The following is a 70,886-nucleotide window of genomic DNA, read 5'->3' as shown; positions in this document are numbered from 1 at the left end:
GTCATAAGAAGGACCACGTGACACATCCAGGGTCCTGAAGAGCTGCTCTCAGGCTCCCCTGCGGGGGTCCCAGGATGTGCCGTCTTACATTCAGCTCCTCAAAGCACCATGAGGTGGTCTTTGTATATGCGGTAAGGTTGGGACAGATTCAGTGTTTGCAAGTGGAAATCCAGTTTTCTGGGCAGCATGTGGGGAGATACTCCACCTCGTGCTCCCCGCAACCTAGACAGGATCAATTCACCCTGGAAGTGTGGACCTCTCTGTGCTCGCTGAGTTCTATGCCACTGGCTTTCGTGTCAGTCCTCATACCAGGAGGAAACTGTTTTGAGCGCCTCCCAAATGCCACAAGGATCCCTCAGTCATGACTGAGGACGCAAAATGGTGAAAGCACTTGAGAGGCACTTTAAGTGTCCCTATGGAGGCAACCTGGACAGTCCAAGTAATGGGGCGGGTAGGTCCTGAGGGATTTACCCAGATCATGTAAAAACTTAGGTTCTCACAAACTTCCACAAACAGATAATGCTTATATCTGCGTTGTTCACTTGAACTTCTCATAATGTACATTCTGCTCACAGGGAGACAAGTCACAGGGAACAAAGGACCCCACAGCTTTGGGACTGGAACGGGAATGGAAGGGTTGCGGATGTGTTACACAAGGCTCATGCTGCCATTGACAGGATTTCGGAGTTGATTCTGCTGAGACTCGGAGACATAGGTGACAGCTTTAGAGACGGCCTCTGCTTCCTAGAGAACACGTTACTCTGGCGGGATTTTAAGTACAGGGGTTAGTAAAGGCAGTTCTGACCATGTTCTCAGATGAAGACCAGAACAGTACTTGACACTGGAGGTGGCCGTCCTCTTTATTACCTGGGAGAGAGCCTGGGGCAGCTGTGTCTGTGTCCATCTTCTGTGGAAGGGAGAGGGTGGGAGAATGACCCTGACGCGTCTCCGAGGGCCGGTGCTAAGCGGGGTTGAAAGACATGTCGGCTCCTCCTTGGAACTTGAAACAAGTGCAGTGGGATCTGTCTAGACTGTTCACAGGCTGTGTGCCTCCTTCTCCGCGTCACCATCAATGATCCAGGATAAACACATTTTCCTATGAGAAAAAGAACAGCGGCTGGGTCCTGAGTGAGTCCTCAAAACTCCAAGATCACCAGGCCACCCCTACTTCTCTTTTGGAATCTGTCCCAGGGGTTCTGCTGAAGCCACAGATCCTGTGATTTGTTCCAGCCTGTGGCGGGTTCATTGTGGTGTGACTCGGGGGCCCTCTGAAGGGTGTCTGGTTGGAGTACCCCTGGGTGGTCCTGCAGGCAGACCAGGAATGTCCCCAGCACCCCCACCCTCGCTGTGGTTGAAGGCCGTGTGGTCTCACAGATGCTGCAGCCTCACCCGGCACCCTTGCTGTTTCTCTCACAAGGGTGTCTTCCTAAAGAAATAAAGCAAAACATGCAAACCATCTTAATTTACTCTTTATTCAGCCGCTCAGAGGCCCGGCATCAGAAAACCACTTTTATGAGTCCTTGATGTCATGAGCCTCTTTCTGTTGGGAGAACACAGAATGGTCCTGGCCATGGTCAACTGCACATGACAGGCTCACTAGGCCAGGCCCCAGTTTTCTATCAGACATAAGGTGACTGCTGATATGATGAAATTTTATAGTTTTATTCAAATCCATCATCCACTGTCCTACCCTAGGAGGCTCTCCAGGATGATCTGGTGGGGCCTGAGTCACAGAACCGGCCTGGGGATGACCTTGCTGGTGGACAGCAGCTCAGCTTCACGAGGGTCCAGCTTGGCCTTCCTGACGACCATCCCCATGGACCCTGGGTGAGCCCGGCCTGCCCCCTGATGGCCACCCCACAACCCACAGCCATGAGGGAGGCTCATCTGCAGGCCACCCGGAGCCCAGGAGAGCAGGCCACACAGTGACAGTGTGAGCAGCACAGGGTCATTTCTTCCTCATGCCCCATGGTCACCAAACACACATACACCTGGGCTCCTGCTTCACTGGCATTTGCCAATGTGTCCACAGGGGAGACAGCAGGGGAGCCCTGGACAGGGTGTGGGACAACATCCCTCCAGGCCTTTCAGGAGCCTGCAGGTGTCACAGCTGAGCTCCAGGTAAATAACCTGAGCACTGAAATCAGGGCACAGATAACACATCCTCTAAGCTCAGGAGCAGAGGCAGCAATGGGCAAAGCAGGAAAACAACTAGTGGTGGTGAAACAGATGAGAAGGAAAGTGAGCTCGGGTCAGAGCCTAGGTTTATCTGTGCACTTTGGTCAGGAGGGGATGAAACGTGAGCCCGGGAGGGACTGCAGCACCCGACGCTGGCCCAGCCTCTGTGTGGCTCTTGCCATACCCACACCCACTGTGCTGGTCAGAGGCTCCCCCAGCGGGCTCTGCGCTGACACTGATTGGGAGCCCCCACCAGGGACGCTGAGCTTCCTCGGGACTCTGATCCTGGTGACCAAGAGGGTCATTTCTGCCTCCTTAAGGACATGATTAATTTGGTGCATGTGAGAACTTGAACCCCAGTCACTAGGGATGCAAATTAAACCTGCCCTGTGTGATGTCAGAAGTGAACAGAGGATTATAAATATAGACAAGTTCCCTGGGGGAGCTGCCACGTGGAGAGGGAGCCCGGACCCTGACAGGAAGCCACCCTGAGCCTCCATGTGCACCTGCTCCTGGGGCTGCGTCCCTCTGACTGTGGGTCCTCAGCACCCCCTGGTGTCCGGAGCCCCTGCAGCCCAGCCCCTCCTGTGCCCTCCAGGGAGGTTGGTGTCTGGGCTCTCAAGGACTTTGCCTCACTGTGTCTTTGGCACAGAAATACAGGGCTGAGTCCTCGTCTGTCAGGCGGTCCATTTGCAGATCCACCGTGTTCTTGGCGTTGTCTCTGGAGATGGCGAACCGGCCCTTCACGGAGTCAGTGTAGTATTTGCTGTTTCCATTACCACTAATACCTGTAACCCACTGAAGCCCCTTCCCTGGAGCCTGGCGGACCCAGCTCATGCCATAGTTCCTGAAGGTGAATCCAGAGGCCACACAGGTGACTCTCAGCGAACCCCCAGGCTGCACCAAGCCTCCACCAGACTCCACCAGCTGCACCTCACACTGCACACCTGCAAACACAGAGACATCCTGGTCAGGCACCTGTCACACGTCCACTGCTTCCCCGACTCACACACAGGAACAAACACAATGTCTCCTGTTCCCCATCCATCACCTCCTAGAAGAGCAGCAAGGAGAACCCAGCTCAGCCCAGACTCCATGGTGAGCCGTGTGTGTTGGGTCCTGATGACCGACTGGGGACACCTGGGACTCCCGGGGCTGCGGCTCCTCTCCCAGAGCTGCAGGGTCAGGGCTGGGCTGCTTTTCATCAGCACTGGGAGGGCCCCATTTGCATGAGCTCTGACTCTGTAGCTGCCCTGGGGCTGGACATCTGCAGAGTGGGTGGAGCCCCAGAGCAGGGGTGTGTGTTAGGGATGCTTAACACATTAAAATGCTTCCAAAGTATATGAATTTTCATTGTCTGTTAGTGTATTCTTAGAAATGAGTGACCCATGTTGTTATTTGTTTTGTACACTTGTCCAAAAACTGGTGTCATAGGAAGCCATGGATATTCATTTATTTACATATAAAAATTGCAAAAAGACTACAAATGGGTCTGGAAGGTTTCCCTGAGACCATGTCTGGTGGGATGACCCCCGGTGTGGGCCTGTGCTCCTCCCTGTGTCCCCGCCTGCTCCCAAGTTCATGACCAGGGAAGAGCTGCCACATTCCCTATGATTTTCAGGCCCTTCCTGCCTGGGAATGTGGGATCTGTGGCATTGCAGTCCTGCCTAGACCACCGAGGAAGCCAGGCTCACACACCTGTGCTCAGGGCTCTAACATTTCTGGGTCCGTATCTAACCCTCCAGCCCTCCTGCCCCTCTGATACCCCTTTTTCCCCACCTCCCCTTGCAGAGGTGCAGCGCCCAGGAAATGCCCATCATTACACTTACATCAATGACTGTGACATATGTGTTCCTGTGCACCAGCATCACTACAACCCAAGGGGAGAAAGGCTTCCCCCAGGATGTGTCCTCGTGTCCCTGGGATTCCGTCCCCCGACCCCTTCCTTCCTCACACCCAGGTGACCAGGATCCTTATGGGGCTTCACAGGTGACCTCATCTTGGAGAATCCACATGAATGGATGCCCAGAGGGAGCTTTAATGCTGAGGGGGCAGTGAGCCTGGGCCACTAGCTTTCAGGGTACTTTTCACAATTCCTTCAGGGGAAACCAAGACTGGGCCGTGAGCTTGAGGAACGTGAAGGAATAAGGCATTTGCAATGAATGCTTGTAGACCCCAAGGCTGCCTGTGTTTTTCATCAAAGTGATCAGTAAACCCATTTTTTCTGAAATAAACCCATGGATGCTGCGCTGGTCTGAGGCTTCCCTGCACGTGGCTCCTGGTGGGACACACTGGGCACGCTCCCCACAGCGATGCCCGGACACCCACCCTCTGCTCCTGCTGAAGCCATCAGTGCTGCCATCTGTCCCTGGGAGTGACTGCAGGATCTGGGAGATGTAGGGGGTCTCTGAAGGGACACTTTGGCCAAAGACACCCCAGTGGACTTCTGGGACCTTCCCTGGACTGCAGGACAGTGTCAGAAACCCCCTCCCTCCACAGCCTCTGCCCATCCCTCTGGGTCAGAGGAGCTGCGGGAGCTGCCACCTCTCAGCACTGCCCCGCACCCTCCCTTCTTCCTGCACAAAGCTGCTGCCCAAGTTAATAATCCAGGCCAGTTAAATAGAGTCCTTATGGCTGCTTTAGGGGAAAGGGAATAAAAGGCAAAGACAACCTAGTGATTGCTAGAGACCTGCTTCTGTGGGCAGGTGTCATATAAACTGACCACGGCCGTGCTCAGAGCTGGGCCACCTGGCTGGCGTGTCCCCTGCAGTTCTTCTCTCCAACAATCACCTGCAGTCCCTGTAAGGGCGTCTGCAGATGTCATGACATCCACCTCCTCAGTGCCCCGAGACTCGGGTTTTGTCCTAGCAAACCGGGGTATCCCAGCTTTGGTCAGAGCAGGACTGAAGGACACGATGTGCTCAGGGGACAGACGCCTCTGCTGTGGCTCAAGAGGGACAGTGCTGCCCTGAGGGGCGGGGGTGCCCAGCCTGCCCCACGTCCCAGCCCTGAGCCCTCAGTCACCACCCTTCCCCACCCTCCAACCCCACAGGGAGGGTGGCCTCTGCAGGAGAGCTGAGCCTCACGGGACCTACACCCACATCCCAGGTACTGACCCAGCCTCCTCCTGGGCCTCTAACACCCACTGCCTTTCCCCGGGGTCCACGTGTGGAGGGAGCAGGCACGTCCTGGGCAAGGGTGGTGTGGACATCCCATCGGCCTTTTATGGTGCTGGTGGCTCCCCAGCCTAGGTCACAGCTGAGCCCCAGGTTCACCCCTGAAGCCACATCAGGGAGCAGGAGACAGAGATGTGGCCACACAGTTTAGCAAAGAAAGGCACTAATTCACAGAAAGTGGGGCAATGCGAGCAGGGCTCAGAGAGCCTGACCCAGACACTGTCTGAGGAGGAGGGTCAGATGTCACTCCCACCAGGTCCTCAGGCCACAGGCCCCAGACTTGATGCTTTGGGTGTCACCCCAATCCTCAGACTGCCCTCGGTGGTTAAGTAAGATTTCTGTCCTGTGTCTGATTGGTAAACTCCCCCCCAGTATTCTTAGCATCTTCGAGCCTCTGCTTTGGGACCCCTGCACCCATTGCTGCCTCCATAGGTGACCCCCTATATTTGGTGCACGTGATAAAGTGACCACACATCACAACAAAGATTCCTCAGCCAGAAATGCCCAGTTCCCGAGGCATGAGGAGCAGAGAGCGTTTCCATGGAAAACGGTTAGATGCAGGGGAAACCACAGACTCTGGCAGGAAGCAGCCTCCCTGGGCACCTGCTCCTGGGGCTGCTGTGTGTGCTGTGGGTGCTCAGCGCCCCCTGGAGTCCCGACGTCCCCTAGTGCATCCTGCGTGTCCCAGGGTGTCGTGAGCACCTGGTGTATCCTGAGCACCCCTGGGTGTGCTCAGTGCCCCAGAGCCCTGAGATACCTCCAGTGGGCCTGAGGGACACTGGGAACCACTTTCAGACCTGGGAATGTGGGCAGAGCTGCTCTGGGCTGCGGGGAAGAGGCCCCCACCTCCATTTCCATGTGAGTCTGTAAGTGTCCAGGTGCTCTCAGGGCCTGAATGGGACAGACATACATGAAGGGCCCATCCTGCTTCCAGGAGGTGGGGGCACCTGGACGGACAGGGTTCAGGTACTCACAGAGGGGACAGTAGGGTAGGTGTGCCTTTGCTCTTGGGGTGCTGGTGGGTTTCAAGTGTAGCTCAGCTGCAGGAAGGGAGAAACAGGGATGTGGGGCTCTGAGGTGCTGGTGGCATTTGTGGGCATTATTCATGGTGATTGTGGCTGAACACCAGGTCATGTTACAATACTAGGAAGACAAAAATGGAAGAAAAATAAAGACCAAAGGGTCTTTAGCATTAAAAGGACATAAGGTAACCTGTAAAACAGATGCCATTGAAGGTCCCCAGTGATGAGCACACTGAGGGGAATCAGCCACCATGACCTGGGGTGACTTAGAGGGGCAGGTGGCTCTCATGTAGGGGAGATGGGACCCTCCCTCTGAGGCCTTACATCCCCTGGAGAGGGCTCAGAGGATGGACTGGGAGCAGAGTCTCGTCTCAGCATAGGGGGGCCTCACGTCTGCAGACCAGAGCCTGTGGGACTCGGTGAGCGACCGTGTGACAATGTGCGCAGAGAGATGGCGCTACTGCTGGGGTGTGTTTGCTTCAGGTGAGTTTCTGCTGCTGAATCAATGAAAATTCACTGTCACCAGATTTGTTTATTTTGGTTATATTATCCACGTGTTCTTGGAAGCTCTGTTGCCACCACTGGAAATAAAGAAGAAACTCAAATTTGACAAGAAAAATTTTCACTAAGTGTCCATATACCTTTGGGAGTAATTAAGGTCAGGTTAAGGGAATCTGGTTCCTGATAACCTGGAGGCTGATCTCTAATGAGATGGACACAAGTTAACAGAAACCCTCAGTGATGACAAGAACCTCAGTTCTCTGAGCCACTTATTGGAAAACCACCGGATCAGGCAAATACCCCAGTATAGGATCTGATGGCTCCCGCTGTACATGAACATAGGTCCGCCTCCCTAGTGCAGGCTCACTTCCTCCCAGGCACCTGTCCCTGTGCACATGTGACAGCTCTGGGTCTAGGGTCACACCACTGGTTCTTCAGAAGCTCACTTTGGGGAAATCCCCTCCTTTCCCCTGTCCCTTCTCCAAACCATGTTGTCAGGTCCATGCCGGGTGGGGGTCAGAGCCCCTGAAGGTGACACAGACATTGAGTTGAATAAAGAGAATGGTGTCTTCCCAAGTGGAGAATCTGCAATCTCACAGCTCCGTGGTGGTGCCAGAGGACTTCCAGTGAATGTTAGATAAATGCCTCTGTTTCTGTGCACTACATGGTGTGGACAAACTGGTTCCTAAATCCAATACTTTTGAGGACACTTTACAAAGACATCAGAGGTCATTCCTGGTCGTGTGACACCAGGAACATCAAAGACCTGGGCAATCTGTCTGGAGTGACATGGCCAGCACCCGGTCCTCAAGGGACATCCGACACAGGCATGGAGTTTGTCCAGCATCCACCTGCCATGGATTTGACTGTGTTTTATTTGTTGTGTGTTGTCTCCTTGTCCTGAAGCGACTCCTTGTCAGAAGCCTACATCCCTTCAAGTCCCTAATTCACTGCTTGAGTTCACGTTTCCAGCGTGTGGTGGACCTGCTGCTATTTCCAGTAACAGAGGTGCACACCTTCCAGCCTCATCATACACCAGCCCTGCAAGGTGTCATTACCTCTCAAATGCCACTCTCCCCACATCCACAGCTTTCAAGGAATGTTGGAAAAATAATATTGTTTAGTAAAATTATCCAAACTTTCATGTGCTAAGGTGTTCCCACTGGGCACGAGGGAATCAGGATCCTCTCCCTGCAGACACACCCCTGACCCCTGTGATAAGGTCCCTGGGACGACTGTGCACTTAGACTTGTTTCCTCCCATAGCAGACTTGACCCTCAGGCATTCGGACACTGCAAAATATCTAACAGATTTCATGTACTGTACCTGCTCACGTCACCAACAGGTGACGGCTGCCTCCCACTCCATCTTTCCCCAGACTCCTATGGGAGGCAACCTGTTTATCTATTGGGAGAAACATCAGATAAGATCATCCTTGAATCACACTGAAGGGATTTTTAACAAGATCTCTGACAACAAACTTCGCTGCACAACACCAGATAGTCAGGGTTTGGGTTCACAGCTCACAGTGTCTTCCTCGCCTCTGGGTGCTGTAATGAAGGTCCACGGCCTGGGTGGCTTCTGAACAACAGGAATTTATTCCTCATGGCTGTGGGGTCTGGGAATCTGGGATCAGGTGCCAGCAGGTTGGGGGACAGGGGAGAACCTCCTCCCTGGGGGGCTTTCCCTCCTGTGGCCCCAATGGAGGAAGGGGCAGGGGAGCCTCCCCAGTGCTGCTTCATGAGGGTGCTGGCCCCGTCCCTGAGGCTCCCCCTGCTGACCTCAGTGCTCCCCAGAGGCCCCGCCTCCTACCCCATCACAGTGGGCATGAGGTTTCAACATGTGAAATTCTTGGGGACCCAAACCTTCAGCCCATATCAGTAACTAAAGCATCACATTTACATTCCAAACACCTGGATGTCTGCTGCAGCAGAGCCCCTCAGGCTGAGGGATCCGAGGCCTCTGACCTTTGAATGTACACGGCTGACACAGGACCTTGAGAACAAGCTCATGACCCTGAGTAAAAGACGGCTTCCTCCTGAGACTGGGTCACACCCCTTGCTAATTCCTTTATGTGCATTATTTTGTTATTATAATTCCTTGCTTTCTTATGAACTTTCCTCTATATTCAGCAGACCCAGGTTATTGCCTACCCATAATGACCTCTTATCTCCCCCTATATTTTATACTTTTCAGTTTAATACATCCTCAGGCTCTGTTTTGACGTCTGGCTGCTGACACCCCAAGGCTCATCCCCCTCCCCCTGCCCACACATGGAAATGTGGTAGAAAGCACAGCTCCCCTCCGTGGATGCTGGTGGGATGTGGAATCCACAGAAGCCCTCCTGGGAGCAGGACCCTCACCCTTCCCCCTGATCCACAGTAACCCTCAGGGGGAGTCTCCTTTCCCATCAATCTCCATGTTTCCCGATCAGACTGGGTGTCACGTGAAGCTCCTGTGGGTGCCTTGCCCTGCACGGTGTCCGCTCCAATCCATGGTAGTGGTGCCCTGAGGCCCCAAGAGTGCAGATACCATGAGAGGTGATGTGGACAGACAGGTCCCTTGGCAGATGGTGGAGAAAGCCACACAAGTGCCAACTAAGAAATCCAGGCCACAGTCCTCTGTTTTCAGTTTGATGATAGGTTCCAGGATTTGATGGACTGTGGGCTGTCCCCAACATCTATGGGAAAATTGAGTTTCAGGTGAAACCTGAGTTTTCTGTGAGTTATAGGATTTAGGGTATATATTTCTTGAACCTGATTTCTTCCTGTGTGTAGAAAAATTTCTCTGCCAATGTCCTGGTTTCCTACAAAATCACTGGAGGTGAAGAGTGAGAGCTCCGGGAGAGATTTGAGTTACTCTGAGTCATTCGTTGGGCTTCCTACAGATTCAAGTGGCAAGAAAGAACTGCTACATTTGTTTTCTTTTGTTATTTGTTTTCAATTCTTGTAAGTGCTGTGCTGTGAGATCTTTATGCCTTGTCTCCTTCCTGATCTGGTTCGAGGGAGTCAGGAAGTCATCGTCCCCTGTCCCTTCTCAGCCCAGCACACCCCCTGTCCCTGAGGGTTTCTGACACCCTCAGGATGTGGGTTCTCACGCTGTGTCTCTCGCACAGTAATACACGGCCGTGTCCTCAGCCCTCAGACTGCTCAGCTCCATGAAGGCTGTGCTCGTGGACGTGTCCCTGGTCAGGGTGACTCGGCCCTGGAACTTCTGGGCATAGCCTGTGCCACCACTGCTAGGGTTGATCCATCCCATCCACTCGAGCCCTTGTCCAGGGACCTGCCGCACCCAGCTCATATAGTAGCTGGTGAAGGTGTATCCGGACGCCTTGCAGGAGACCTTCACGGACGTCCCTGGCTTCTTCAGCTCAGCCCCAGACTGCACCAGCTGGGCCTGGGAGTGGACCCCTGTGGGAGGACATGGGAGGGAATGATATGCCTGTGACTGGCCCTGTCCCCTCCTCAGCCCAGGGACAGGGGAGCCCCTCACCTGCAGCCAGTGCCAGGAGAAAGAGGACTCTCCAGCTCCAGTCCATGGTGAGGGGCGGTGCTCTCAGGGGCTCTGTAGGGAGGGTGCGGTGCTGGGGTGATGCTCTCCGGGCACAGACATGCGCATATTTAACCTGGTGCACCTCAGCTCATTTGCATATTCATGATGCAGAATACTTTATAGGGAAGGCTGTACCCAACCTGAGAATGAGAAGGTAGGGGACACAGGGACCATGCTCATGGGGGTGAGGAGCCCAAGACCCAGTTCTTCTTTGCAGATATGTGTCCCGGTCACATCCCTGAGCTCAGTGCAGACAGAGCTTCTCCCACTCGGGCCAAGCACCATGGTAGTTCCTGGTCCCTGTGAGCCCTCCCTGAATGACACGGACACCCCATGACCTTGTGCGGGCATATTAAATCTGAGTGTCTTACTCCTAGGATCTCAGTGTCCCTGAAATGCTGCACCAGTGAGTGAATTGCTCCCTGGCCTTCAGCTCCTCCTACACAGAAGCCTGGAAATGCCCGCTGGGCCCCTGGCTCTCTATGACTGTATCACGTTGGGTGAACACTTCTCATAGGAGAGGATATTGTAGCTCACAGCAGCTGTCTGTGTGCTTCTTTAAATTGGATGACATTCTGTAGGAAGTCAGGGCCAGGCCCCAGGAGGGAAGCAGTTCTCACTTCCTGCACCTGCTCCAGGGCTGCAGTTCTGTCCTGCAGGGCGCGTCCTGTTTGGGCCTCCAGCTCATCTCCCTCAGCACCTCTAGTCCAGTGTAAGGGGCTGTGTCCTCCCTCAGGTGCTCGTTCAGGCACCACATGCCCCGACATGGTCTCCTGAGACAGTGAGGGGGCCTTACTAAACCCACATGCTCTGCACAGAGACCAGGGGTCACTTCATGCCACCCAGGGGGCCCTTCCCAGGAGCTGCCAGAGGCCCTGACAGTCCACACCAAGGGTGAGTCCAGACCCTCAGGGCTCTGGGACCTAGATTCTCCTTGAGGCTCCCCTGCACAAGGTACCACCTGAATGCATCTGCACATACCGACCTCATACATGAGCCCACTGCATGCCTACAGACACACACACACACACACACACACACACACACTCACAGATAGAAGGTGGTGTTCTTGCTGACTCCAGACTTGCCCCTCCCTGTGTCTAGCACATGGGCAGTGTTCCCACAGTAACTCTAGGCCTGGGGACAGTGATTTACTCTCTCTGTCAGAACCACAGTGAACCTTCCAGAGCACAGATTAGGATGTTCATGCCCGTGTGTTTCTTCCTGCAGCACCTGGGACCCTGCAGATGCCTAGGGAGAGTGGGACACGGTGTCCTTCAAATACATATGGGACCCTGTCCCTTCTTGGCCCATTCAGTACAGAGCAGCCTTGTGCCCCCTGCACCCCAGGCTTGGACGGGAGACCCCTGAGGGTGAGGGTGAGGCAGCTCCCCTCCAGCTGATTCATGGGAGGCTGGTTTGTCGGGGCACCTGAGGGGAGGGGCAGCCAGGGCAGGTGAGTGAGTCCAGCTCGTGAGGGGTGCCTGGCTTCTGCAGGACTCCTGGCCACCGTGAGGGACTCACTTCTGTCCATCTTTGGGGCTCCCCCTGCTGGTCACCTCCCCTCTGACCCCCTGTCCATGGGCCTCAGGCCTGGCATCTGGTGCAGCATCAGACTCGCTGCTTTGTACCCAAGGACGGCAGCAGCCAGGTTCCTGCAGGACCCCCACCTACTCATTCCTGGTCTGTGTTACTGGTGTAAACCTGGGACCCACCTGATGCCCCACAAATCCCATGAACACAGGGAACCTCTGGCAGAGTCACCAAGGGGACAGAGAGAGGAAGGGTCTGAGGCCGAGGAGAGGGTCCTGAGCTGTGTCTGGAGATGACGGGGTCGCAGAGGCACAGCTGTCCTGCCCCTGAGTTGCTGTGATTGTTCTCTCTGGGTGTCCCCGAGTCCCCTTGTGCAGACACCGTGTGTGTTCTGTGGCACCTGCAGCATAGTCTGATCATATCACGCTTGGTGGTGCATGTGTGTGGAGGGCATTATGTCCTCATGATTAAACAGTGGAATTCAGTGGAACTGCTCTGGGCTGTGACCCTCACAAATCTGCTCCATGGAGCACATCCCTTGCCGCCAAATATCACCCCAGATGCAGGGTCCCCAGCATGTTTCTCTGAGCCTCAACCATGTTCGCTATTACTCATCCCTTAAATGACATCATATGATGGTTGGCCAGAGCAGGGAGGAATCCCCTCCCGCCCCAGAACACAGGTCAGGAGAGTCCTTCCCTGAGGGTCTGCCTGGAGGAGGTCTCAGGGATTTCTCAGGGGCCAGTCCTGTCCCCCCGTCAGAGCCATGAGGGGGTGTGTGGATCCCATCTGAGAACCTGGAGGCACTGGAGGGAAGGCCCACACCAGGGTGGGTGGGGCCCAGGCGCTGTCCTCCCTGTACCAGAGCCCCCTGTACCCCCACCGTGCATGACCGTCCCCTGAAAGGGCTCCTGCTCGTTGTGCTCCTGCAGTTTCTGTTCCAGGGGAGCAGATCACTCTGTGCCCTGGGAGGAGCATCGGAGATCATCCTCTAACCTCACTGAAGGGGTTTCATCGGGAGTGTTAAGTAGCAGCGCTGATGGGGAAACCTGGAGAGTGTGTCCGGCTCCCGGCTCACCAGGGTCACCCTCTGCTCTGGCTGCTGTAATGAAGACCCACAGGCGGGGTGACTGATAAACAGGAGAAAATTCTTTCTCACGGCTGTGGGGTCTGGGATCCTGAGACCAGGTGCCAGCAGGTTGGGTGACTGGGGAGAACCTCCTCCTTGGGGGGCTGTCCCTCCTGTGACCTCACGTGGAGGAAGGGGACAGCGGAGCCTTCTCAGTGCTGCTTCACGAGGGCCCTGACCCCACTCATGGGTCTCCTCCTCCTGACCTCAGTGCTTCCCAGAATCCCCACCTCCTAACACAGCATGTTGGCCATTAGCGTTCAAAGTGCACATTTTGAAGTAGTTTCAGTTTTAACCTGATAGCAACCCCTGAAGAATCAATACATAATTCCAGCAACCGGAAGGCTGCTCGGAGAGAGCCCATCACCTGAGGAATCTCATGGATCCTTGGAAGCCTCTCATCTTTGGACCCACAAGGCTGATGCACCTGTTTCATAATCGCGTCATTGCCTTGGGGAGTAGACAGCTTCCACCCAGACTCTGGACCAACCCCTGGACAACTGCATTATTAGTATTTGTTCTTATTATTGCTTGCTGACATATAAACATCCCTCCTATAGACTCAGGTTATTGTACCTGAGTCTACCTGCAAGGTTGGCTGCTGAGGAGGCAGGAACCAGGAAGGCTCAGTGAGGGTTAGGAAGGCCTCGTATGATGGGCAGGGGTATGGGGTGGGGGGACGCCAGGGACCCGAGAGCCTGAATAGAATCCGAGGTCTGAGGCACAGACACATCCTCTGAGCAGACAATAGGGTCAGACCATGTCCGCTTAGAAGTCCAGTCCCAGTGTATTTTAGGTTTCTGGTGATTCTGGGATACACCCGAGTTTTGCTTACCCACCAGTAGATGGGTGTTGTCCATGGATGGGGTCAGACACTCCTTGGGCTCTGGATCGGTGTCCAAGTTTTCATTTTTCTTTCAGAAAAGGACAACTTGTTTTTCAATGTCCTGGCTTTTGTCATATCTGCAGATATCTGGGGACAAATCAGGAGACACAGTGGTTGGCAAGGTATCAGGAGGACTTCGAGCTGCTCAGAAGTGGGCTTGAGAGTGAAATGTTTGCTTTTGCAGATTAACGGCAAGTTAAGGGCAGATTAAGTTTGCAAGTTAAGGGCAGTTGGCTTCCATTCTTCTACCCTCCTGTGATCCTGCAAGCTGACCTCAAATGACTGAGTGGCAGCCCTTATAAAAATGCTTAGAGATTGTCCTGTCCACCCATCCACACTCTTGCAGTGTCCCCTTAAATTAGGGAGAAGATTTCTATCTGATGCGTAAATGGACTAATTTTATGCTCAGGGCCTCAGCTACGGTGCTGGGTGCCTGTACAAAGTCTGTAGACTGCATCCCACAGGGCCTTGGGATGCCTCGATGTTCCTGAGAACACAACCTTAGGTCAGCCCACAAGGAGGGAAAGGCGTCCACGGTCACTCCCGGGAGGCCCAGGCTGCCAGGCTGCAGCCCAGCCCCTTCCCGGTCCTTTGCATGTGCATCTGATGCTCTAGCCACCTGTTCTCCTGATTTTGGTGGCTCCCTGGAGGCTGCCTGTCTGTCTGATGACCGCCAGGTAGGCACAGGTAAGAACCCTTCATACTGTGTGTGCACAGGTGTTTGGAGACTGGTGGACATTCACAGCCACACACACAGGTGTCCACAATGAAAGGAGCCTGCAGGGCAGCCGGATGGAGACTCGAATGTCACCTTAGCACAGCTCAGGAATAGCAGGCGTCCCAGGGCAGGGAGGGTTACAGGCTGAGGCAGGAGACGTGGTAAACAAGCATCACCCGGTGGTGAGCATGGTGGTCCCTCAGGTGGAAGAGGCTTCCACAGATCCCTCTTCCAGAACCACCTGAAGTTTCTCTACAATGTCAATTTATTTTGCAAAAGAGGACTTCAAACTTGTACTTCCTGTTTAGGCCTTGGGGGGAGGGTAAAGAGCAGAGGTGTCACACTGGAGCTCAGCACGGGCCCTGGGCACTGGGCAGAGGGTGCGCCCTCTCCAAGCAGGCCTGCCCTCCAGGCACAGCCCTCCTCTCTGCAGTGTCAGATTTAGCAAGAATCCAGTAGAGAGAATGGGGTCGGAATATCCAGAACCCTAGTTCAGTTCTGATAGACCATTGTCTGATGCGGTCAGCCAGCCCCACTGTGAATACTTCAGCCTCAGCTAGGATGGGACACTAGGGGCAACGACAGTCACCATGAGTCCCATTACACCAGCGCTGTACCTCAGTTTCCACAGGCTCTCACACAGGCCTTCCGGAGAGGCAGGAGACAGAGGGGACACTGTAATCCTCCCCACACATGGGATCAGGATTGAAATTGCTGGTGAGCATTAATAGGCGTGCTGAGGAGAGGGGCCTCCTGGACTCACCATGTTGTGTGCAGGAAGGAGAAGAGTTTGTACATGGGAATTTGGAGCCCATCCTTGTACCAAGCCCTGGGCCTCTGTGTGCACCCACTACCCTCCAGGGAGGGTCATAATGCAGCGGACTTTCAGGAGAGTGAGGGTGTGTGTGTGCAGCTCTTCTGAGGGGCAGGCACAGGCATGGTGTCCACACCTCTGTGAACATCATGCCCAGAGCAAACCCAGTCCCCTCCTCCCTCACCCCCAACGCCTGCTATACAGGCCTAACACAATGGCTAAAATGGAAGGCCTTACAACACCAAGTGTTACCATGCATACAGAACAGCTGACAGGCTCACCTGGTGGTGGTGCGTTTGAAAATCTACACAGCCGCTCTGGAGCACAGGAAGGCAGTTTTTTACAAAGCTAAGCGTAGTTTTATCCTATGAACCAGAAGTCACGGTCCTGAGTGTTTACCGACCTGTCATGAGAACTTCCGTCCACACAAACTGCACAGGAATGATTGTCGTTGCCCCCTTCATAAGGGCTGAAACAGGAGGCAGGCAAGCTGTCCTTTCACGGGTGGGGGGTGAGTGCTCTGTGCTCCACAGTGCCCAGCATGTTTTCACATCCGCACCCCAGTACCGTGAGGGCTCCCGCTTCCCCACACCCCTACTTCCCCTCTGCTTATCATAGCCATCCTAGGTTCCTGGAAGTGGCACATCCTGGTGTTTTCAGTTTCTATTTCCCTAAGATCTGATGCTGTGGAGCATATTTTCATGTGTGTGTTGCTCATTGTATGTCTTCTTTGGACCAAAATTCATTCAAGTCCTTTGCTGCCTCCCTGTTTAAATGTGGGTGTCTTACCATTCTTTGATTTGGTAGTAAGTGCTCTTTGCATATTCTGGGCACTGGTCTCTTGCCAGGTTTGCAGATCTTTTACTTCATTCTGTTGCGTGTCTTTTCACATTCCTCCTAATGTCCTTTAACGACAAATGTCCTTGGGTTTGACGAATGCCAAGTAGCTCTTCTTTCTTTGCAACTCTCGGTGTCATAAGAAGGACCACGTGACACATCCAGGGTCCTGAAGAGCTGCTCTCACGCTCCCCTGCGGGGGTCCCAGGATGTGCCGTCTTACATTCAGCTCCTCAAAGCACCATGAGGTGGTCTTTGTATATGCGGTAAGGTTGGGACAGATTCCGTGTTTGCAAGTGGAAATCCAGTTTTCTGGGCAGCATGTGGGGAGATACTCCACCTTGTGCTCCCCGCAACCTAGACAGGATCAATTCACCCTGGAAGTGTGGACCTCTCTGTGCTCGCTGAGTTCCATGCCACTGGCTTTCATGTCAGTCCTCATACCAGGAGGAAACTGTTTTGAGCGCCTCCCAAATGCCATGAGGATCCCTCAGTCATGACTGGGGACGCAAAATGGTGAAAGCACTTGAGAGGCACTTTAAGTGTCCCTATGGAGGCAACCTGGACATTCCACGTAATGGGGCAGGCAGGTCCTGAGGGATTTACCCAGATCATGTAAAAACTTAGGTTCTCACAAACTTCCACAAACAGATAATGCTTATATCTGCGTTGTTCACTTGAACTTCTCATAATGTACATTCTGCTCACAGGGGACAAGTCACAGGGAACAAAGGACCCCACAGCTTTGGGACTGGAACGGGAATGGAAGGGTTGGGGATGTGTTACACAAGGCCCATGCTGCCATGGACAGGATTTCGGAGTTGATTCTGCTGAGACTCGGAGACATAGGTGACAGCTTTAGAGACGGCCTCTGCTTCCTAGAGAACACGTTACTCTGACGGGATTTTAAGTACAGGGGTTAGTAAAGGCAGTTCTGACCATGTTCTCAGATGAAGACCAGAACAGTACTTGACACTGGAGGTGGCCGTCCTCTTTATTACCTGGGAGAGAGCCTGGGGCAGCTGTGCCTGTGTCTGTCTTCTGTGGAAGGGAGAGGGTGGGAGAATGACCCTGACGCGTCTCCGAGGGCCGGTGCTAAGCGGGGTTGAAAGACATGTCGGCTCCTCCTTGGAACTTGAAACAAGTGCAGTGGGATGTGCCTACACCGTTTGTAGACTGTACGCCTGCTTCTCCACGTCACCATCAATGATCCAGGGTACCACATCTTCCTATGAGAAAAGGAACAGCGGCTGGGCCCTGAGTGAGTCCTCAAAACTCCAAGATCACCAGGCCACCCCTACTTCTCTTTTGGAATCTGTCCCAGGGGTTCTGTTGAAGCCACAGACCCTGTGATCTGTTCCAGCCTGTGGCGGGTTTGTTGTGGTGTGACTCGGGGGCCCTCTGAAGGGTGTCTGGTTGGAGTACCCCTGGGTGGTCCTGCAGGCAGACCAGGAATGTCCCCAGCACCCCCACCCTCGCTGTGGTTGAAGACCATGTGGTCTCACAGATGCTGCAGCCTCACCCGGCACCCTTGCTGTGTCTCTCACAAGAGTGTCTTTCTAAAACAATAAAGCAAAATATACAAACCATCTTAATTTACTCTTTATTCAGCTGCTCAAATGCCAAGCATCAGAAAACCACTTTTATGAGTCCTTGATGTCATGAGCCTCTTTCTGTTGGGAGAACACAGAATGGTCCTGGCCATGGTCAACTGCACATGGCAGGCTCACTAGGCCAGGCCCCACTTTTCTATCAGACATAAGGTGACTGCTATGATGAAATTTTATAGTTTTATTCAAACCCGTCATCCACTGTCCTACCCCAGGAGGCTCTCCTGGATGACCTGGTGGGGCCTGAGTCACAGAGCCGGCCTGGGGATGACCTTGCTGGTGTACAGCAGCTGAGCTTCACGAGGGCCCAGCCTGGCCTTCCTGACGACCATCCCCATGGACCCTGGGTGAGCCCGGCCTGCCCCCTGATGGCCACCCCACAGCCCACAGCCATGAGGGAGGCTCATCTGCAGGCCGCCCGGAGCCCAGGAGAGCAGGCCACACAGTGACAGTGTGAGCAGCACAGGGTCATTTCTTCCTCACTCCCCATGGCCACCAAACACACATACATCTGGGCTCCTGCTTCACTGGCTTTTGTCAATGTGTCTGCACAAGAGACAGCAGGGCATCCTTGGACAGGGTGAGGGACAACATTCCTCCAGCCCTATCAGGAGCCTGCGGGTGTCAGAGCTGAGCTCCAGGTAAATAACCTGAGCACTGAATTCAGGGCACAGATAACACATCCTCTAAGGTCAGGAGCAGAGGCAGCAAAGGGCAAAGCAGGAAAACAACTAGTGGTGGTGAAACAGATGAGAAGGAAAGTGAGCTCAGGTCAGAGCCTAGGTTTATCTGTGCACTGTGGTCAGGAGGGGATCAAACATGAGCCCAGGAGGGACTGCAGCACCTGACGCTGGCCCAGCCTCTGTGTGGCTCTTGCCACACACACACCCCCTGTGCTGGTCAGCGGCTCCCCCAGCGGGCTCTGCGCTGACACTGATTGGGAGCCCCCACCAGGGACGCTGAGCTTCCTTGGGATTCCCATCCTGGTGACCACCAGGGTCATTTATGCCTCCTTGAGGGACACGCTACATTTTGGTGCAAAGGAGAGCAGAGCTCCAATCAGCAGGAAAACAAGAAAAGCTTCTGTCCTGAGAGATGTCAGGAGTGAGCAAAAGAACATAAATATGCAGAAGTTCCCTGGGGGAGCTGCCACGTGGAGAGGATGCCCGGAACCCTGACAGAAAGCCACCCTGAGCCTCCATGTGCACCTGCTCCTGGGGCTGCGTCCCTCTGACCGTGGATCCTCAGTGCCCCCTGGTGTCCGGAGCCCCTGCAGCCCAGCCACTCCTGTGTCCTCCAGGGAGGTTGGTGTCTGGGCTCTCAAGGACTTTGTCTCACTGTGTCTTTGGCACAGAAATACCGGGCTGAGTCCTCGTCTGTCAGGCGGTCCATTTGCAGATCCACCATGTTCTTGGCGTTGTCTCTGGAGATGGCGAACCGGCCCTTTACTGAGTCAGTGTAGTATTTGCTGTTTCCATTGCTACTAATACCTGCAACCCACTGAAGCCCCTTCCCTGGAGCCTGGCGGACCCAGCTCATGCCATAGTTCCTGAAAGTGAATCCAGAGGCCACACAGGTGAGTCTCAGCGACCCCCCAGGCTGCACCAAGCCTCCACCAGACTCCACCAGCTGCACCTCACACTGCACACCTGCAAACACAGAGACATCCTGGTCAGGCACCTGTTACACATCCATGGCTTCCCCCAGTCACACCCACCCACATCCCCAGGGTCTCCTGTTCCCCACCCATCACCTCCTAGGAGAGCAGCAAGGAGAACCCAGCTCAGCCCAGATTCCATACTGAGCCATGTGTGTTGTGTCCTGATGACCTGCTGGGGACACCTGGGACTCCCGGGGCTGGGGCTCCTCTCCCAGAGCTGCAGGGTCAGGGCTGGGCTGCTTTTCATCAGCACAGGGAGGGTCCCATTTGCATGAGCTCTGACTCTATAGCAGCCCTGGGGCTGGAAGTCTAAGGAGTGGGTAGAGCCCCAGAGTAGGCGTGTGTGTTAGGGATACTTAATACATTAAAATGCTTTGGAAGTACATGAATTTTCATTGTGTCTTAGTGTAATGGTAGAAATGAGTGACTTTTATACACTAGTGCAAAAATTAGTGTCATTCATATGGATATTTGTATGGACATTAGAATGGATATTCTTTTTTTTTTGTTATAAAACTTGTGCAAAGACTGCAAATGGATGCTGGAAGGTTTCCCTGAGACCGTGTCTGGTGGAATGACCCCCGGGGTGGGTGAGGACCTGTTTTCCTCCCAGTGTCCCGACAGCTCCCAAATCCACCTCCAGGGAAGAGCTGAAACATTCCCCGTGCTTTTCAGGCCCTTCCTGCCTGGAAATGTTGGATTTGTGGCATTGAAGTCATACCTAGAACACCGAGGAAGCCGGGCTCACACACCTCACACACCTGTGCTCAGGACTCTAACGTTTCCCGAGTCCGTATCTAACCCTCCAGCCCTCCTGCCCCACTGATACCCATGGTTTCCCACCCCACCTTGCAGAGGTGCAGCGCCCAGGAAATGACCATCATTACACTTACATTGCTGCTGTGATGTAGGTGTTCCTGTGCACCAGCATCACTACAACCCGAGGGGAGAAAGGCTTCCCCCAGGACGTGTCCTGGTGTCTCTGGGATTCCTCCCCCTGACCCCTTCCCTCCTCCTCACCAAGGTGAACAGGATTCTTATGGGGCTTCACAGGTGACCTCATCTTCGAGAATCCACACGAATGGGTACCCAGAGGAGCTTTAATGCTGAGGGGCCAGTGAGCCAGGGCCAGGAGCTATCAGCGTACTTTTTACAATTCCTACAGGGGAAAGCAAGTCTGGACCGTGAGCTTGAGGAAAGTGAAGGAATAAGGCATTTGGAATGAATGCTTGTAGACCCCAAGGCTGCCTATGTTTCTCATCTAAGTGATCAGTAAACCCATTTTGTTTGAAATAAACCCATGGACACTGAGCTGGCCTGAGACGGCCCTGCACGTGGCTGCTGGTGGGACGCACTGGCCACGCTCCCCACAGTGGTGCCCGGACATCCACCCTCTTCTCCTGTTGAAGCCATCGTTGCTTCCATGTGTCCCTGGGAGTGACTGCAGGATCTGGGAGATGAATGGGGGTCTCTGAAGGGACACTTTGGTAAAGATACCCCATGAATTTCTGGGACATTCCGTGGACTGCAGGACAGTTTCAGAAACCCCCTCCCTCCACAGCCTCTGCCCGTCCCTCTGGGTCAGAGGAGCTGCGGGAGCTGCCACCTCTCAGCACTGCCCAGCTCCCTGCCTTCTTCCTCCTTGAAGCTGCTGCCCAAATAAAAAAATCCAGGCCAGTTAAATCCAGTCCTTGTGACTTCTTTAGGGGACAGGGAATAAAAGGCAAAAAAAACCTAGTGAGATTGATAGAGACCTGCTTCTTTAGGCAGGTGTCATATAAACTGACCACAGCCATGTCAGAGCTGGGCCCACCTGGCTGGCTGGTCCTCTCCAGTTCTTGTCTCCAACAGTCACCTACAGTCCCTGTAAGGGCATCTGCAGATGTCATGAAAGTCCACCTCCTCAGTGCCCTGAGACTCAGGGAGTGTCCTAGAAAACCGGAGTGTCCCAGGTTCGGTCAGACAGGACTGAAGGACACGATGTGCTCAGGGGACAGAAGCCTCTGCTGTGGCTCAAGATGGGCAGTGCGGCCCTGTGGCGGGGGGGTGGTGCTGCCCAGCCTACCTGACCTTCTAGACACTGAGCCCTCAGTCACCACCCTTCCGCACCCTCCAACCCCACAGGGAGGGTGGCCTCTGCAGGACAGCTGAGACTCACGGAACCCACACCCACATCCCAGGTACTGATCCAGCCTTCCCCTGGGCCTCTAACACCCACTGCTTTTCCCTGGGGTCCATGTGTGGAGGGAGCAGGCACGTCCCTCCACAAGGGCTCTAAGGGGAAAGAGGTGTGAGGACGTCCCATCAGCCTTTTATGGTGCTGGGGGCTCCCCAGCCTAGGTCACACCTGAGGCTCAAGCTTAGGTCACAGCTGAACCCCAGGTAAGGCTTGAGCCCCAGGTTCACCCCTGAAGCCACATCAGGGAGCAGGAGACAGAGATGTGGCCACACAGTTTAGCAAAGAAAGCCACTAATTCACAGAAAGTGGGGCAATGCGAGCAGGGCTCAGACAGCCTGACCCAGACACTGTCTGAGGAGGAGGGTCAGATGTCAACCCCACCAGGTCCTCAGGCCACAGGCCCCAGACTGGATGCCTTGGGTGTCACCCCAATCCTCAGAATGCCCTTGCTGGTTTTCTAAGATTCCACTCTGAGTCTCATTGGAAAACTCCCACCAGGTCCCTTAGCATCCTCAAGCCTCTGCTTTGGGACCCCTGCACCCATTGCTGCCTCCATAGGTGACCCCCTGTATTTGGTGCATGTGGTAAAGTGACCACACATCACAACAAAGTTTCCTCTGCCAGAAATGCCCACTTCCAAAGGCATGAGGTGCACAGAGTTATTCCATGGGAAGCGGTTAGATGCAGAGGAAACCACAGACTCTGGCAGGAAGCAGCCTCCCTGGGCACCTGCTCCTGGGGCTCCTCTCTGTGATGTGCGTGCTCAGCGCCCCCTGGAGTCCCGATGTCCCCTAGTGCATCATGTGTGTCCCAGGGTGTCGTGAGCACATGGTGTATCCTGAGCACCCTTGAGTGCACTCAGTATCCCAGAGCCCTGAGATGCCTCCAGTGGTCCTGAGAGCCTGCAAGAGCCACTGTGGGACCTGGCAACGTGGGCAGAGTTGTTCTGGGCTGAAGGGAAGGGGCCCCCACCTCCACTTCCATGTGGGTATGGAAGTGTCCAGGTGCTCTCAGGGCCTTAGCTGGACAGACATACATGAAGGGCCCATGCTGCCTCCAGGAGGTGGGGTCACCTGGACAGACAGGGTTCATTGTACACACAGAGGAGACAATAGAGTAGGTGTGCATTTGTTCATGGGGGTGCTGGTGGGTTGAAAGTAGAGCTCATCCCCAGGAAAGGACAAACAGGTATGTGGGGCTCTGAGGTGCTGGTGACATTTGTGGACATTATTCATGGTGATTGTGGCTGGACACTAGGTCATGTTACAATACAAGCAAGATGTAAAAAGAAGAAAAATAAAGACAGAAGAGTCTTTAGAAATAAAAAGACAAAGGGTAAAGCTGGAAAGATGCCATTGAAGGCCCCCAGTGATGAGCACACTGAGGGGAATCAGCCACCATGACCTGGGGTGACTTAGAGGGGCAGGTAGCTCTCATGCTGCGGAGATGGGACCTTCCCTCTGATGCCTTATGTCCCCTGGAGAGGGCTCAGAGGATGGACTGGGAGCAGAGTCTGGTCTCAGCACAGGGGGGCCTCATGTCTGCAGGGTGGAGTCTGTGGGACTCGGTGAGCGACCATGTGACAATGTGCGCAGACAGATGGCGCTGCTATTGGGGTGTGTATCCCTCAGGTGAGTTTCTGCTGCTGAATCAATGAAAATTCACTGTCACCAACTTTTTGTTTTGGTTTCATTATCTACATATTCTTTAAAGTTCAGTTGCCAACATCACAAATAAAGAAGGAACTCAAATATGACAAGAAATTTTTTGCTAAGTGTCCATATCCCCTTGGGAGTGATTAAGGTCAGGTTAAGGGAATCTGGTTCATGATAACCTGGAGGCTGATCTCTAAGGAGATGGAAACAGGTTAACAGAAACCATCAGTTATGACAAGAGCCTCAGTTCTCTGAGCCACTTATTGGAAAACCACCGGATCAGGCAAATACCCCCATTATAGGATATGATGGCTCCAACTGTGCATGAACATAGGACCGCCTCTGGGGTGTAGCCTCACGTCCTCCGAGGCACCTGTTCCTGTGCACATGTGACAGCTCTGTGTCTGGGGTTATACACCTGGTTCTTCAGAAGCTCAGTTTGGGGAGAAACATCCGATAAAAATTACCCTTGACTCACACTAAGGGATTTTTCTCCGGAACATTGACAGCAAATGTTGCTGCACCACCCCAGAGAGTCAGTGTTTGGGTTCATGGGTTACCAACAACTTCCTCTCCTCTGGGTGCTGTAATGAAGGTCCACGGCCTGGGTGGCTTCTGAACAACAGGAATTTATTCCTCATGGCTGTGGGGTCTGGGAATCTGGGATCAGGTGCCAGCAGGTTGGGGGTCTGAGGACATCCTCCGCCCTGGGGGGCTGTCCCTCCAGTGACCTCCATGGAGAGAGGGGCAGGGGGAGCCTCCTCAGTGCTGCTTCATGAGGGCCCTGACCCCGTCCCTGAGGCTCCCCCTCCTGACCTCAGTGCTCCCCAGAGGCCCCGCCTCCTACCCCATCACAATGGACATAAGGTTTCAACATGTGAAATTTTGGGGGACACAAACCTTCAGCCCATATCAGTAACTAAAGCATCACGTTAACATTCCAAACACCTGGACGTGTGCTGCAGCAGAGCCCCTCAGGCTGAGGGATCCGAGGCCTCTGACCTTTGAGTGAACACGGCTGATGTAAGACCTTGAGAACATGCTCATGACCTTGAGTAATAGCTTCCTCCTGAGACTGGGTCACACCCCTTGCTAATTCCATTATTTCCATTATTTTCTTATTAGAATTCCTCAATTACTCATGAACTTTCTTCTACACTTAGTAGACCCAGGTTGTTGCCTACCCATAATGACCTCTTATCTCCCACGCAGTTTTTATAGTTTTCAGTTTAATACAGTCTGAGGCTCTGTTTTGACGTCTGGCTGCTTACACCCCAAGGCTCATTCCCCTCATTCCCCACCCCTACATCTGCCCACACGTGGAAATACAATAGAAAGCATGGCTCCCCTCCCTGGATGCCAGTGGGAGACGGAAACCACAGGAACCCTCCTGGGAGCAGGACCCTCACCCCTTCCTCCTGACCCACAGTAACCCTCTGGGGGAGTCTCCTTTCCCGTCACCCTCCATGTTTCCTGATCAGACAGGATGTCCCATGAAGTTCCTGTAGGTACCCTGCCCTGCATGGTGCCCGCTCCAATCCATGGTAGTGGTGCCCTGAGGCCCTGAAGTACAGATGCCATGAGAGCTGATGGGGAGAGGCAGGTCCCTTGGCAGATCATGGAGAAAGCCACACGAGTGCCCACTAAGAAATTCAGGGCATACTCCTCTATTTTCAGTTTGATCGTAGGTTGGAGGGTGTGATGGAGGGTGGACTGTCCCCAGCATCTATGGGAAAATTGACGATCGGGTAAAACCTGAATTTTCTGGTGGTTATAGAATTCAGGGAAATTTTTCCTTAGACCTTACTGCTTCCTATGTGCAGAACAATTTCTTTGAGAATGTCCAGATTCCTACAAAATCTGCAGTTCACTGGAGGTAAAGAGTGAGAGCTTTGGATTAGATTTGAGTTTGTCTGAGTCACTCATGGGCCTTCCTACACATTAAATAGCATGAAAGGACCGCTGCATTTGGGTGTCTTTTGTTTTTATTCCTGTAAGTGTTCTGTTTTGAGATCTTTATGCTTTGTCTCCTTCATGATCTGGTATGAGGGAGTCAGGAAGTCATAGTCCCCTGTCCCCTCCTCAGCCCAGCACACCCCCTGTCCCTCAGGGTTTCTGACACCCTCAGGATGTGGGTTCTCACACTGTGTGTCTCCCACAGTAATACACAGCAGTGTCCTCAGGTTGCAGACTGCTCAGCTCCATGAAGGCTGTGCTCGTGGACGTGTCCCTGGTCAGGGTGACTCGGCCCTGGAACTTCTGTGCATATTTGGTGCTACCATCTCCACAGTAGATCCATCCCATCCACTCGAAGTCTTGCCCAGGGACCTGCCGCACCCAGTGGAAATAGTAGCTGGTGAAGGTGTATCCAGATGCCTTGCAGGAGACCTTCACAGACGTCCCTGGCTTCTTCAGCTCAGCCCCAGACTGCACCAGCTGGGCCTGGGAGTGGACCCCTGTGGGAGGACATTGGAGGGGATGACATGCCCCTGACTGACCCTGTCCCCTCCTCAGCCCAGGGACTGGGGAGCCCCTCACCTGCAACCAGTGCCAGGAGGAAGAGGACTCTCCAGCTCCAGTCCATGGTGAGGGGCGGTGCTCTGTAGGGTGCACTCCTGGGGTGATGCTCTCAGGGCACAGACATGCCCATATTTACCCTGGTGCACCTCACTTCATTTCCATATTCATGAGGCAGAATACTTTATAGGAAAGGCTGGGCCCTACCTGAGAACGTGCAGGTAGGGGACACAGGGACCATCCTTGGGGGGAGATGATCATCCAGGTTCCAGTCCTGCTTTCCAGATACGTGTCCCCTGTCACATCCCTGAACTCAGAGCAGAGATAGCTGCTCCCACTGTGGAAGAATCCCCCCAGGGGACCTGCTGCTCCCTGTGAGCCCACCTTGAGCAGCGAGGGGCCCCCTCAGCCTGTGCTGGGCTCATATTGGAGTGTCTGACTCCTTGGATCATTGTCCTGAATATGCTGCACTATTAATTTAACAAGCCCCCTCTCCTCCAGCTCTTCCCATTCAGGCATCCTGAAGGCCCAGCAATGCCCTCTTCAATGAGATTTTCTTGCTCTCTGGGTTGGCGAATCCTCCTGCCATAATCGGGTATTTACACACACTTCAGCGTTCCTTGTCCATCCATTATTTTAGATTTTTCTCCTGCAATGAAATTCACCTTTCCTGGGGAAAAGTCCTCTTCTGCAGTTGTTCATCTGGTCCTGGGGCTGAGACCCCCTGCACCCCAGCCCCCACCATGCAGGGAGGGTCCTGTCTGGACACCCACAGCATTTCCCTCCACATATCTAGTCCAGTGCTAAGGGGTTGTGTCCTCCTTCACATTTTCTTTCTTGGGCCCCTCATGCTTCTCCATCTTCCCTTGTAATCGTGAGGGGGCCTTATTAACCCCACATACCCCACAGGGGGACCCAGGAGGGATTTCATGCAGCCTCAGGGAGCCCCTTCCCTGCAGCTGCCAGAGGCACTGACACCGTCCACACTCACAGTGAGTCGAGATGCTTAGGGGCCCTGGGGCCTCTAGTCCCCTTTAGGAGCGTCTGGCTGAAGGTCCCCTCAGGGAAGAGCTGCAGGTAGAAACCACGGAGCTCGAAGACCCCACGTCACTCATACCCAGTAACACACACTCTGCGGCGGATTTTCTCAGTAGCAGATGCCAGAATTGTCGTGACTCTGTGGATGCCGCTTAGGGATCGGGAACTGGGAATGCGAGGGAAGGGAGTGAGGGGCGTGTCACCCAGAGCCCATGTTGCCATGGACAGGCCTTTGGAGGTGATACTGGTGGGACTCGGAGACAAACTGCAGAGCTGCAGGGATGGCCTCTGTCCTCCTGGAGGTCGTGTTATTCCAAAAGGACTTTAAGTACATTGCTTGCTGAGGCCATTCTGATCGTGTTCTCAGTTGGAGACCAGAGCAGGGGCTGGAACTGGAGGACAGCAGCCCCCCTTGTGAACTGGTGGGGAGCTGGCAGAACTGTGCTTCTGACCCATGTTCGGTGGAAGGAAGAACATGGAGCAATGCCCTTGGTGTTTAGCCGAGGGCCACTGCTAAGCAGTGCTGACAGTCAGGCTGGCTCCCCGGCCCTCCTGGAATGAATGGCATGGGGCCTGACCAAGGTTGTCCGCAGACGACATTCGTGCTTCTCCCCGTCATCCTTGATAATCTAGCATAACCAGGTTTCCATGGGGAAAAGACAGAAACAATGGGTTGGCCCTAAGGGAGTCCCCAAACCTGCAGGAAAAGGACTGTCATGGGCCCCTCCCACTGCTGCTCCTGAAGTCTGTCCCCTGGCCGGAGCTGAGGCCGCAGTTCCTGTGACTGTCCCATCCTGTGACTGGTTCATCGTGGGAGGCTTGGGGCTCCTCTGAAGGGCAGCTTAGGGTGGGGCCCTACCGGGTGGCTTTACTGGGCCGGCCTTGTCCTGCAGGCAGTCCAGGAATGTCCCCACATCCCCTCCTGCCCTCACTGTGCTCGGATGCCTGGGGGTTCTGAGCTTTTGCAGCCTCACCTCCATTTCCCACACAAGGGTGTTTTCCTTAAATAATAAAATGTAGAAACATCTTATTTAATGTAGTGCTTATGAAGCTTTTTAAAGTCCAAGCGTCACACAGTCATTTTTGTAACTTCCTGATATCATGAACCTGTTCCTGTTTGGAAAATGCAAAATGATCCTGGCCATGGTCAAAATTACATGGCAAGCTAACTAGCCTAGCATCCAGCTTTCTATCAAACTCTAATATGGTTGTTGCTACGATAATATTGTAGTTTTTATTGAAATCCGTCATCTGTGGTCACTAACTCAGGTTGCCCGACATGACCTGGTGGGGCCTGAGTCACAGAGCAGGACTGGGGATGGCCTTGCTGAGGGACAGCAGCTCTGCTACCTGAGGCTCCAGCCTGGTGGCCATCTCTGAGGACCCTGGGTGAGCCCGGCCTGCCCTGATGGCCACCCCACAGTCCACAGCCCTGAGGGAGGCCCACCTGCAGGACACCTGGAGCCCAGGAGAGCAGGCCACACAGTGACAGTGTGAGCAGCACAGGGTCATTTCTTCCTCATGCCCCATGGTCACCAAACACGTGCACCCCCTGGGCTCCTGCTTCCCTGGCATTTGCCAATGTGTCCACAGGGGGGACAGCAGGGGAGCCCTGGACAGGGTGAGGGACAACATCCCTCCAGGCCTTTCAGGAGCCTGCGGGTATCACAGCTGAGCTCCAGGTAAATATCCTGAGCACTGAAATCAGGTCACAGATAACACATCCTCTAAGCTCAGGAGCAGAGGCAGCAAAGGGCAAAGCAGGAAAACAACTAGTGGTGGTGAAACAGATGAGAGGGAAAGTGAGCTCAGGTCAGAGCCTAGGTTTATCTGTGCACTGTGGTCAGGAGGGGATCAAACGTGAGCCCAGGAGGGACTGCAGCACCCGACGCTGGCCCAGCCTCTGGGTGGCTATTGCCACACCCACACCCCCTGTGCTGGTCAGGGGCTCCCCCAGCGGCCTCTGCGCTGACACTGATTGGGAGCCCCCACCAGGGACGCTGAGCTTCCTTGGGATTCCCATCCTGGTGACCACCCAGGGTCATTTATGCCTCTTTGAGGGTCACACTACATTTGGTGCCAGGGAGAGCAGAGCTCCAATCAGCAGGAAAACAAGAAAACCTTCTGTCCTGCGAGGTGTCAGGAGTGAGGAAAGGAACATAAATATACAGAAGTTCCCTGGGGAGCTGCCACGTGGAGAGGATGCCCGGACCCTGACAGGAAGCCACCCTGAGCCTCCATGTGCACCTGCTCCTGGGGCAGCGACCCTCTGACGGTGGGTCCTCAGCGCCCCCTGGTGTCCTGAGCCCCTGCAGCCCAGCCCCTCCTGTGTCCTCCAGGGAGGTTGGTGTCTGGGCTCTCAAGGACTTTGTCTCACTGTGTCTTTGGCACAGAAATACAGGCCTGAGTCCTCGACTGTCAGGCGGTCCATTTGCAGATCGACTGTGTTCTTGGCGTTGTCTCTGGAGATGGCGAACCGGCCCTTCACGGAGTCAATGTAGTATTTGCTGCCTCCATCCCAGTTAATACCTGAGACCCACTCTAGCCCCTTCCCTTCAGCCTGGCGGATCCAGTTCATTGCATAGTCATCAAATGTGAATCCAGAGGCCACACAGGTGAGTCTCAGCGACCCCCCAGGCTGCACTAAGCCTCCACCAGACTCCACCAGCTGCACCTCACACCGCACACCTGCAAACACAGAGATGTCCTGGTCAGGCACCTGTCACACATCCACTGCTCCCCTCAGTCACACCGTCCACACCCCAGGGTCTCCTGTTCCCCATCCATCACCTCCTAGGAGAGCAGCAAGGAGAACCCAGCTCAGCCCAGACTCCATGGTGAGCCGTGTGTGTTGAGTCCTGATGACCAACTGGGGACACCTGGGACTCCCGGGGCTGCGGCTCCTCTCCCAGAGCTGCAGGGTCAGGGCTGGGCTGCTTTTCATCAGCATAGGGAGGGCCCCATTTGCATGAGCTCTGACTCTACAGCAGCCCTGGGGCTGGAAGTCTAAGGAGTGGGTAGAGCCCCAGAGCAGTGGTGTGTGTTAGGGATGCCTAACACATTAAAATGCTTTCAAACTATATGAATTTTTATTGTATCTTAGTGTATTGATAGAAATGAGTGACCCATATTGTGATTTGTTTCATACACTTGTGCAAAACCTAGTGTCATAGGAAGCCATGGATATTCATTTATTTATTTATAAAAATTGCAAAAAGAATACAAATGGTTGCTGGAAGGTTTCCCTGAGACTATGTCTGGTGGGATGACCCCAGGGGTGTGGGCCTGTGCTCCTTCCAGTGGCCCCGACTGCTTCCAACTCCACCTCCAGAGAAGAGCTGTCACATTCCCAGTTTTTTTCAGGCCCTTCCTGCCTGGCAGTGTGGGCTTTGCTGCATTGCAGTCCTACCTGGAACACTGAGGAAGCCAGGCCCACACACCTGTGCTCAGGGCTCTAACATTTCCCGGGTCCGTATCTAACCCTCCAGCCCTCCTGCCCCTCTGATACCCACAGTTGCCCACCCCACCTTGTGGAGGTACGGCGCCCAGGATAATGCACATCATTACACTTATGTCAATGACTGTGATGTAGGTGTTCCTGTGCACCACCATCACTACAAACGAGGGGACAAAAGCTTCCCCAGGTTTGTCCTTGTGTCCTGGGGATTCCTCCCCCCAACCCCTTCCCTCCTCCTCACACCCACGAGATCATGGTCTTTATAGGGCTTCACAGGTGACCTCATCTTGGAGAATCCACAGGAATGGGTGCCCAGAGGAGCTTTAATGCTGAGGGGCCAGTGAGCCTGGGTGAGGAGCTATCAGGTACTTTTCACAATTCCTTCAGGTGAAAGCAAGACTTGGCCATGAGATAGAAGAAAATGAAGGAATAAGGTATTTGGAATGAATGTTTGTAGACCACAAGGCTGCCTGTGTTTCTCATCTAACAGATCAGTAAACCCATTTTTTCTCAAATAAACCCATGGACGCTGCGCTGGCCTAAGGCTGCCCTGCACGTGGCTCCTGGTGGGACGCACTGGGCACGCTCCCCACAGCGGTGCCCGGACACCCACCCTCTGCTCCTGCTGAAGCCGTCAGTGCTGCCATCTGTCCCTGGGAGTGACTGCAGGATCTGGGAGATGAACGGGGGTCTCTGAAGGGACACTTTGTTCAAAGACACCCCCATGAATTTATGGGACCTTCCCAGGACTGCAGGACAGTGTCAGAAACCCCCTCCCTCCACAGCCTCTGCCCGTCCCTCTGGGTCAGAGTAGCTGCGGGAGCTGCCACCTCTCAGCACTGCCCAGCTCCCTGCCTTCTTCCTGTCAAACTGGCAACCCGAATAAAGAATCCGGGCCAGTTAAATCCAGTTGTTATGACTGCGTTAACAGTGACAGGAATTAAGACAAAAGCCACCCAGTGACTGACAGAGACCTGCTTCTATTGGCAGGTGTCATATAAACTGACCACGGCCATGCTGAGAGCTGGGCCACCTGGCTGGGTCATCCCCTCCAGTACTTGTCTCCAACAATCACCCACAGTCCCTGTAAGGGGTTCTGCAGATGTCATGAACGTCCACCTCCTCAGTGCCCTGAGACTCAGGTTTTGTCCTAGAAAACCGGGGTGTCCCAGCTGTGGTCAGAGCAGGGCTGAGGGACACAATGTGCTCAGGGGACAGACGCCTCTGCTGTGGCTCAGGAGGGGCGGGGGTGCCCAGCCTGCCCCACGTCCCAGCCCTGAGCCCTCAGTCACCACCCTTCCCCACGCTCCAACCCCACAGGGAGGGTGGCCTCTGCAGGACAGCTGAGCCTCACGGGACCCGCACCCACATCCCAGGTACTGACGCAGCCTCCCCCTGGGCCTCTAACCCCCATTGCCTTTCCCCGGGGTCCACGTGTGGGGGGGAGCAGGCAAGTCCTGGGCAAGGGTGATGAGGATGTACTGTCTGCCTTTTATGGTGCTGTGGGCTCCCCAGCCTAGGTCACAGCTGAACCCCAGGTAAGGACTGAGCCCCATGTTCACCCCTGAACCCACATCAAGGAGCAGGAGACAGAGATGTGGCTACACAATGCAGCAACGAAAGACACTAATTCATAGAAAGTGGGGGCACTGGGGGCTTGGGTGTCACCTCAATCCTCAGACTGCCCTTGGTGGTTTCCTAAGATTCCTGCCCTGAGCCTCACTGAGAAACTCCCTGCAGGGCCCTGAGCATTCTCGAGACTCTGCTTTGGGACCCCTGCACCCATTGCTGCCTCCACAGGTGAACCCCTGTATTTGGTGCATGTGATAAAGTGACCACACATCCCAACAGTTTCCTCAGCCACAAACGCCCAGGTCCCGAGGCCTGAGGAGCACAGAGGGTGTCCACGGTAAGCGGTTAGATGCAGAGGAAACCACAGACTCTGGCAGGAAGCAGCCTCCCTGAGCACCTGCTCCTGGGGCTGCTGTCTGTGCTGTGGGTGTTCAGCGCCCCCTGGAGGCCCAGTGTCCCCTAGTGCATCCTGCGTGTCCCAGGGTGTCATGAGCACCTGGTGTATCCTGAGCACCCCTGGGTGTGCTCAGTGCCCCAGAGTCCTGAGATGCCTCCGGTGGGCCTGAGGGACCCTGGCAACCACTGTGGGACCTGGGAATGTGGGCAGAGCTGCTCTGGGCTGAGGGGAACAGGCCCCCACCTCCACCTCCATGTGGGTCTGTAAGTGTCCAGGTGCTCTCAGGGCATGAACGGGACAAACATACATGAAGGGCCCATCCTGTCTCCAGGAGATGGGGGCACCTGGACACACAGGGTTCATGTACTCACAGAGGTGACAGTAGGGTAGGTGTGCCTTTGCTCATGGGGGTGCTGGTGGGTTTCAAGTGTAGCTCAGCTGCAGGAAGGGAGAAACAAGGATGTGGGGCTCTGAGGTGCTGGTGGCATTTGTGGGCATTATTCATGGTGATTGTGGCTGGACACTAGGTCATGTTGCAATACTAGGAAGACAAAAATGGAAGAAAAATAAAGACAGAAGGGTCTTTAGCATTAAAAGGACATAAGGTAACCTGTAAAACAGATGCCATTGAAGGTCCCTAGTGATGAGCACACTGAAGGGAATCAGCCACCATGACCTGGGGTGACTTAGAGGGGCAGGTGGCTCTCATGCTGGGGAGATGGGACCTTCCCTTGAGGTCTTATGTCCCCTGGAGAGGGCTCAGAGGATGGACTGGGAGCAGAGTCTGGTCTCAGCACAGGGGGGCCTCACGTCTGCACAGCAGAGGCTGTGGGACTCATTGAACAACCGTGTGACAATGTGTGCAGGGAGACGGCGCTGCTGCTGGGGTGTGTTTGCTTCAGGTGAGTTTCTGCTCCTGAAAGAATAAAAACTTCACTGTCACCATTTTTCTTTGTTTTGGTTTTATTACCTCATGTTCTTGGAAGCCCAGTTGCCAACATTGGAAATAAAGAAGAGACTGAAATATGACAAGAAATTTTTCGCTAAGTGTCCATAGACCCTTGGGAGTGATTAAGGTCAGGTTAAGGGAATCTGGTTCATGATAACCTGGAGGCTAATCTCTAATGAGATGGAAACATGTTAACAGAAACCCTCAGTGATGACAAGAGCCTCAGTTTTCTGAGCCACATTGGAAAACCACCGGATCAGGCAAACACCCCCAGTATAGGATCTGATGGCTCCAGCTGTATATGAACAGAGGTCCTCCTCATGGGTGCAGCCTTACAGCCCACCAGGAACCTGTCAATGTGATCCTGTGACAGCTCTGGGTCTGGGGTCACACCCCTAGGTTCTTCAAAGCTCACTTTGGGGAAATCCCCTCCTTTCCCCTGTCCCTGCTCCTGCTTGCGTGTGACTTTTGGAGCCATGTTGTCAGGTGCATGCCGGGTGGGGGTCAGAGCCCCTGAAGGTGACACAGACATTGAGTTGAATAAAGAGAATGGAGAATCTGCAATCTCACAGCTCCGTGGTGGCGCCAGAGGACTTCCAGTGACTGTTATATAAATGCCTCTGTTTCTCTGCACTACATGGTGTGGACAAACTGGTTTCTACCTAAATCCAATTCTTGTGAGGACACTTTACAAAGACATCTGAGGTTATCCCTGGTCATGTGACACCAGCAACATCAAATTGCTGGGAAATCTGTCCGGAGGGACATGGCCAGCACCCGGTCCTCAATGGTCCCCTGTACACATACATGGGTTTTGTCCAGTTCCACCTGCCATGGATTTGAATGTGTTTTATTTGCTGTGTATTTTCTCCTTGTCCTGAAGTGACTCGCTGACAAAAACCTACATCCCTTCAAGTCCCTAAGGCCGTGCTTGAGTTCACGTTTCCAGCGTGCAGTGGACCTGCTGTTACATCCAGTAACGGAGGTGCACACCTTCCAGCCTCATCATACTCCAGCCCTGCAAGGTGTCATTACATCTCAAATGCCACTCTCCCCACATCTGCAGTTTTCAAGGAATATTGAAGAAATAATATTCTTTAACAAAACAATCCAAACTTTCCTCCGTGCCAAGGAGTTCCCACTGGACACGAGGGCATCAGGGTCCCCTCCCTGCAGACACACTCCTGCCCCCTGTGACATGGTCCCGGGGACGACCGTGCACTTAGACATGTTTCCTCCCATAGCCGCCTTGGCCCTAATCCATTTGGACACTGCATAATGTTTAAAAGAATCCGTGTACTGTACCTGCTCACGTCACCAACAGGTGACGGCTGCCTCCCACTCCACCTTTCCCCAGACTCCTGTGGGAGGCATCCTGTTCATTCCATGTATTGAGAGAAACATCACACACAAATAGCCCTTGAATCACACTGAAGGGATTTAACAGGAACTTTGACACCAAGCTTCACTGCACAGCCCCAGCGTCAGTGTTTGGTTCATGGCCCTCCAGTGTCTTCCTGTGCTCTGGCTGCTGTAGTGAAGATCCACAGACGGGGTGGCTCATAAACAGCAGGAAATTCTTTCTCACAGCTGAGGGTCTGGGATCCCAAGATCAGGTGCCAGCAGGTTGGGTGACTGGGGTGAACCTCCTTCCTGGGGGGCTGTCCCTCCTGTGACCTCACGTGAAGGGAGGGGACAGGGGAGCCTTCTCAGTGCTGCTTCATGAGGGCCCTGACCCCGTCCCTGGGGCTCCGCCTCCTGACCTCAGTGCCCCCAGAGGCCCCACCCCTAACACAACACATTGGCTATTAAGTTTCAAAGGGCACATTTTGGGGTGGTTGCAGTTTTCAGCAGATAGGACCCCTGACGAATAAATTTGTAATTCCAAACAACCGGAAGGCTGCTTGGAGAGAGCCCACCTGAGGAATCTCACGGATCCTTAGAAGCCTCTGATCTTTGGACTCACAAGCCTGATGCATCTGTTTCATAATTGGGTCATGACCTTGGGGAGTAGACAGCTTCCACCCAGACTCTGGACAAACCCCTGGACAATTGCATTATTAGTATTACTTTGCTATTATTATTGCTTGCTGACATGTAAACATACTTCCTATAGACTCAGGCTGTTGAAGGTTCATTCACCCTGTGGATAAAATGAAGGTTCCTGTGGCCAGGATTTTCACCTGGGCGTGGATGGCTAGCTCCCTACACACGTGTGGGGAATATGTCATTATTGACTCTATAGTAAGAGCCCTGGCCGTGCTCTGGGTGACGCAGCAGCATGGGATTCAAGGCTGCAGGGGAGCAGAGCAGAGGCTGGAGTGGTGGCAGCAATGAGGACAGAGCCTGCGATGGCTGTGGGGGCAGAGAGGCACAGAGGCGGAGATCGGCTTGCAGCCTGCAGACTCGCTCTGAGTGAACAATATTTCAGTGATTAACCTGCCCCTGTGGAAATAAAGTGGGTATAATCCTTTTACTCCAAGAACATTCTACTGTCATTTCTTTGGTCACATTGAATCCATAGTGAACTTGCCCAGGGCTGAAACCCATTGGCAAGACACATCTGTCACTCATCCACTGCCTCCTCCAGTCACATCACCCACACCCCAGGCTCTCCTGTTCCCCATTAACCACCTCCTAGAAGAGCAGCAAGGAGAACCCAGGTCAGCCCAGAATCCATGGTGAGCTCTGTGTGTTGAGTCCTGATGACCAGTGGGACAAAGATCTGTCTGTCAGGCAGCATCTATTATTCTTTTTAGTTAGGGTGGCTCCTTCGGCTTGGCCCAGTCCTCTTTTTCAGTGTACTTGGGTGGAGGGGCCCCCACTGGGGGTGTTAGGGTCATAGCGAGGGAAGGAGCTTCATCTGTTTTTTATTTGGCTGCTGTTTTAGCTGCTTTATCTGCAAGCTGGTTCCCCTGTGTTACAGGGTTTTCCTTTTGATGCTCTATGCAGTGCAGAACTGCTACTTTCTTATGTGTGAAGAGATTGAAGGGCCTTTTTGTATCTGGCAGGCCTACGGCTGGTGCCTGTTCTGAAGCAGCCATTATTTCCAGGAAGGCGGCTCTTGCCTCTTTTGTTCAGCCAGGGGGCTTTCGGTCTGCCCCCCACCCCCACCCCAGGAGGCTGTAGAGGGGCCTTGCCATTGCTGAGTATAGGGAATCTAGGAAAGGAACTCTCCTTTGCCCTTCTTTGCCTGGGGCTGGGGTAGGGAGTTAATGACCTTGTTCCTCTCCAGCCCTAGTGCCCTCTCTCCCTGGGTGAGGATGAAGCTCAAGTTCTGTACCTTTTGGTGGCAGAGTTGTGCCTTTTTCCTTGAGGCTCGGTATCCTGAGTGTGACAGGAAGTGCAAGAGGGCCTTTTTGCCTTTTGCACAATTTTCCTGGGTGTCACTGGCAGGGAGGAGGTCGTCTATGTACTGCAGGAGGGTGCAGGGTGTGGCTTCCCTCAGAAAGCAGGAAAGGAGTGGGGCCAATGCCTCTCCATAGTGAGTGGGTGAGTTCTTGAGCCCTGTGGAGGCCGTGTCCATGTTGACTGCACCTGCCACCCTGTATCCGGTTCAGTCCATTTGAAGGCAAACAAGAGCTGGCTTTGGGGTGTAAGTGAGGAGGTCAGCCATGGGGAAGGGTAGGTAGTAAAGCGTGGACCGGCCGGGCTGTGTGGTCCCTTCTTTACTACACTTTCAGGCTCCGATGTCTCCTGCACCAGCATCTAAAGGGAGCCTGCTCCTGCCTGAGGGCACAGTCTGCCTGCTGCTCCGGAGGAGAGTGGGTCTACTGGTTCTGGAGTTGGCAGGGAGGCTGACAGCTGCAGGGTATACAGGGCAGGGTGCTGGGTGCTGACAGTCTTGGGGGCGCATAAGGTGGGGACAATATTGGCTCTTCCTCTGGATCACCAGCAAGAATGTGTGGAGGCTCAGGCTTCTGCTGGTTCTCTGAGGGCTGCTTTGTTGAGCTGACTAAGACCTACCCTGTCCCAGCCTGTTCCAAGCGAACAGCACCCAAGGGGGAGGGTCCGGTCAACTCCTAACTGGGAGCCAGTGTATGGGAACTGGTCGGGATGACCTGGGTCTCCAGAGATGACCCGCTGACTCAGGGATTGTTGGGACACCTAGAGACCCTTCCGGAGGCCACCCGACACTAAAGGTGGTTCTATGGATTCACATCCTACACTAAAAGTGGGTTATGCAGATTCACACAAGGTTTTCAACCTGCCACGAGTGCATTTTACTCTCTACTTTTCTGAAAATGAATTCCTCATATTTTTGATTGTGGTGTTGAGAATTGTGGGATGGCTGTGCCCTGACCCCATGATGTGTCCATGTAGCAGTGCCACAACAACAGACATGGGAGGGGTGCCTCCTCTAGAGAGGAGACCAGTCAGCTGCCCGTCCGTTCACGCTCCTCTGAGACTTTGACCAGCCTTGGCTAAGGTGCACCCGTGTAAGTCCCGTGCCAGCTCAGCGGAAGCTGATTCACCGATATGCCCTGACGGTCTATGTGAATGCGGATGAGGGCCCATGCAGATCGCACAGCTCATGCAAGCACAGATTCAGTGCAGACTGAATGGCTTCAGCCGCGCTGCACGCACACACACACACATACACACCCCAGAGTTTAAACATTCCCTACCTGAGAATGTCTACCTGTGAGACTTCTAAGAAGTCTCTGGGAGGTGATCAGGCCCCCCTTCCACCCAACAGGTGGGACTGGTTGGGTCAGGGGCCCGGGGTCCTTTCTGGATTCGACGTCGGACCCAGGTCCTCCCCTGCCAATCCTCCTTGAGTCCTACGGGAACAGCGGAGCGGGGCCAGCCCAGGGCGATGGGGCAGGAGCCTGCTGAGGGGTCAGGTGGGGCGTGCCTTCTCCCATGCGATCTCCTGTTCCATCACCGCACACCGTTGCCCCAAACCGGTGGCAACAAAGGGCCAAGGCAGTTGGGTTTCCGGTCAGGGAACCAAATGTTACGGAAAATACTGGAAAACCTGGACTGGGTCGCTGATGGAAGAACCAAGCGGCACTCGGAGGTCTTGGAGTTTGAGGCTTATTTCACACTGACGGAGCCCCGAGGGGAGTAATCGCCCAAGGTCTGAGCCCTGGGCACAAGCAACGGGAGCAATTTATATTATTTTGATACGTGGCATTTCGGCATGTGCAGGGCAATAGGGGAGCCCAGGGAAGGGGAGGGGGGAGCTGGGGGGCTTTGCCAACTGGAGGAAAAAAGCGGTTTGCTGATCTTGACGGCTGTGTTGAATACTTTCCTTATCACAGATAACATTCCCTTGTGTACATGTGTCATATCTTCTTCATCAGTGCACCTGCTGGTGGATGTTTAGGTGGCTTCTGTATCTCGGCTGTTGTAAATGATGCTTCAGTGAACGTAGGGCGGCATGAGTTAGGGAATTTGTTTCCTTCCACCAAATTCTCAGGAGTGAAATTACTGGTCCTATTGTCAATAGGACAGAAAGGCATCCTACAGTACGGGAGAATATATTCATAAATTACATATCCAATAAGGGGTTGACATCCAAAATATACAAAGAGCTCATGCATCTCAACAAACAAAAAGTTAATATTCAAATTAAAAAATGGGCAGAGGATCTGAACAGACACTTCTCTAAAATGAAATTCAGATGGCCAACAGGCACATGAAAAGATGCTCCGCATTGCTAATCATTACAGAAATGCAAATTAGAACCACAATGAGCTATCACCTCACACCAGTAAGGATGGCCAGCATCCAAAAGACAGACAACAACAAATGTTGGCGAGGATGTTGAGAAAGGGCAACCCCCCTACCCTGCTGGTGGGAATGTAAATTAGTTCAACCATTGTGGAAAGCAGTATGGAGGTTCCTCAAAAATCTCAAAATAGAAATAGCATTTGACGCAGTCCTAGGAAATTACCCCAAGAATGCAGCAGCCCAGTTTGAAAAAGACATCTGCACCTCTATTTTATTGCAGCACTATTTACAATACCCCAGAAATGGAAGCAACCTAAGTGTCCATCAGTAGATGAATGGATATAGAATATGTGGTACATATACACAATAGAATATTATTCAGCCATAAGAAGTAAAGAAATCCTACCATCTGCAACAACATGGATGGAGCTAGAGGGTATTATGCTCAGTGAAATCAGCCAGGCAGAGAAAGACAAGTCCCAAATGATTTCACTCATCTGTGGAGTATAAGAACAAAACAAAAACTGAAGGAACGAAACAGCACCAGAATCACAGAACCCGAGGATGGACTGACAGGTACCAAAGGGAAAGGGACCAGGGAGAATGAGTGGGAAGAGAGAGATAAGGAGAAAAATGGGCATTACAATTAGTACACATAATGTGGGGGGAACACGGGAAAGGCAGCATATACAGATAAGACATGTAGTGACTCTATAACATCTTACTCCGCTTATGGACAGTGACTCTAAAGGGGTATGTGGTAGGGACGTAATAATGGGGGAGTCTAGTAACCATAATGTTATTCATGTAATTGTACATTATTTATACCATAATAAAAAACTTAAAAAATTAATTACTAGCCTTACGGTATTTGTATTTCTACCTTTTTGAGGAATGTCTGCGCTCTTTTCCATAGTCCCTGTGCACATGTACATTCCCACCAACAGTGTGTGAGGGTTCCCTTTAATCCACATCCTTGCCAATGCCTGTTACTTCTTGTCTTTCAGATAATAGCCATTTGGGCAGAAAATGACCTTATCTGGGGCAGAGGGTCCTGAGTGGCATAGAGACTATTACAGGTAAGGCTGGAAATGTGCAAGAGGGCTGGACACTAAGTGCCATGAAGGTGTTATAGTGGGAAATGCTCTGGAGCCACACGAAGGCTCCCCGAACTCATGAAAACCTTTCCTCTTGGATGGGGACAAACCACAAAGCTGCCCTCCCTGGGGGTTCAGCCTGAGAAAGAGAATGAGCAGCCCCCGCAGAAATGCATGCAATCTGCCTGCATATGTCCACTATGGAGATGACGATCCGGCCTTCAGGGAGCCATCAAACTGCATCCTGTGCTGGGGGACCAGTAGGAACCTGGAGGGGCCAGAGGTCAGCCTCACAGTCATGATGAGAAACACATCCCACCCTTCACCTTATTTAAGATAGGACACTAGGGGCAAGGACAGCAACCATGAGTCCCATTACACCAGGGCTGTGCCTCAGTTTCCACATGCTCTCACACAGGCCCTCTGGTGGGGCAGCAGACAGTGGGCACACTGTAATCCTCCCAACACTTGGGACCAGGATTGAAATTGCCTATGAAAATTGATGGGGTGCTGGGGATAAGGGCCACCTGGACTCACTCTGTTGTGCGGGAAGGAGAGGAGTTTGTACATGGGAATCTGGAGCCCGTCCTTGGACCAAGCCCTGGGCCTCTGTGTGCACCCATCCCCCTCCAGGGAGGGTCATAATGCACTGGACTTTCAGGAGAGTGAGGGTGTGTGTCTGAACCTCTACTGAGGGGCAGGCACGGGCATGGTGTCCACACCTCTGAGAACGTCGGGACCAGAGCAAACCCAGTCCCCTCCTCCCTCACCTCCCACTCCTGCTGCTACTGGCCTAACACAATGGCTAAAACCAAAGGCCTCACAATACCAAGTGGTGACATGCATATAGAACTGCTGACAGGTTCACCGTGTTGGTGGGAATGAGAATCTACACAGTCACTCTGGAGCTCAGTAAGACAGTTTTCTACAAAGGTAAGAATAGTTTTATCCTGTGATCCACAAGTCACGGTCCTGGGTATTTACCGACCTCTCATGAGAACTTCCGTCCACACAAACTACACAGGAATGATTGTCGTTGCTCCCTTCATAAGGGCTGAAACAGGAGGCAGGCAAGATGTCCTTTCACGGGTGAGGGGTGAGCGCTCTGTGCTCCACACATGTAGTGGACAGTTTTCACTGGCAGCATGTGTGACTGAGACCTGTAGGGGAGCTAAGAGGACATGCAGGAGTCTCTTTTTGAAATGGACTTGAACTTCACTTATCATAAAATTAACTTTTTTTAAAGTGAACACTTGAGTGGCATTGTCATTCTCAACCTTGTGCAACCATCTCCTTTGTCCAGGCCCCAAACCTTCATATCTCCCCAAAAGGAAACCATCCCACAAGCCCCTTCCTCCTGTCCCTCTCACCTCCATCCCTGGCAGCACAGCCTGATTTCTGTCCCTGCGGACTGGCCTGCCCTGTGTATTTCACACGAGTGGAATCACATCCTCTGGACAGTGTCTGTCCCTATCAGGGGTTCAGATTTCATCCACCTTGTAGTTTGTGTCTGTACTTCATCCCTTAGTTGGCTGAATAACATTCTACAGTAAGGATATTCCACCATTTATTTATCCACAGCTTAACATCCAGGCCGTTTCCCCCCCTCCTGGTTGCTGTGAATACTGCTGCAGTGGATGTGCATTTATTCATGTCTGTCTGGGTCCCACTTTCCATCCTTATCCGTGTACATGTCATGGCAGAAGCGCTGGTGGTGTGCTCATCCCGTCGGTAACAGTTCGAGTACCTTCTGTCTGTTCTCCACAGTGCCCAGCATGTTTTCACATCCGCACCCCAGTAATGTGAGGGCTCCCGCTTCCCCACACCCTTACTTCCCTTCTGTTTATCATAGCCATCTCGTTGCCTGGAAGTGGTACATACTGGTTTGTCTGTTTCTTTTTCCCTAAGATCTGATGCTGTGGAGCATATTTTCATGTGCATGTTGCTCATTGTATGTCTTCTTTGGACCAAAATTCATTCAAGTCCTTTGCTGCCTCCCTGTTTAAATGTGGGTGTCTTACCATTCTTTGATTTGGTAGTAAGTGCTCTTTGCATATTCTGGGCACTGGACTCTTGCCAGGTTTGCAGATCTTTTACTTCATTCTGTTGAGTGTCTTTTCACATTCCTCCTAATGTCCTTTAACGACAAATGTCCTTGGGTTTGACGAATGCCAAGTAGCTCTTCTTTCTTTGCAGCTCTCGGTGTCATAGGAAGGACTACGTGACACATCCAGGGTCCTGAAGAGCTGCTCTCAGGCTCTCCTGTGGGGGTCCCAGGATGTTCGGTTTTACATTCAGCTCCTCAAAGCACTTTAGGTGGTCTTTGTGTATGTAGTGAGGTTGGTACAGTTTCACTGTTTCCTCGTGGAAATCTAGTTTTCCCACCGCCATTCGCAGGGGATACCCCATTTCATGTTGCCAGCAACCTTGACAAGATTAACTGGCAAGGGAAGTATGGACTTATTTCTGCACGGTTGATCCTATTCCTCTGGTTTGCATGTCAGGCCGTATACCAGGATGATACTCTGTAGAATGCTTCCCAGTCCATCGTGTCCACTCAAGCTCTTGTCTAGGGGCCTGTCACACCTGGCTTATACAGTAGCTGGTGAAGGTGTCTCTGGGTGCCTTGCAGGGGACCTTCACGGATGCACCTGGCTTCTTTAGCACACACCAGACTGCACCAGCTGGACCTGGGAGTGGACACCTGCGGGAGGACATGGGAGGGGATGACATGCCCCTGACTGGCCCTGCCCCTCGTCATCCCAGGGACAGGAAGCCCCTCACCTGCATCCACTGCCAGGAGGAAGAGGACTCTCCAGCTCCAGTCCATGGTGAGGGGCGGTGCTCTCAGGGTCTCCCCAGGGAGTGTGCGGTGCTGGGGTGATGCTCTCAGGGCACAGACATGCCCATATTCTATCTAGTGCACCTCATCTAATTTGAATATTCATGAGGCAGAGTTATTCACAGTGAAGACCTCCTCTAACCTGAGAATGAGCTGGTAGTGGGCACTGACCACATTCAGGGGTGTGAGGAGCACACAGGTCCCAGTTCTTGTTTGAGGATTCATGTCCCCTGTCACATCCCAGAAGTCAGGGCTGAGATAGCTCCTCCCACTGTGGGACAAACCCCCCAGGGGACCTGCTGCTCCCTGTGAGCCCACCTTGAGCAGCGAGGGGCCCCCTCAGCCTGTGCTGGGCTCATATTGGAGTGTCTGACTCCTTGGATCATTGTCCTGAATATGCTGCACTATTAATTTAACAAGCCCCCTCTCCTCCGGCTCTTCCCATTCAGGCATCCTGAAGGCCCAGCAATGCCCTCTTCAATGAGATTTTCTTGCTCTCTGGTTTGGCGAATCCTCCTGTCATAATCGGGTATTTATACACACTTCAGCGTTCCTTGTCCATCCATTATTTTAGATTTTTCTCCTGCAATAAAATTCACCTTTCCTTGGGGAAAGTCCTCTTCTGCTGTTGTTCATCTGGTCCTGGGGCTGAGACCCCCTGCACCCCAGCCCCCACCATGCAGGGAGGGTCCTGTCTGGACACCCACAGCATTTCCCTCCACATATCTAGTCCAGTGCTAAGGGGTTGTGTCCTCCTTCACATTTTCTTTCTTGGGCCCCTCATGCTTCTCCATCTTCCCCTGTAATCGTGAGGGGGCCTTGTTAACCCCACATACCCCACAGGGGGACCCAGGAGGGATTTCATGCAGCCTCAGGGAGCCCCTTCCCTGCAGCTGCCAGAGGCACTGACACCGTCCACACTCACAGTGAGTCGAGATGCTTAGGGGCCCTGGGGCCTCTAGTCCCCTTTAGGAGCGTCTGGCTGAAGGTCCCCTCAGGGAAGAGCTGCAGGTAGAAACCACGGAGCTCGAAGACCCCACGTCACTCATACCCAGTAACACACACTCTGCGGCGGATTTTCTCAGTAGCAGATGCCAGAATTGTCGTGACTCTGTGGATGCCGCTTAGGGATCGGGAACTGGGAATGCGAGGGAAGGGAGTGAGGGGCGTGTCACCCAGAGCCCATGTTGCCATGGACAGGCCTTTGGAGGTGATACTGGTGGGACTCGGAGACAAACTGCAGAGCTGCAGGGATGGCCTCTGTCCTCCTGGAGGTCGTGTTATTCCAAAAGGACTTTAAGTACATTGCTTGCTGAGGCCATTCTGATCGTGTTCTCAGTTGGAGACCAGAGCAGGAGCTGGAACTGGAGGACAGCAGCCCCCCTTGTGAACTGGTGGGGAGCTGGTGGAACTGTGGTTCTGTCCCATATGGTGGAAGGAAGAACGTGGAGCAATGCCCTTGGTGTTTAGCTGAGGGCCACTGCTAAGCAGTGCTGACAGTCAGGCTGGCTCCCCTGCCCTCCTGGAACGAATGCCATGGGGCCTGACCAAGGTTGTCTGCAGACGACATTCGTGCTTCTCCCTGTCATCCTTGATAATGTAGCAGAACCATGTTTTCCATGGGGAAAAGACAGAAACAATGGGTTGGCCCTAAGGGAGTCCCCAAACCTCCAGGAACAAGGACCGTCATGGGCCCCTCCCACTGCTGCTCCTGAAGTCTGTCTGCTGGCCGGTGCTGAGGCCGCAGTTCCTGTGACTGTCCCATCCTGTGACTGATTCATCGTGGGAGGCTTGGGGCTCCTCTGAAGGGCAGCTTAGGGTGGGGCCCTACCGGGTGGCCTTGCTGGGCTGGCCTTGTCCTGCAGGCAGCCCAGGAATGTCCCCACATCCCCTCCTGCCCTCACTGTGCTCGGATGCCTGGGGGTTCTCAGCTTTTGCAGCCTCACCTGCATTTCCCACACAAGAGTGTTTTCCTTAAATAATAAAATAAAATATAGAAACATATTATTTAATGTATTGTTTATGAAGCTTTTTAAAGGCCAAGCATCACACAGTCATTTTTGTAACTTCCTGATATCATGAACCTGTTCCTGTTTGGAAAATACAAAATGATCCTGGCCATGGTCAAAATTACATGGCAAGCTAACTAGCCTAGCATCCAGCTTTCTATCAAACTCTAATCTGGTTGTTGCTAGGATAATATTGTAGTTTTTATTGAAATCTGTCATCTGTGGTCACTAACTCAGGTTGCCCGAGATGACCAGGTGGGGCCTGAGTCACAGAGCAGGACTGGGGATGACCTTGCTGAGGGACAGCAGCTCTGCTACCTGAGGCTCCAGCCTGGTGGCCATCTCTGAGGACCCTGGGTGAGCCCAGCTTGCCCTGATGGCCACCCCACAGTCTACAGCCCTGAGCGAGGCGCACCTGCAGGCCACCTGGAGCCCAGGTGAGCAGGCCACACAGTAACACTGTGAGCAGCACAAGGTCATTTCTTCCTCACTTCCCATGGTCAGAAAGCACGTGCACCCCCTGAGCTCCTGCGTCACTGGCTTTTACCAAGGTATCCCCATAGGTGACAGGGGAGCCCTGGGCAATAGTGAGGGACAGCGTTCTGCCAGCACCTCCAGGAGGCTACAGATGCCACAGCTGAGCTCCAGTAAGGACCCTGAGCCTGGAGATTAGGACACAGGTAAACAAATCCTCTGAACTCAGGGGCAGAGGCAGCAAGAAAACAATTAAAGGCAGTGAAATGGGTCGGAAGGAAAACGAGCTCAGGGTCAGGGCTGAGTATTACTTGCCCACTGTGGTCAGGGGGAGGGTCAGGCGTGAGCTTCAGGAGGGTTTGCTGCAGCTGACGTGGTCCCAGCCTCTGGGGCTGTACCCACATCCACCCTCCCTGTGCTAGTCAGGGAGTCCCCCGAGGACTCTGCCCTAAGTCTGACTGGAAACACCCAACAGGGACCCCGAGTGTCCTCGTGTCTCTGCTCCTAGTGACCACACAGAGTCATTTGTGTGTCTTATAGGGACGTGATTGATTTGTGCACATGAGAACTTGAGCCCCGGTCACTAGGGATACAAACACCTTCTGTACTGCATGGTGTCGGGAGGGAGCACAGGATCCTAAACACAGACATTTCCCTGGTGAACTTCCATGCGGAGAGAAAGCCCCAGACCTCACAGGAAGCCAGCCCTTCCCTTCCACCTGCACCTGCTCCTGGGGCTGAGCCTGCACTGGATCCTGCGCCCCTGGTGTCCTGAGTCCCCTGCAGCCCAGCCCCTGCTGTGTCCCTGCAGGGAGGTTGATGTCTGGGCTCACGCTGACTTCCCCTCACTGTGTCTGCTGCACAGTAATACAGGGCTGTGTCCTCGTCTGTCAGCCTGTTCATTTGCAGACTCACCGTGTTCTTGGCGTTGTCTCTGGAGATGGCGAACCGGCCCTTCACAGAGTCAGTGTAGTAAGTGCTTCCACCACTACTAATGCTTGAGACCCACTGCAGCCCCTTCCCTGAAGCCTGGCGGATCCAGTGCATGTCAGCGGTTCTGATGTTGAATCCAGAGACAGCACAGGTGAGTCTCAGAGACCCCCCAGGCTGCACCAAGCCTCCTCCAGACTCCACGAGCTGCACCTCAGACTGCACACCTGCAAACACAGAGACGTCCTGGTCAGGCATGTGTCACGTCCATACCTTCCCAAACTCACACTGACATGCACATGCAGGGTCTCCTGTTCACCTCCTAGAAGAGCAGCAAGGAGAACCCAGCTCAGCCCAGACTCCATGGTGAGTGGTGTGTGTTGAGTCCTGATGACCGGCTGGGGACACCTGGGACTCCTGGGGCTGGGACTCCTCTCCCAGAGCTGCAGGGTCAGGGCTGGGCTGCTTTTCATCAGCACAGGGAGGGCCCCATTTGCATGAGCTCTGACTCTACAGCAGCCCTTGCCTGGACATCTGTGGAGTGGGTAGAGCCCCAGAGCAGGGGTGTGTGTTAGGGATGCTTAACACATTAAAATGCTTTCAAAGTGTATGAATTTTCATTTTGTTAGTGTTCTGACAGAAATGAGTGACGCTCGGATTTCTTTTGTACAAATGTTCGTAAGTTAGTGACATAATTAGCAATGGATGTTTATTTATTTAGACATAAAAATTACAAAATTGAACAAATGGGTGTTGAAAGGCTCCCCTGAGACTATGCCTGGAGAAAGGAGCCCTGTGTTTGGGCCCATGTTCCTCCCCAGTGGCCCCAAATGCACCCTATTCCAGCTCCAGAGAAGAGCTGCCACATTCCCAGTGATTTTCAGGTGCACCCTGGGTGGGAATGTGGGATTTGCTGCATTGCTTTCGTACCTAGAATACCTGGGGAGCCAGTCTCTCTCACCTGTGTTTAAGGGCCCTACCTTTTCAGAGAGCCTGACACAGACACTTTATGAGGAGAGTCAGATGTGAACTCCAGCGGGTCCTCCAGGCCACAGGCCCTGGACTGGATGGCTTGGGCTGTCACACCAATATCACAGATTGTCCTGCTGTAGGAGGCCTCCTGAGCTCCCTGCCCTGAGTCTCATTGGAAAACCCTCACCAGGTCCCTGAGAATCCTTGAACCTCTGCTCCTGGGATCCCTGCAGCCATTGCTGCCCCCATCAACAAGTCCCTGAATTCGGTGCATGTGAGAAACTGACCACACCTCACAATAAAGTTTCCTAAGCCAGAAATGCACTGTTAGCAACCAACAAGGAGCACAGAGAGTTTCTATGGGAAATGGTTAGATGCAGTGGAAACCACAGACTCTGGCAGGAAGCCTCAGCCTCCATGTGCACCTGCCTCTGGGGCTGCTCTCTGCTCTGTGCGTCCTCAGCCCCGTGGACTCCTGGTGTCCACTACTGCTGTCCATGAGTCCCAGGGTGTCACAAGCACACTGTGGTATATCCTGAGCACCCCTGGGTGCCCTCAGTGCCCACAGGAGTCCTGAGATGCCTCTGCTGGTCCTGAGAGCCCCCGTGTGAACTGAGAAAGTGGTGGACCTGCTCTGAGCAGAGGACTAGGGGCCCTGATACCCGCATCCTGGCCAGTTTGTTACTGTCCAGGTGCTCTCAGGGCCTTACCTGGGCGGACAGACATACATGAAGGGCCCATCCTGCCTCCAGGAGGTGGGGGCACCGCACAGACAGGGTTCCATTACACTCACAGAGGAGACAATAATGTAGGTGTGTATTTGTTCACAGGGACCCAGGCAGGTTACAAGGGAACTTCACGCCCAGGAAGGGAGAGAGAATGATGTGGAGCTCAAAGGTGTTCGTGACATTTGTGGACATTATTAATGAGTTTTGTGTTTGAAACTAGGTCATGTTACAACATGAGGAGGGGTACAGTGGAAAGAATGCCATAGACATAAACAGAGAAAGGGTAGCCTGGAGTAGAGATGCCATTTAAGGTCCCCAGTGATGAGCACACTGAGGGGAATCAGCCACCATGACCTGGGGTGACTTAGAGGGGCAGGTGGCTCTCATGCTGGAGAGATGGGACCCTCCCTCTGATGCCTTATGTCCCCTGGAGAGGGCTCAGGGGATGGACTGGGAGCAGAGTCTGGTCTCAGCACAGGGGGGCCTCACGTCTACAGAGCAGAGCCTGTGGGACTCGGTGAGCGACCGTGTGACAATGTGTCCAGAGAGATGGCACTGCTGCTGGGGTGTGTTTGCTTCAGGTGAGTTTCTGCTGCTGAATCAATGAAAATTCACTGTCACCAATTTTGTTTGTTTTGCTTTTATTTTCCATGTTGTCTTGGAAGCTCGGCTGCAAACACTGTAATATAGAAGAAACTCAAATATTGCAGTTTTTGAGTCACTAAGTGTCTATAAATCCTTGGGAGTAGTTCAGGTTTGGTTAATGAAATCTTGTTCATGATAAACTTGAGGGTGATCTCTAATGAGATGGGAACTTCTTAAAAGAAATAATCAGTGATGACAAGAGTCGTATTTTTCTGAGCCACTTATTGGAAAACCACCAGATCAGGCAAATACCCCCAGTATAGGATCTGATGGCTCCCGCTGTACATGAACATAGGTCCGCCTCCCTGGTGCAGCCTCACATCCCCCCAGGCACCTGTCCCCGTGCACATGTGACAGCTCTGGGTCTGGGGTCACACTCCTGGTTCTTCAGAAGCTCACTTTAGGGAAATCCCCTCCTTTCCCCTGTCCCTGCTCCTGCCTGCGTGTGACTTTCAGAACCATGTTGTCAGGTGCATGCCGGGTGGGGATCAGAGCCCCTGCAGGTGACACAGACATTGAGTTGATAAAGAGAATGGTGTCTTCCCACTTGGAGAATCTGCAATCTCACAGCTCCATGGTGGCACCAGAGGACTTCCAGTGAATGTTAGATAAATGCCTGTTTCTCTGCACTACATGGTTTTGACAAACTGGTTTCTACCTAAATCCAATACTTCAGAGGACACTTTACAAAGACATTGGAGGTCATTCCTGGTCATGTGACACCAGCAACAGCAAAGACCTTGGCAATATGTCTGGAGGGACATGGCCAGCACCGGGTCCTCAAGAGCCCTCTGCACACATACACGGAGTTTGTTCAGCATTCACCTGCCATGGATTTAAATATGTTTTATTTGTTTTGTGTTTTCTCCTTTTCCTGAAGCGACTCCTTTACAAAAGCCTACATCCCTTTATGTCCCTAAGGCCGTGCTTGAGTTCACGTTTCCAGCGTGCAGTGGACCTGCTGTTACTTCCAGTAACGGGGGTGCACACCTTCCAGCCTCATCATAAACCAGCCCAGCGAGTTCTCATTACGTCTCAAATGCTACTCTCCCCACATCCACAGTTTTCCAGAAATGCTGAGGAAATAATATTCTTTAATAAAACTATCCAAACTTTCACAGACCCTTGAGCTCTCGTGTGCTAAGGTGTTCCCGCTGGGCACGAAGGCATCAGGATCCTCTCCCTGTGGACACACCCCTGACCTCTGTGACACGGTCCCTGTGACGACCGTGCACTTAGACATGTTTCCTCCCATAGCAGCCTCGGCCCTCAGGCACTCGGACACTGCAAATATCGGAAAGAATCCATGTACTGTACCTGCTCACGTCAAGAACAGGTGACGGCTGCCTCCCACTCCATCTTTCCCCAGACTCCCATGGCAGGCCACCCGTTCATTCCATCTATTGGGAGAAACATCAGATAAAATCATCCTTGAATCCCATTGAAGGGATTTTCACAGGAACTTTGACAACAAATATCACTGCACAACCGCAGAGAGTCGGTGTTCGGGCTCATGGCTCAGGAATACCTCCCTCGCCTCTGGGTGCTGTAATGAAGGTCCACGGACTGGGTGGCTTCTGAACGACAGGGATTTATTCCTCATAGTTGTGGGGCCTGGGAATCTGAGACCAGGTGCCAGCAGGCTGGGGGACTGGGGAGAACCTCCTCCCTGGGTGCTGTCCTTCCTGTGGCCTCCATGGAAGGAGGGGCAGGGGAGCCTCCTCAGTGCTGCTTCATGAGGGCACTGACCCCGTCCCTGAGGCTCCCCCTGCTGACCTCAGTGCTCCCCAGAGGCCCTGCCTCCTACCCCATCACAGTGGGCATGAGGTTTCAACATGTGAAATTCTTGGGGACCCAAACCTTCAGCCCATATCAGTAACTAAAGCATCACGTTTACATTCCAAACACCTGGACGTGTGCTGCAGCAGAGCCCCTCAGGCTGAGGGATCCGAGGCCTCTGACCTTTGAATGAACACGGCTGACACAGGACCTTGAGAACCAGTTCATGACCCTGAGTAATAGCTTCCTCCTGAGACTGGGTCACACCCCTTGCTAATTTCATTATGTGCATTATTTTGTTATTATAATTCCTTGCTTTCTTATGAACTTTATTCTATATTCAGGAGACAGAGCTTGTTGCCTACCCATAATGGCCTCTTATCTCCTCCTATATTTTATACTTTTCAGTTTAATACATCCTCAGGCTCTGTTTTGACGTCTGACTGCTGACACCTCCAGGCTCACCCCCTCCCCCTGCCCACACGTTGAAATGTGATAGAAAGCACGGCTCCCCTCCCTGGATGCCAGAGGGAGACGTAATCCACAGAAGCCCTCCAGGGAGCAGGACCCTCACCCCTTCCCCCTGACTCACAGTAACCCTGGGGGAGTCTCCTTCCCGTCATTCTCTATGTTTCTCGATCAGACTGGGCATACCCGTGAAACTCCTGTGGGTGCCCTGCCCTGCACGGTGCCCACTCCGGTCAATGATGCCCGTGTGGGGCCAAGACCATAAGCACCCCGCCAGGGTTTCTCCTTTGTCTTTGGGTTCATGAGTCATCTGCAGTGTGGTGCCCAGCAGGCACTTCCTGAGCTGCTGGCGGACAGCACGTCCCTGAGCACCTCTGGGCTGCACCGTGCAGGCCAGCTGACCTCTCTGATATGGTGAGATGCCTGATACAGGATTTGGTAATTAACTGGTTTTCAGGGACATGAGCAGACTGACTTTTGTGCAGGTGAGAGTGTTTCCTCCTACTACAGTGACCCCTGCTGACTCAGAGACTGATGTGGGAAGTGAACAATCACGACCACAGAGGGGTTCTTTGTGCAGAAGAATAGATGGAGAGGAAGCCCCTTGCTGACGGTTATCCAGCCCTGAACTCCACCTGCATCAGCTGCAAGGACGGATCCTGCTCTGCGGCTCCTGGGCGCCCCCTGGTGCCCTGAGCCGCCTGTACCCGGCCTGTCCCGCCTCCCTGAAGGCAGGTTGGTGGCTAGGATCACATGACCCCCCTACCGCGCTGTGTCGTCACAGTAACGCCTGGCCAGGGGCGGCGCTGGGAGAAGCGGATTGCCCAGCTTGGTCAAGTTCTCTATGAATGTGATGAGAGCGGAGTAAATAAGAGTGAGAGGTTGGGGAAGGATGTTGATTTCTCGCGTCTCGGTCTCTCTGCCGTGCCCTAAGCCCCGCTCACCCCTCCGTGCTCCCCAACCCTCTCCCTCTCCCGCTGCAGTGGGCTCCCCTCTCCACAGCTCCTTCCTCTTGGGGTAACCCAGTGGGCAGGTCCCTGGTGACTGGCAGGTGCCTGACCAATTATGTACCAGGAATGAAGGGGAGGGGGGAATGGCCATTTCCTCTGCACCCCTTGCCCTGGACAGACAGTCCTGTGAAAGACTGGGGCTCTGCAGCAGTAAACAGGACGCTGACAGGCAAACATGCTCTATATGCACATTAATACCACTGCCAGGCCGAAATTCTGGTTGGAAACTTCCGTTTCCCCAACTCCGAGGCATTGACTGCAGACACATCATGCTCTTGGTGCTGTCTCTGGAGATGGTGACGCGCCCCTTCCTAGAGCCAGGCTGGCACGTGCACCTCATGTACTAATGCAGGTGGCCTAATGTAGCCCCTTCCCTGGTGCCTGGTGAACCCCATTCATGTCAGCATTACTGAAGGTGAAACTGAGGCAGACCTTAGAGGATGAGAGAGATGATGATATTTATAATAGTTTGGACATGAATTTATGCTTTTGTAGGCTGGCCCTTTGCAGGCTGTTGGGATGTGATGAGTGTATTTGGCATGTTGGATTTTGAGAAAATTTGGAAACATGGGGATAGACTGAAGGGGTTTGAATAGGCTGTGAGCCAGTGAACATTAACTTAATGACAAGAGGCATTGTGTTGTGTTTAATTAACTTAGAAACTGAGATTAAAATATTACCATGGAGTATTGGGGTGGCTCCTTCTGTGACCAAACAGCTCTCACCAGGGGAAGACACAGGGAGACTGGGTCACAGCCAGAGTGGGTAAGGTGCCCGGTGACACAAGATAGGCCTCAGCTGTGAGGTGGAGGAAGGAGCCGTGAGCCCACAGGTGCCAGGACTCAGGTCTAGGAGCTGAAGAGAAATAACACAGTCCCCCGGGTGTCCCAGGGGGTGGACACAAGCCAGGACAGTGTTTGCAGCACCATAAATCTGAATGCAGCCATCTGACCACAGAGGGTTAGAGGTAAATATATTTTGTTTTATGCCCTGTGTGGGATAATTTCCCTTGGCAGTCATATGAAATGAGTAGGTGCCAGGAGAGCATCTCACATCAGGAATCTCCCCACCCAGCTCTCAGCTGTGCGATGAACCCCTGGACTGCCTCAGGGCCAGGGACACATGCAGGACTGTGGCCCATGGGATGTGCTTCCCCTGGAACCCACCACAGATGAGAAATCAGAAGAGGGAGCTGCTGACGTGGCCTCAGCTTGACCTGGCACCACTGCTCATGCCAGGCTTCTCACATATCAGCAAGATGGCCCTGTGGGAAGGTCATGGTGTGCCGTTGGCCTGATAGCTGGGAGGTCAGACTCAGTGCTGAGTGTCAGGGGGTCATGCTGCTCTAAGCATGCCTTCTTCTCAGCTGAGAGGGACTCAGAGACTGTGACAAGGAAAGCCCTACAGCCCCAGGACCTGCTACCAACCCATGATTCCCAGCTGGTCAGGAAGCATTTCCTAGGGTTTCAGACATCAGGATGTGGGTTCTCACACTGTGTCTTTCACACAGTGATACACGGCTGTGTCCTCAGGTCTCAGACTGCTCGGCTCCATGTGGGCTGTGCTCCTGGATGTGTGCCTGGTCATAGTGACACTGCCCTGGAATTTCTGTGTGTATTGGTGCTTCCATTTCTGAGGAAGATCAATCCCATCCCCTCAAACCCCTGTCCGTGGGCCTGCCACCCCCAGCTCATGCAGGGCCAGTGCAGGTGCATCCGGATGCCTTGCAGGAGGCCTTCCTGGATGCCCTTGGCTTCTTCAGTTCAGCCCCAGACTGCACCAGCTGGACCTGGGGTGGGAAGGGATGACGTGCCCCTGCCTGGCCCTGTCCCCTCCTCAGCCCCGGGACGGGGAGCCCCTCACCTGTAGCCACTGTCACCAGGAAGAAGATTCTCCCATTCAGGTCCATGGTGAGGGGTGGTGCTCTCAGTAGCTCTGCAGCGCAGGTGCAGTTGTGGGGTGATGCTGTCATGGCACAGACATGCCCCTGTTTAAGCTGCTGTAACTCATCTCATTTGAATATTGGTGAGGGAGAACACTTCATAGTGAAGTCCTGGCCCAACCATGGAAGGAGCAGGTAGATGACAGGGACTGTGCTCAGGGGGTGAGGAGTGTACATGTCCCAGTACGTGTTTGTGGATGTGTGTCCCCTGTCACATCCTTGAACTTACGGCAGGCAGAGCAGCTCCTTGTGAGCCCACCTTGAATGGCACAGGCCCCCTGACACTGTGCTGGGACCTGAAATCTTAGTGTCTTACTCCTGGGATCACTGTGTCGCTGAAATGCTCCTTCGTTGAGGTAGTAAACCTTCCATGTCCTCCAGCTGTTTCCATTCATATTTTTAGCTGTCCTAATTGTAGTTTCTAAAGCATCCTCCATACAGCCTTGCACAGTTGCTGCACCAATTTACATTCCCACCAACAGTGCAGGAGATTTCCCTTTTCTCTGCACCCTTGCCCATATTTGTTATTTCTTGTCGTTGGGACAGAGGTCCTCCTGTCTGGTGTTTGAGGTCATACCTCCCTGTGGTTATGGGCAGCATTTCTCTATTATTTGGTGATGGGCATCATCTCATGTTTCTGTTGGCATCTATGTGATTTTGTTGGGAAAATATCTGTTCAGGTCCTTGGCCCAATTTTTAATTGGATTATTTGTTTTTTTGTTTTGGCATTGAATTTTATGAGTTCATTATACATTTTGGATATTAGCCGCTTTTGAATATATCATTTGAAAATATATTCTCCCACATGGTAGGGTGCGTTTATGTTTTGGTGAGAGTTTCCTCGGCTGTGCAGATGCTTTTCTGTTTGATGTAGTCCCACTTATTTCTGTTTGCTTAGTTACTGTGCCTGGGGAGACAAATCCATAAAGAAATTCCTCATGGTGAACTTCATGGAATTATTTCCTATAAATTCTTCTCAGAGACTTATTGTTTCCTGCGTTACTTTTAGGTCTTTAATCCACTGAGAGTTTAGTTTGTGTTTGATGTAAGACAGTGATTTAATTTCATTCTCTTCCATGTAGCTGTCCAGTGTTCCCAGCACTATTTGTTTAGGAGACTGTCTTTCCCATTGTATATTCATGACTCTTTGTCATATATTAATTGACCATATATGCATAGGTTTATATCCAAGCTTTCTATTCTGTTCCACTGATCTGTGTGATGGCCTTAGCCAGGAACATACTGGTTGAATCACTGTAGCTTTGTAGCATAGCCTGAAGTCAGGGAGCATAATACCCAAAGCATTGTTCATTATCAAATTTGCTCTGGATATATGGGGTATGTTTTCACTCCTTATGACTTCAGGGTTAGTGTCTCTAGTTCACTGAAAAATGTCATTTGTATTTTTATAGGGAAGGCATTGAATCTGTAAATTGCTTTGTGCAGGAAGGCCATTTGACAATATTAAACTTCCTATCTTGAGTATGGAATAGATTTCCATTTATTTGTGTCATCATCAATTCCTTCCATCAGTGACTTACACTTTTTTGAGTAGAGGTATTTCACCTCCATAGTTGGCTTTCCTTTCAAGCTCAGGTTTGATTCTTTTTTTTTTTTTCCTGGTATAAAGATGTCAGTTTTCCCTGAATTATTTTTGTTTTTTGAAAGGGCATCTCTCATATTTATTGATCAAATGATTGTTAACAACAATAAAATTCTGTATAGGGGAGTCAGTGCTCAATGCAGAATCATTACTCCATCTCAAGCCTAATTCTCGTCAGTCTCCAATCTTCTGAAACATAATGAACAAGTTCTTACATGGTGAACAAATTCTTACATAGTGAATAATTCTTACATGGTGAACAGTACAAGGGCAGTCATCACAGAAATTTTCAGTTTTGATCACGCATTATGAAATATAAACAATCAGGTCAAATATCAATTGTTGTTTGATTTTTATACTTGATTTATATGTGGATCCCACATTTCTCCCTTTATTATTATTATTATTTTTATATTTAATAAAATGCTGAAGTGGTAGGTAGATGCAAGATAAAGGTAGAAAGCATAGTTTAGTGTTGTAAGAGAGCAATTGTAGATGATCAGGTGTGTGCCTGTAGACTATGTGTTAACCCAAGCAAGACAGGGGCCTTAAAACATCCATGGATGCAGAAGATTTCTCTCAAAACAGGGGGGGGTGAGGTTCTAAGCCTCACCACTGTTGATCCCCAATTTCTCACCTGATGGCCCCCCTGTGACTGTGCCTGTCTTAGGTTGTTCCTCCCTTGAGGAATCTTACCCGTCTCTGGCTAACCAGTCATCTTCCGGGGCCATACAGGGAAATGTAAAGTTGGTTAGTGAGAGAGAAGCCATATTGTTTGAAAAGGTTAGTTTTTAGATCTTTGCAGATTTATGCCCTGTGGCTTCTATGCCCAGCATTTGTCTTGAGGTATCTTTACCACTTGGAGGAATTACGATGCTCAGTAAATTCGATATGAGGCACGAATTCTATTTAAGGGTTGTAATTAGGAAGGAAGAAGAAAAGCTATAGAAGTAGCAGATGGAAGAAAACATGGGAAGATTGATTATTTCTTTGACATATCTTCTTGTAGAGTAACTTATGCATGTATAGGTTTAAAACTACTAACTAAATTGCACACACACATTAACATAATAGGAATACAGTTACATAACCAAAGCAGATCTATAATTACCAGCCATCTCCAGTGAAGCCAAGAAAACCAGTTAGGCACCCTAGGCATTTGTGAAAATTTGTCTATGATATGATGGATATTGTCCAACTGTACTTGAACAGTCTGAGAGAAATTAGACAAATTAAAACAACCCATTCCTGGAAACTGTTCACATCCCATATGTTCTTTTAACCATAGATAGTCTGTAGTCATAAGATTTTGGAGCACTGCAACTTGCACTTCTCCTAATTCTTGGTTGAGTTCCAACACTATAGATCCAGTCAAATTTGTTGTTTTACTGTATGCACAGGCCAGCTTACATATCTCCTTCTTCATTCCAATGGCAAGTCCAGGAACCAGTGGGATGGATGCAGCTACAACTGCAGCATCACCTGGATCTTTGTGGAGGTTTTTTGATGATCATCTTCTGGAATGACTCTTCCAGAGAGTGCTGATGTTGGAAGTTCTTCATATCTTATCTTAGTTCATTTTCTGGGTAGCCAAATTAGGCTTTGATCCTCTGTATAAACACAAACAGACAGACCCTTTGCCCACACTTTGATATGCCCTTTATACCATTGTGTAGAACTCATTGGAGGTCACCACACAGTAACTGCTGTTTTTTTTTAAGAGAAAGGAATATTATCAGAAAAGTGTACCTCCATAGCCTATCATCTGACAAACTTTAAGTGATCAAAATTAAGGATATTTAAAGCATGCATTAATCGTTGATCTACCATTAGTTTTATCCTATCAGGGAGTAATCCTCCTTTTCTTTCTTTCTTTTTTTTATAATCTTTAATCTACATTTACATGAAGAATATTATGTTTACTAGGCTCTCCCCTATACCATGTCCCCCCATAAACCACTTTACACTCCCTCAACATCAGCATAGCAAAATGTTGTAGAATCCCTACTTGTCCTCTCTGTGTTGTACAGCCCACCCTCCCCTTTCTCCCTCCCCCCATGCATGCTAATCTTAATACCCCCTTTCTTCTCCTCCCCCTTGTCCCTCCCTACCCACCCATCCTCCCCAGTCCCTTTCCCTTTGGTACCTATTATTCCATTTTTGGGTTCTGTAATTCTACTGCTTTTTTGTTCCTTCAGTTTTTCCTTTGTTCTTATACTCCTCAGATGAGTGAAATCATTTGGTATTTCTCTTTCTCCGCTTGGCTTATTTCACTGAGCATAATACCCTCCAGCTCCATCCATGTTGTTGCAGATGGTAGGATTTGTTTTCTTCTTACAGTTGAATAATATTCCATTGTGAATAGGTACCACTTCCTCTTTATCCATTCATATACTGATGGACGCTTAGGTTGCTTCCATATCTTGGCTATTGTAAATAGTGCTGCGATAAACATAGGGGTGCATCTGTCTTTTTTAAACTGGGCTGCTGCATTCTTAGAGTAAATTCCTAGAAGTGGAATTCCTGGGCCAAATGGTATTTCTATTTTAAGCTTTTTGAGGAGCCTCCATACTGCTTTCCACAATGGTTGAACTAGTTTACATTCCCACCAGCAGTGTAGGAGGGTTCCCCTTTCTTCACAACCTCGCCAACATTTGTTGCTGTTTGTCTTTTGGTGCTGGGTGCCTTTACAAAGTCTGTCAACTGCAACCCCCAGAGCCATGGGATGCCCCCATGTTCCTGAGGACACAACCTTAGGTCAGCCCACATGGAGGGAAAGGCGTCCACGGTCACTCCCGGCAGGCCCAGGCTGCCACCCTGCAGCCCAGCCCCTTCCCGGTCCTTTGCATGTGCACCTGATGCTCTAGCCACCTGTTCTCCTGATGTGGGTGGCTCCCTGGAGGCGGCCTGTCTGTCTGATGACCGCCAGGTAGGCACAGGTAAGAACCCCTCATACTGTGTGTGCACAGGTGTTTGGAGACTGGTGGACATTCACAGCCACACACACAGGTGTCCACAATGAAAGGAGCCTGCAGGGCAGCCGGATGGAGACTCGAATGTAACCTTAGCACAGCTCAGGAATAGCAGGCGTCCCAGGGCAGGGAGGGTTACAGGCTGAGGCAGGAGACGTGGTAAACAAGCATCACCCGGTGGTGATCATGGTGGTCCCTCAGGTGGAAGAGGCTTCCACAGATCCCTCTTCCAGAACCACCTGAAGTTTCTCTACAATGTCAATTTATTTTGCAAAAGAGGACTTCAAACTTGTACTTCCTGTTTAGGCCTTGGGGGGAGGGTAAAGAGCAGAGGTGTCACACTGGAGCTCAGCACGGGCCCTGGGCACTGGGCAGAGGGTGCGCCCTCTCCAAGCAGGCCTGCCCTCCAGGCACAGCCCTCCTCTCTGCAGTGTCAGATTTAGCAAGAATCCAGTAGAGAGAATGGGGTCGGATTATCCAGAACCCTAGTTCAGTTCTGATAGACCATTGTCTGATGCGGTCAGCCAGCCCCACTGTGAATACTTCAGCCTCAGCTAGAATAGGACACTAGGGGTAAGGACAGTCACTATGAGTCCCACTACGCCAGCGCTGTGCCTCAGTTTCCACAGGCTCTCACACAGGCCTTCTGGAGAGGCAGGAGACAGAGGGGACACTGTAATCCTCCCCACACCTGGGATCAGGATTGAAATTGCTGGTGAGCATTAATAGGCGTGCTGAGGAGAGGGGCCTCCTGGACTCAGTCTGTTGTGTGCAGGAAGGAGAAGAGTTTGTACATGGGAATCGGGAGCCCGTCCTTGTACCAAGCCCTGGGCCTCTGTGTGCACCCACTCCCCTCCAGGGAGGGTCATAATGCAGCGGACTTTCAGCAGAGTTAGGGTGTGTGTGTGCAGCTCTTCTGAGGGGTAGGCACAGGCATGGTGTCCACACCTCTGTGAACATCATGCCCAGAGCAAACCCAGTCCCCTCCTCCCTCACCCCCAACGCCTGCTATACAGGCCTAACACAATGGCTAAAATGGAAGGCCTTACAACACCAAGTGATACCATGCATACAGAACAGCTGACAGGCTCACCTGGTGGTGGTGCGTTTGAAAATCTACACAGCCGCTCTGGAGCACAGGAAGGCAGTTTTTTACAAAGCTAAGCGTAGTTTTATACTATGAACCAGAAGTCACGGTCCTGAGTGTTTACCGACCTGTCATGAGAACTTCCGTCCACACAAACTGCACAGGAATGATTGTCGTTGCCCCCTTCATAAGGGCTGAAACAGGAGGCAGGCAAGCTGTCCTTTCACGGGTGGGGGGTGAGTGCTCTGTGCTCCACAGTGCCCAGCATGTTTTCACATCCCCACCCCAGTACCGTGAGGGCTCCCGCTTCCCCACACCCCTACTTCCCTCTGATTATCATAGCCGTCCTAGGTTCCTGGAAGTGGCACATCCTGGTGTTTTCAGTTTCTATTTCCCTAAGATCTGATGCTGTGGAGCATATTTTCATGTGCATGTTGCTCATTGTATGTCTTCTTTGGAGCAAAATTCATTCAAGTCCTTTGCTGCCCCCCTGTTTAAATGTGGGTGTCTTACCATTCTTTCGTTTGGTAGTAAGTGCTCTTTGCATATTCTGGGCACTGGACTCTTGCCAGGTTTGCAGATCTTTTACTTCATTCTGTTGCGTGTCTTTTCACATTCCTCCTAATGTCCTTTAACGACAAATGTCCTTGGGTTTGACGAATGCCAAGTAGCTCTTCTTTCTTTGCAGCTCTCGGTGTCATAAGAAGGACCACGTGACACATCCAGGGTCCTGAAGAGCTGCTCTCAGGCTCCCCTGCGGGGGTCCCAGGATGTGCCGTCTTACATTCATCTCCTCAAAGCACCATGAGGTGGTCTTTGTATATGCGGTAAGGTTGGGACAGATTCAGTGTTTGCAAGTGGAAATCCAGTTTTCTGGGCAGCATGTGGGGAGATACTCCACCTCGTGCTCCCCGCAACCTAGACAGGATCAATTCACCCTGGAAGTGTGGACCTCTCTGTGCTCGCTGAGTTCCATGCCACTGGCTTATGTGTCAGTCCTCATACCAGGAGGAAACTGTTTTGAGCGCCTCCCAAATGCCACAAGGATCCCTCAGTCATGACTGGGGACGCAAAATGGTGAAAGCACTTGAGAGGCACTTTAAGTGTCCCTATGGAGGCAACCTGGACATTCCAAGTAATGGGGCGGGTAGGTCCTGAGGGATTCACCCAGATCATGTAAAAAGTTAGGTTCTCACAAACTTCCACAAACAGATAATGCTTATATCTGCATTGTTCACTTGAACTTCTCATAATGTACATTCTGCTCACAGGGGACAAGTCACAGGGAACAAAGGACCCCACAGCTTTGGGACTGGAACGGGAATGGAAGGGTTGGGGATGTGTTACACAAGGCCCATGCTGCCATGGACAGGATTTCGGAGTTGATTCTGCTGAGACTCGGAGACATAGGTGACAGCTTTAGAGACGGCCTCTGCTTCCTAGAGAACACGTTACTCTGACGGGATTTTAAGTACAGGGGTTAGTAAAGGCAGTTCTGACCATGTTCTCAGATGAAGACCAGAACAGTACTTGACACTGGAGGTGGCCGTCCTCTTTATTACCTGGGAGAGAGCCTGGGGCAGCTGTGCCTGTGTCTGTCTTCTGTGGAAGGGAGAGGGTGGGAGAATGACCCTGACGCGTCTCCGAGGGCCGGTGCTAAGCGGGGTTGAAAGACATGTCGGCTCCTCCTTGGAACTTGAAACAAGTGCAGTGGTATCTGTCTAGACTGTTTGCAGACTGTGTGCCTCCTTCTCCACGTCACCATCAATGATCCAGGATAAACACATTTTCCTATGAGAAAAGGAACAGCGGCTGGGCCCTGAGTGAGTCCTCAAAACTCCAAGATCACCAGGCCACCCCTACTTCTCTTTTGGAATCTGTCCCAGGAGTTCTGCTGAAGCCACAGACCCTGTGATCTGTTCCAGCCTGTGGTGGGTTTGTTGTGATGTGACTCAGGGGCCCTCTGAAGGGTGTCTGGTTGGAGCACCCCTGGGTGGTCCTGCAGGCAGACCAGAAATGTCCCCAGCACCCCCACCCTCGCTGTGGTTGAAGGCCATGTGGTATCACAGATGCTGCAGCCTCAACCGGCACCCTTGCTGTGTCTCTCACAAGGGTGTCTTCCTAAAGAAATAAAGCAAAACATGCAAACCATCTTAATTTACTCTTTATTCAGCTGCTCAGAGGCCCGGCATCAGAAAACCACTTTTATGAGTCCCTGATGTCATGAGCCTCTTTCTGTTTGGAGAACACAGAATGGTCCTGGCCATGGTCAACTGCACATGGCAGGCTCACTAGGCCAGGCCCCAGTTTTCTATCAGACATAAGGTGACTGCTATGATGAAATTTTATAGTTTTATTCAAACCCGTCATCCACTGTCCTACCCCAGGAGGCTCTCCTGGATGACCTGGTGGGGCCTGAGTCACAGAGCCGGCCTGGGGATGACCTTGCTGGTGGACAGCAGCTGAGCTTCACGAGGGCCCAGCCTGGCCTTCCTGACGACCATCCCCATGGACCCTGGGTGAGCCCGGCCTGCCCCCTGATGGCCACCCCACAGCCCACAGCCATGAGGGAGGCTCATCTGCAGGCTGCCCGGAGCCCAGGAGAGCAGGCCACACAGTGACAGTGTGAGCAGCACAGGGTCATTTCTTCCTCACTCCCCATGGCCACCAAACACACATACCTCTGGGCTCCTGCTTCCCTGGCATTTGCCAATGTGTCCACAGATTGGACAGCAGGGGAGCCCTGGACAGGGTGAGGGACAACATCCCTCCAGGCCTTTCAGGAGCCTGCAGGGGTCACGGCTGAGCTCCAGGTAAATATCCTGAGCACTGAAATCAGGGCACAGATAACACATCCTCTAAGCTCAGGAGCAGAGGCAGCAAAGGGCAAAGCAGGAAAACAACTAGTGGTGGTGAAACAGATGAGAAGGAAAGTGAGCTCAGGTCAGAGCCTAGGTTTATCTGTGCACTGTGGTCAGGAGGGGATCAAACGTGAGCCCAGGAGGGACTGCCGCACCCGACGCTGGCCCAGCCTCTGTGTGGCTCTTGCCACACACACACACCCTGTGCTGGTCAGCGGCTCCCCCAGCGGGCTCTGCGCTGACACTGATTGGGAGCCCCCACCAGCGATGCTGAGCTTCCTCGGGACTCTGATCCTGGTGACCAAGAGGGTCATTTCTGCCTCCTTAAGGGACATGATTAATTTGGTGCATGTAAGAACTTGAACCCCAGTCACTAGGGATGCAAATGAAACCTGCACTGTGTGATGTCAGAAGTGAGCAGAGGATTATAAATATAGACAAGTTCCTTTGCGGAGCTGCCACGTGGAGAGGATGCCCGGACCCTGACAGGAAGCCACCCTGAGCCTCCATGTGCACCTGCTCCTGGGGCAGCGACCCTCTGACGGTGGGTCCTCAGCGCCCCCTGGTGTCCTGAGCCCCTGCAGCCCAGCCACTACTGTGTCCTCCAGGGAGGTTGGTGTCTGGGCTCTCAAGGACTTTGCCTCACTGTGTCTCTGGCACAGAAATACCGGGCTGAGTCCTCGACTGTCAGGCGGTCCATTTGCAGATCCACCATGTTCTTCGCGTTGTCTCTGGAGATGGCGAACCGGCCCTTCACGGAGTCAGTGTAGTATTTGCTGTTTCCATTGCTACTAATACCTGCGACCCACTGAAGCCCCTTTCCTGGAGCCTGGCGGACCCAGTTCATGTTGTAGTTACTGAAGGTGAATCCAGAGGCCACACAGGTGAGTCTCAGCGACCCCCCAGGCTGCACCAAGCCACCTCCAGACTCCACCAGCTGCACCTCACACTGCACACCTGCAAACACAGAGATGTCCTGGTCAGGCACCTGTCACATGTCCACTGCTTCCCCGACTCACACACAGGAACAAACACAATGTCTCCTGTTCCCCATCCATCACCTCCTAGGAGAGCAGCAAGGAGAACCCAGCTCAGCCCAGACTTCATGGTGAGCCGTGTGTGTTGAGTCCTGATGACTGGCGTGGGACACCTGGGCCTCCCTGGGCTGGGGCTCCTCTCCCAAAGCTGCAGGGTCAGGGTTGGGCGGCTTTTCATCAGCACAGGGAGGGCCCCATTTGCATGAGCTCTGACTCTGTAGCCACCCTGGGGCTGGATATCTGCAGAGTGGGTAGAGCCCCCAAGCAGCGGTGTGTGTTAGGGATGCTTAACACATTAAAATGCTTCCAAAGTATATGAATTTTCATTGTCTGTTAGTGTATTCATAGAAATGAGTGACCCATGTTGTTATTTGTTTTGTACCCTTGTCCCAAAACTAGTGTCATAGGAAGCCATGGATATTCATTTATTTACATATAAAAATTGCAAAAAGACTACAAATGGGTCTGGAAGGTTTCCCTGAGACCGTGTCTGGTGGGATGACCCCCCGGTGTGGGCCTGTGCTCCTCCCTGTGTCCCCGCCTGCTCCCAAGTTCATGTCCAGGGAAGAGCTGCCACATTCCCTATGATTTTCAGGCCCTTCCTGCCTGGGAATGTGGGATCTGTGGCATTGCAGTCCTACCTAGATCACCGAGGAAGCCAGGCTCACACACATGCTCTCAGGGCTCTAATGATTCCCAGGTCCATATCTAACCTTCCAGCCCTCCTGCCCCTCTGATACCTGTGGTTCCCCACCTCACCTTGGAGAGGTGCAGCACCCAGGAAATGCCCATCATTACACTTACATCAATGGCTGTGACATGTGTTCCTATGCACCAGCATCACTACAACCTGAGGGGAGAAAGGCTTCCCCCAGGACGTGTCCTTGTGTCCCTGAGATTCCTCCCCCCGACCCCTTACCTCCTCCTCACCCAGGTGACCAGGATCCTTATGGGGCTTCACAGGTGACCTCATCTTGGAGAATCCACATAAATGGATGACCAGAGGGAGCTTTAATGCTGAGGGGCCAGTGAACCTGGGCCAGGAGCTATCAGGGTACTTTTCACAATTCCTACAGGGGAAAACAAGTCTAGGCCATGAGCTTGAGGAAAGTGAAGGAATAAGGCATTTGGAATGAATGCTTGTAGACCCCAAGGCTGCCTGTGTTTCTCATCAAAGCGATCAGGAAACCCATTTTTTCTGAAATAAACCCATGGACGCAGCGCTGGCCTGAGGCTTCCCTGCACGTGGCTCCTGGTGGGACACACTGGGCATGCTCCCCACAGCGATGCCCGGACACCCACCCTCTGCTTCTACTGAAGCCATCAGTGCTGCCATCTGTCCCTGGGAGTGACTGCAGGATCTGGGAGATGGAGGAAGGTCTCTGAAAGGACACTTTGGCCAAAGACACCCCAGTGGACTTCTGGGACCTTCCCTGGACTGCAGGACAGTGTCAGAAACCCCCTCCCTCCACAGCCTCTTCCCATCCCTCTGGTCACCAGAGTGCTGCCACCTCTCAGCACTGCCCCGCACCCTCCCTTCTTCCTGCACAAAGCTGCTGCCCAAATAAAGAATCCAGGCCAGTTAAATAGAGTCCTTATGACTGCTTTAGGGGACAGGGAATAAAAGGCAAAAAAAAACCCAGTGAGATTGATAGAGACCTGCTTCTATGGGCAGGTGTCTTATAAACTGACCACGGCCGTGCTCAGACCTGGGCCACATAGCTTGCTTGTCCCAGCCAGTTCTTGTCTCCAACAGTCACCCACAGTCCCTGTCAGGGGGTCTGCAAGTGTCGTGAATGTCCACCTCCTCAGTGCCCTGAGACTCAGGTTTTGTCCTAGAAAACCTGGGTGTTCCAGGTTCAGTCAGAGCAGAGCTGAGGGACACAATGTGCTCAGGGGACAGAAGCCTCTGGTGCAGCTCAGGAGGGACAGTGCGGCCCTGAGGGGCGGGGGTGCCCAGCCTGCCCCACGTACCAGCCCTGAGCCCTCAGTCACCACCCTTCCCCACCCTCCAACCCCACAGGGAGGGTGGCCTCTGCAGGACAGCTGAGCCTCACGGGACCCGCACCCACATCCCAGGTACTGATCCAGCCTCCCCCTGGGCCTCTAACCCCCACTGCCTTTCCCCGGGGTCCATGTTTGGAGGTAGAGGCACGTCCCTCCACAAGGGCTCTAAGGGCCAAAAGTTGTGAGAATGTCCCATCAGACTTTTGTGGTGCTGAGGGCTCCCCAGTTTAGGTAACAGCTGAAGCCCATGTAAGGACTGAGCCCCATGTTCACCCCTGAACCCATATCAAGGAGCAGGAGACAGAGATGTGGCCACACAGTTTAGCAAAGAAAGACACTAATTCACAGAAAGTGGGGCAATGTGAGCAGGACTCAGAGAGCCTGACCCAGACACTTTCTGAGGAGGAGGGTCAGATATCAACCCCACCAGGTTCTCAGGCCACAGGCCCCAGACTGGATGCCTTGGGTGTCACCCCAATCCTCAGACTGCCGTTGGTGGTTTCCTAAGATTCCTGCCCTGAGTCTCACTGAGAAATTCCCTCCCAGGGCCCTTAGCATCCTGGAGCCTCTGCTTTGGGACCCCTGCACCCATTGCTGCCTCCACAGGTGACCCCCTGTATTTGGTGCATGTGATAAAGTGACCACACATCACAACAGTTTCCTGAGCCAGAAACGCCCAGGTCCCGAGGCTTGAGGAGCACAGAGGGTGTCCACGGGAAGCGGTTAGATGCAGGGGAGACCACAGACTCTGGCAGGAAGCAGCCTCCATGGGCACCTGCTCCTGGGGCTGCTATCTGTGCTGTGGGTGCTCAGCGCCCCCTGGAGTCCCGATGTCCCCTAGTGCATCCTGTGTGTCCCAGGGTGTCGTGAGCACCTGGTGTATCCTGAGCACCCCTGGGTGTGCTCAGTGCCCCAGAGACCTGAGATGCCTTCGGTGGTCCTGAGGGACCCTGGGAACCACTGTGGGACCTGGGAATGTGTCTAGAGCTGCTCTAGGATGAGGGGAAGAGGCCCCCACCTCCACTTCCATGTGGGTCTGTGAGTGTCCAGGTGCTCTCTGGGCCGTAAGTGGACAGACATACATGAAGGGCCCATCCTGCCTCCAGGAGGTGGGGGCACCTGGATGGACAGGATTCATGTACTCAAAGAGGGGACAGTAGGGTAGGTGTGCATTTGTTCATGGGGGTGCTGGTGGGTTTCAAGTGTAGCTCAGCTGCAGGAAGGGAGAAACAGGTATGTGAGGTTCTGAGGTGCTGTTATCCTTTGTGGACATTATTCATGGTGATTGTGGCTGGACACTAGGTCATGTTACAATACTAGCAAGATGGAAAAAGAAGAAAAATAAAGACAGAGGGGTCTCTAGAAATAAAAAAGACAAAAGGTAAAGCTGGAAAAATGCCATTGAAAGTCACCAGTGATTAACATACTGAGGGGAATCAGCCAGTGACCTGGGGTGACTTAGAGGGGCAGGTAGCCCTCATGCTGGGAAGATGGGACCCTCCCTCTGATGCCTAACGTCCCCTGGAGAGGGCTTAGAGGATGGACTGGGAGAAGAGTCTGGTCTCAGCACAGGGGGGCCTCACGTCTGCAGAGTGGAGTCTGTGGGACTTGGTGAACGACCATGTGACAATGTGCACAGAGAGATGGCACTGCTGCTGTGGTGTGTTTTCTTTAGGTGAGTTTCTGCTGCTGAATCAATGAAATTCCCCTGTCACCAATTTTGTTTGTTCTGATTTTATTATCTACATGTTCTTGGAAGCTCAGTTGCCAACATTGGAAATAAAGAAAAAACTCAAATATGGCAAGAAATTTTTTTCTAAGTGTCCATATACCCTTGTGAGTAAATAAGGTCAGGTTATGGGAATCTGGTTCCTGATAACCTGGAGGCTGATCTCTAATGAGATGGAAACAGGTTAACAGAAACCTTCAGTGATGACAAGAGCCTCAGTTCTCTGAACCACTTATTGGAAAACCACCAGATCAGGCAAATACCCCCATTATAGGATCTGATGGCTCCAGCTGTACATGAACATATGTCTGCCTCATGGGCGCAGCCTCACGTCCCCCCAGGCACCTGTCCCTGTGCATATGTGACAGCTCTGGGTCTGGGGTCACACCCCTGGTACTTCAGAAGCTCACTTTCAGGAGAAACATCCAATAAAAAATCATCCTTGACTCACACTGAAGGAATTTTTCTCTGGAACATTGACAACAAACATTGCTGCACCACCCCAGAGAGTCAGTGTTTCGGTTCATGGCTCACCAATACCTCCCTCACCTCTGGGTGCTGTAATGAAGGTCCATGGACTGGGTGGCTTCTAAACAACAGGAATTTATTCCTCAAGGTTTTGGGGTTTGGGAATCTGACATCAGGTGCCAGCAGGTTGGGTGACAAAAGAGAGCCTCCTCCCTGGGGGGCTTTCCCTCCTGTGGCCCCAATGGAGGAAGGGGCAGGGGAGCCTCCTCAGTGCTGCTTCATGAGGGTGCTGACCCCGTCCCTGAGGCTCCACCTCCTGACCTCAGTGCCCCCAGAGGCCCCGCCTCCTACCCCATCACAGTGGGCATGAGGTTTCAACATGTTAAATTCTTGGGGACCCAAACTTTCAGCCCATATCAGTAACTAAAGCATCACGTTAACATTCCAAACGCCTGGACGTGTGCTGCAGCAGAGCCCCTCAGGCTGAGGGATCCGAGGCCTCTGACCTTTGAATGAGCACAGCTGATGTAAGACCTTGAGAACATGCTCATGACTCTGAGTAATAGACGGCTTCCCCCTGAGACTGGGTCACAGCCCTTGCTTATTCCATTATTTACATTATTTTGTTATAATTCCTTAATTACTCATAAACTTTCTTCTACAGTCAATAGACCCAGGTTGTTGCCTACCCATAATGACCTCTTATCTCCCACCCAGTTTTTATACTTTTCAGTTTAATACATAGTCAGACTCTGTTTTGATGTCTGGCTGCTGACACCTTAAGGCTCATTCCCCACCCCTCCATCTGCCCACACATGGAACTATGATAGAAAGCATGGCTCCCCTCCCTGGTTGCTGGTGGGTCATGGAATCCACAGAAGCACTCCCAGGAGCAGGACCCTCACCCCTTCTCCCAGACCCCCAGTTACCCTCTGGGGGAGTCTCCTTTCCTGTCATTCTCTATGTTTCCTGATCAGACTGGGTGTCCCATGAAGCTCCTGTACGTACCCTCCTCTTCACTATGCCTGCTCCAATCCACGGTAGTGGTGACCTGAGGCCCCAAGAGTGCAGACGCCATCAGAGGTTATGGGGACAGGCAGGTCCCTTGGCAGATCATGGAGAAAGCCACACGAGTGCCAACTAAGAAATTCAGGGCATACTCCTCTATTTTCAGTTTGATCGAAGGTTGGAGGGTGTGATGGAGGGTGAACTGTCCCCAACATCTATGGGACAATTGAGGATCAGGTAAAACCTGAATTTTCTAGTGGTTATAGAATTCAGGGAAATTTTTCCTTAGACCTTACTGCTTCCTGTGTGCAGAACAATTTCTTTGAGAATGTCCAGATTCCTACAAAATCTGCAGTTCACTGGAGGTAAAGAGTGAGAGCTTTGAATTAGATTTGAGTTACTCTGAGTCCTCATGGGCCTTCCTACACATTCAATAGAAAGAAAGGACCGCTGCATTTGGGTCTTTTTTTTTATTCTTGTAAGTGTTCTCTTTTGAGATCTTTATACTTTGTCTCCTTCGTGATCAGGTTTGAGCAAGTCAGGAAGTCATCGTCCCCTGTCCCTTCCTCAGCCCAGCACACCCCCGGTCTTCAGGGTTTCTGACACCCTCAGGATGTGGGTTCTCACACTGTGTCTCTCGCACAGTAATACACGGCCGTGTCCTCAGGTCTCAGACTGCTCAGCTCCATGAAGGCTGTGCTCGTGGACGTGTCCCTGGTCAGGGTGACTCGGCCCTGGAACTTCTGGGCATAGCCTGTGCCTCCACTGCTAGGATTGATGTTTCCCATCCACTCAAGCCCTTGTCCAGGGACCTGCCGCACCCAGCTCATATAGTTGCTGGTGAAGGTGTATCCGGACGCCTTGCAGGAGACCTTCACAGATGTCCCTGGCTTCTTCAGCTCAGCCCCAGACTGCACCAGCTGGACCTGGGAGTGGACACCTGCAGGAGGACATGGGAGGGGATTACATGCCCCTGACTGGCCCTGTCCCCTCCTCAGCCCAGGGAATGGGGAGCCCCTCACCTGCAGCCAGTGCCACCAGGAAGAGGACTCTCCAGCTCCAGTCCATGGTGAGGGGCGGTGCTCTCAGGGGCTCTGTAGGGAGGGTGCGGTGCTGGGGTGGTGCTCTCAGGGCACAGACATGCCCATATTTAACCTGGTGCACATCAGCTCATTTGCATATTCATGATCCAGAATACTTTATTGGAAAGGCTGGGCCTTACCTGAGAATGAAAAGGTAGGGGCCACAGGGACCATCCTCATGGGGGTGAGGAGCCCAAGTCCCAGTTCTGGTTTGCAGATATGTGTCCCGGTCACATCCCTGAGCTCAGTGAAGACAGAGCTCCTCCCACTGGGGCCAAGCACCATAGAAGGTCCTGGTCCCTGTGAGCCCTCCCTGAATGGCACGGACAGCCCATGACCTTGTGCGGGCATATTAAATCTGAGTGTCTTACTCCTAGGATCTCAGTGTCCCCAAAATAATGCCCCAGTGAGTGACTACCTCCCTGTCCCCCGGCTCCTCCTACTCGGAAGCCCTGGAAATGCCCACTTGGCCCCTGGCTCTCCAAGACTGTATCACGTTGAGTGAACACTTCTCACAGGAGAGGATATTGTAGCTCACACCAGCTGTCTGTGTGCATCTTTAAATTGAATGAAATTCTGTAGGAAGTCAGTGCCAGGCCCCAGCAGGGAAGCACTTCTCAGGCCCTGCACCTGCTCAAGGGCTGCAGGCCTGTCCTGGGGAGCAGTGCCCCCTGCAGCCCAGCCCCGGTCCTGCAGGGTGCATCCTGTCTGGGCCCCCAGCCCATTTCCCTCAGTACCTCTAGTCCAGTGTAAGGGGCTTTATCCTCCCTCAGGTGCTCTTTCAGACACCACGTGCCCCAACATGGTCTCCTGAGACAGAGAGGGGGCCTTACTAAACCCAAATGCTCTGCACAGAGACCAGGGGGCACTTCATGCCACCCAGGGGGCCCTTCCCTTGAGCTGCCAGAGGCCCTGACAGTCCACACCAAGGGTGCATCCAGACCCTCAGGGCTCTGGGTCCTAGATTCTCCTTGAGGCTCCTCTGCACAAGGTACCACCTGAATGCATCTGCACATACTGACCTCATACATGAGCCACTGCATGCTTACACACACACACACACACAGATAGAAGGTG

The 70,886-nt window shown here is 52.6% G+C and overlaps 1 protein-coding gene and 2 gene segments (V, D, J or C); all 3 read right to left on the bottom strand.

Annotated features, from left to right (window-relative positions):
- Positions 1 to 9,970: 9,970 nt before the first annotated feature.
- LOC140843223 (immunoglobulin heavy variable 1-46-like) lies at positions 9,971 to 10,461 on the bottom strand. The segment is given in 2 exon segments: positions 9,971 to 10,287; positions 10,370 to 10,461. Coding segments are annotated over 2 exon segments (363 nt in total).
- An 18,888-nt stretch (positions 10,462 to 29,349) lies between these two features.
- On the bottom strand, positions 29,350 to 46,844 carry LOC108383343 (uncharacterized). The gene is made up of 4 exons (XM_073212247.1): positions 46,731 to 46,844; positions 46,331 to 46,638; positions 29,796 to 30,042; positions 29,350 to 29,693 (listed from the first exon to the last, which is right to left on the bottom strand). The coding sequence occupies exons 1-4, from the start codon at positions 46,774 to 46,776 to the stop codon at positions 29,365 to 29,367; spliced, it is 930 nt and encodes a 309-aa protein (XP_073068348.1). The 5' UTR covers positions 46,777 to 46,844; the 3' UTR covers positions 29,350 to 29,364.
- Positions 46,845 to 69,328: 22,484 nt separating this feature from the next.
- LOC108386952 (immunoglobulin heavy variable 1-46-like) lies at positions 69,329 to 69,878 on the bottom strand. The segment is given in 2 exon segments: positions 69,329 to 69,667; positions 69,750 to 69,878. Coding segments are annotated over 2 exon segments (363 nt in total).
- Between the last annotated feature and the right edge of the window lie 1,008 nt (positions 69,879 to 70,886).

The sequence above is a fragment of the Manis javanica genome, chromosome 8 (assembly GCF_040802235.1).
Source record: "Manis javanica isolate MJ-LG chromosome 8, MJ_LKY, whole genome shotgun sequence".
NCBI classification, from domain to species: Eukaryota; Metazoa; Chordata; class Mammalia; order Pholidota; family Manidae; genus Manis; species Manis javanica.
The sequence above is the reverse complement of the archived record's forward strand: the minus strand, read 5'-3'. Positions and strand labels throughout refer to the sequence as shown.

What these genes read in the sequence shown, in the direction of transcription:
- LOC108383343 (XM_073212247.1), bottom strand. Translation starts at nt 46,776, where the DNA reads ATGGAGTCTGGGCTGAGCTGGGTTCTCCTTGCTGCTCTTCTAGGAG. An exon ending in CCTTGCTGCTCTTCTAGGAG is followed by an intron (nt 46,639 to 46,730) that starts GTGAACAGGAGA and finishes CTGTGTTTGCAG; the next exon opens with GTGTGCAGTCTGAGGTGCAG. An exon ending in CCTTGCTGCTCTCCTAGGAG is followed by an intron (nt 29,694 to 29,795) that starts GTGATGGATGGG and finishes CTGTGTTTGCAG; the next exon opens with GTGTGCGGTGTGAGGTGCAG.